General features: G+C 30.0%; 5 protein-coding genes and 1 long non-coding RNA gene across 21 annotated transcripts; 2 read left to right on the forward strand and 4 right to left on the reverse strand.

Annotated features, from left to right (window-relative positions):
* The first annotated feature begins 15,512 nt into the window (after nt 1-15,512).
* LOC114917061 (uncharacterized) lies at nt 15,513-17,210 on the forward strand. Its single transcript, XM_029275003.2, has 2 exons — nt 15,513-15,909; nt 16,122-17,210. Exons 1-2 carry the CDS (start codon nt 15,724-15,726, stop codon nt 16,290-16,292), a joined length of 357 nt encoding a protein of 118 aa, XP_029130836.1. The 5' UTR covers nt 15,513-15,723; the 3' UTR covers nt 16,293-17,210.
* Nucleotides 17,211-18,601: 1,391 nt separating this feature from the next.
* Nucleotides 18,602-22,728, reverse strand: LOC145958221 (uncharacterized). Its single transcript, XM_083074895.1, has 2 exons — nt 20,045-22,728; nt 18,602-19,877 (listed from the first exon to the last, which is right to left on the reverse strand). Exons 1-2 carry the CDS (start codon nt 20,231-20,233, stop codon nt 19,737-19,739), a joined length of 330 nt encoding a protein of 109 aa, XP_082931021.1. The 5' UTR covers nt 20,234-22,728; the 3' UTR covers nt 18,602-19,736.
* A 738-nt stretch (nt 22,729-23,466) lies between these two features.
* LOC109816398 (uncharacterized) lies at nt 23,467-27,851 on the reverse strand. Of its 13 annotated transcripts, XM_083074904.1 has the most exons (6): nt 27,408-27,851; nt 26,650-26,989; nt 25,918-26,029; nt 24,644-24,888; nt 24,382-24,522; nt 23,467-23,863 (listed from the first exon to the last, which is right to left on the reverse strand). In XM_083074904.1, exons 1-2 carry the CDS (start codon nt 27,603-27,605, stop codon nt 26,876-26,878), a joined length of 312 nt encoding a protein of 103 aa, XP_082931030.1. In that variant the 5' UTR covers nt 27,606-27,851; the 3' UTR covers nt 23,467-23,863; nt 24,382-24,522; nt 24,644-24,888; nt 25,918-26,029; nt 26,650-26,875. The 13 variants fall into 13 exon arrangements, with proteins under 13 accessions (XP_082931030.1, XP_082931028.1, XP_082931031.1 ...); XM_083074902.1 differs by having other exon boundaries at nt 24,644-26,386; nt 26,673-26,989; XM_083074905.1 differs by lacking the exon at nt 24,644-24,888.
* Nucleotides 27,852-38,566: 10,715 nt separating this feature from the next.
* LOC114917064 (uncharacterized) lies at nt 38,567-40,318 on the reverse strand. Of its 2 annotated transcripts, XR_014433867.1 has the most exons (3): nt 39,803-40,318; nt 39,209-39,495; nt 38,567-38,965 (listed from the first exon to the last, which is right to left on the reverse strand). XR_014433867.1 is itself a non-coding variant. In XM_029275007.2 (2 exons), the coding sequence occupies exons 1-2, from the start codon at nt 39,980-39,982 to the stop codon at nt 38,789-38,791; spliced, it is 357 nt and encodes a 118-aa protein (XP_029130840.1). In that variant the 5' UTR covers nt 39,983-40,282; the 3' UTR covers nt 38,567-38,788. The 2 variants fall into 2 exon arrangements, 1 of the variants encoding a protein (XP_029130840.1); XM_029275007.2 differs by lacking the exon at nt 39,209-39,495 and having other exon boundaries at nt 39,803-40,282.
* Nucleotides 40,319-45,790: 5,472 nt separating this feature from the next.
* On the reverse strand, nt 45,791-51,845 carry LEW3 (UDP-Glycosyltransferase superfamily protein). Of its 3 annotated transcripts, none has more exons than XM_029275011.2 (8): nt 51,705-51,845; nt 50,791-51,153; nt 49,292-49,578; nt 48,735-48,921; nt 48,365-48,433; nt 48,064-48,257; nt 46,355-46,464; nt 45,791-46,245 (listed from the first exon to the last, which is right to left on the reverse strand). In XM_029275011.2, the coding sequence occupies exons 2-8, from the start codon at nt 51,079-51,081 to the stop codon at nt 46,001-46,003; spliced, it is 1,383 nt and encodes a 460-aa protein (XP_029130844.2). In that variant the 5' UTR covers nt 51,082-51,153; nt 51,705-51,845; the 3' UTR covers nt 45,791-46,000. The 3 variants fall into 3 exon arrangements, with proteins under 3 accessions (XP_029130844.2, XP_020236991.3, XP_020236990.3); XM_020381402.3 differs by having other exon boundaries at nt 50,791-51,004; nt 51,705-51,831; XM_020381401.3 differs by having other exon boundaries at nt 50,791-51,144; nt 51,705-51,831.
* A 17,710-nt stretch (nt 51,846-69,555) lies between these two features.
* LOC145957720 (uncharacterized) lies at nt 69,556-70,399 on the forward strand. The gene is made up of 2 exons (XR_014433728.1): nt 69,556-69,852; nt 69,996-70,399. It is a non-coding gene; the product is annotated as an uncharacterized LOC145957720 (long non-coding RNA).
* Nucleotides 70,400-72,089: the final 1,690 nt, after the last annotated feature.

Here is a 72,089-nt window from a genome sequence, read left to right on the forward strand (position 1 = left end):
TCTTGTGTAAGACTCTTCTGATCACTTTCTTAATTTTGCATGTTTCGAGGAGGTGATCTCCTTATCTACCTTAGACTCAGATAATGCGTCGTAGATGTTCAGAGTTTGATTAATTTTATTATCTTCGGTCATGTTTTTTCTTTTTCATGGTGATTGATTTTTTGAATTTAGGGTGTGACATAAGAGAGAAAAAAATAGAGGCAAGGTTTTTATGGAAATGACGTATGTTATTGATGAATGTAAAAATAAAACAAGCCCTTATTTTGAACTCATGATCGTGGGTGCAGGTCATGAGTTTGAGAAAATATTTTTTTTGAAAAAACGAAGGGAGCCCCTAACAACAGACAATCCAAGATGATTACTCATCTAGTCATTCCTTGATGTGTGTTGTGTTGGCCTCAAACTTGAGCTGCCCGGCGTCAATAAGCTCTTGTACACGAGATTTCAAAGCCTTGCAGTTTTCTTTGGAGTGGCCTGCTGCCTCGGCGTGATAATCGCATGTTTCCTCGGTCCTATACCATAGTGGATAAGGCAGTTGCTGCTTTCTTTGTGGTGGAGTTCTTACCAGTATGGATGCCTTTACCAATTGAGGGAATAACTCTGTGTAGCTTATAGGAATTTTATCAAGTTCCCTTTCTGCTTTTGGTGACGCTTTGGTCGTTCGAGGAGTGGCGGAAGAGGTTAGAACGTTGATCTCATTTCCCCCAAAAGTCTTCTTATACCCTTGGCTTTCGGGAAATTTTCCTATCTTCCCACTTTTTGGACCTTGCTCAACTCTTTCCCCGATAGTGACTATGTCGGCAAAGAGAGTTGAAGTGTTCCCTATCATCTTGTCATAATAGGGTCCACTTAAGGAATTGATGAACATTGTCACCATTTCCTTATCAGTCAATGAAGGCTCTACTTGCGCAGCCATTTCTCTCCATCTCCGTGCATAGGTTTTGAAGGACTCGTCGCCCTTCTTGCTCAAGCTTTATAAATCAGACCTATCAAGGATTAGGTCGATGTTGTACTTATACCGACGAAGAAAGGCGTCGGCTAACTGTTTCCATGTCTGGATCTTCCCTCCATCCAACTGCATGTACCAGTTGAGAGCAACATCTGAAAGGTTTTCCTGAAAACAGTGTATCAGGAGCTTTTCATTGCTCACATAGGCTGCCATCTTCCTACAGTACATTGTTAGATGTCTTTTTGGACAATTAGCTCTGGCGTACTTTTGGAAGTCAGGGATTTTGAACTTGACAGGAATTGGATATCCTGCACCAAGCACATATCCGCAGCCTCTTGAACGTCAAAACTGTGGCCTTCCACAGCTCTTAGTCTTTCCTCCCAGGCGTTCAGATGATCTTTGGAAACGTTGCCGACGTTGCTAGTACCATTGTCGTGCTACAATTTGTTCATGGCCTCAAGCATTCTAGCCATTTGTTCCTTGAGTTGTTCAAGATCCTCATTGAGAACACGATTTCTTTCCTCTAGGCCTTCCATAGCTCTTATGTTTTGAGCTCGTGTGAGTACGGAATGTTGAAAAGCCACCTTTAAGGGAAAAGATAGTTTTCTATCAGGTTTACTTAAATGGTAATGCATGAAGGGAGTTTCTATCAAAGACTTGATGGCTCATCCTTGCCACGAGGTGAGTTATCAGTTTTCCTCTTCATAAAATTTTATGATGTCACAAAGGTCACACTGATTTCTTGTCTTTGATACAAATTCCCTTGTGACCCTAAATATATGATATGCATGTTCCTTTTTTGCCTACTCTTTATCATGTTTTTATTATCTAAAGGGGAATGATGCATGGTAAAGATGAGATTTTTTATTGATTTTTTTACAAAAAAGAAACTACCTATATGATGTTAATGAAATGATGACCTAGGAATGTACAAAATGGGTATAAAAAGTTTATTATTATTCTTTTTATTTTTTTTATTATCTATTTGCTTATTTTAAAAATCCAATCCACTCTTATTAAAAGAAATAATACAAACAAATGCACACACACATGCTCAACCAACATACACCCACGAACGATCGTATTCAAATCCTTGGTCTGTGGTCCCTGTTAAGAAAAGTGCGTTGTATAGGATAGTTCTAATCTCACCGGTCTTAAGGCCCCCAAGGTGCCCCCATTATAGGGACCTAGTATCTCTATCGCCGTCACCTGGCAAACTCTAAGGTCTGTCGCAATATTTCGGGCTAGAGTAATCGGTTATCACCTTGAGTGTGATTTCCAACAAGGCTCGCAGGCTCTAAGGCCAAACTTGGGCCGGTCGTACGTCAACCACTCCCTATGTGTATTACCCTCATGCCCCCGAGTGTAGGGGGAACTGTTGTGTGCAAAGGATTGTGTACAATTTTTATTCCAAACAAGTACTGAATTTAAGCAGGCAAACAGATATGAAAGCCAAACAAATAAAACAAACAAGGTAAAGGGGAAAATATTTAAATTATTATTTTTATTTTGTTAATTTCATCAATTAAATGGGCCTGACCCTCTTTAAACGTCCCCAATGGAGTCGCCATCTATCGCAACCTGAATATTTCTGATCTCGCGACTAATGGTTTAGACATCCTTTTAAAAGTCTCATTAATTAAGGAATGCCCAGACACCAGACTAATCCTTAATTTATGGTTTTGAAAATGAGTTCATGGAGTCCCCACCAATATTTTATTCAAAACATTGGAAAAAGAAAAGGTTTTTAAAGATCCAATAATGGCCTTGATAACCAGAATTGGGTTCGGGGATCGGTTACATGTAGGGAAGGTATTAAGCACCCCTACAACGCCCTCAATCGGTACCCTATAATGAAGTTAACATGATAAATAATAATAAATTAAATATTAGATCCCCTTTATTAATAATTATTTACATGAAAATTAAATTACACGGTAAACCCCTAAAATATTTACATAATTGCCATTATTATAACAATATTTATCAAAAATAAGAAACAAAAAGAGAGGGAAGAAGATTTGATGGAAATACCTCGTATCAGGCTTTGTTAATGGAGATTCTAGGTGCTTTTTGGCAACCCTTCACACTACAATGCCTCACAAAAATCTCAAGAAATACAAAAAGAGAGGGGAAAGAGAGAAATTTCGAGCTATAAGAGGTCTGAAAATTTCGGGGTTCTGAAAAAATGAGCCCCAGCTTTCTATTTATAGACTTCGAGGAGGGGGTCCAGAACGGCCCGTTCCAAAATCGGAACGGCTGTTCTGGATATGGCCGTTGAGCCTTTTTTTGTACCCCAGAATGGCCCGTTCCGAAACCGGAACGGCCCGTTCCGGGGAACCAGAACGGCCCGTTCTGATTTCAGAACGGCCCGTTCTGGGGGCCTAATTAAGCCTATATGACTGGTCTGGAACGGCCCATTCCAGTTAAGTTTTTACCCCTTTTTGGAGGGGTTTGGAACGGTCCATTCCGTTTTTGGAACGGTCCGTTCCAATTCAGGTTTTTTGGCCCTTTTTGGATTCTCGAAACGGCCCGTTCCAATTCCAGAGCGGCCCATTCCGGAGTTGGGAACGGCTCATTCCGATTTTGGAACGGCCCGTGCCGGACCACACAAAAAATTGATTTGGGCCTTTTGGGCCCTCTGATGTCCTGTATACCCCCGGACGAAATTGGGTGTCTACATGTCCTTTTATCAATTGTTCATTAAAATATTAATAGTTTTAATGTAGATAATATTTTCACCAATTGATGTCATTCATATTGTCAAAAATGTCACCTTAACATTTTTTTTACTATTTAGACAAACAATTAATAAAAATCACTAGTGCAAAAAGACGCTTTTACGTCACCTAAATGACGTCGGAAAATGGCACCACCGACGTTATAAAAATGCGGTGGCATGTACCGTAATTTTGGTAGATTATTTATGTCGGTCCTAATTGGGTCCGACATAAATTTTAACATCTACGTCAGCTATGCATTGTGTCCGACATAGATATTAAAATTTACGTCGGACCCAATTAGGGCCGACGTAAATAACCCCCAACTGCTTATCAAAAGAATGTGCATGTGCGCGCAAAGGCTTAAGTGGTAGGGCAAGAGGCTTGATTCCTTCTTCTTCCTCTTCTCCTTTAGAGTTGCTTTTCAGGGATTCATTTCAAGCTTCTCCTTCTTCCTCTTCAACAACTTAGATTTCTTCCCCGTGCTTCTTGTTTAGCTTGGAACCACGAAGTTTACATATTCGAGGTTAGGGGATCTCACTATCTTGTTTTTCTTCCCCGTTCTTCTTTCAAGTTTGTGTTTTCTGGGATGTTTTTTTTTGTAATAATGTTTGTGTTGCATTTCAAGTTTTTGAAGCTGGAGAATGAAGTGACCAAGTCCGGATTTGGAGCTGGGTCTACCAAGCAGAACGGCAGAACGGCCCATTCTCCATGGAGAACGGGCCGTTCTCCAAGCAGAACGGGCCGTTCTCCAAGTAGAACGGGCCGTTCTGCTTGCATTCGTTTTTTTTATTTAAAATTTTTATGACTTTTTTACGTCGGACCTTGTCATGTCCGACGTAAATTTACGTCTATTTTCGCGCTCCGACGTAAATTTACGTCTCCCGCTTCTATGTCAGACGTTTTTCTGACGTAAAAACCCCTAAAATGACTGACGTAAAATGTGTATTGTGTACTAGTGAATTACATATCACTAAAATCTAAAAGTTTGAAAATAAAATCTATGAAAAAAAACTTGATGATAAAATTCACCAAAAGCTGAAAATTTGAAAATTCAAAATTCAATTAAACTTATTTATATAAAATCGTAGAAATTAACTGTATTTTTTTTTAATAAGTGTGAAATGGTGTCATTTACTTATACATGTTAATAGATGTATAGATGTTACATGCTGATTTTGTATCTATAATTCGTTTTCAAGCTTTCACACTTCAGTCTAATATGTGGTTGAAGTTTTCAAGGATGAAGGAAGTGCACGTGCATTTCAGTCATATATGATAAAAAGCAAACGAAATAATCAAAGTCTAAAAGGATACCGTCATTGTGTATCATAAAGGTTTTATTATTTTTATTTTTATTTTTATTTTTATTTGTATGACTGTTTTCGTTAGTTAGGTGAGAAAAATAAGTTAATAAAGACAAAAGGTTTATGTGTGATGAAGCTTTCTTTTGAAAATATAATTATGATGTATAGATATAAGTTTAAAAATGTTTTAGAAAACTTTTTAATAAAAACATTCTTTATTTTTAATAAAAAAAAACTCTTAAAATATTTATAATGTGTATTCATTCATATTCATATTTTTAAAAAATAAAGATTATAAATGAAAAAGTATAAATCTACTCATTTAAAAGTCAATACACGTAATACCCTCCTTAATCATGATGATCTTTATCCGAAGTTTGTCGTCTTCAATGGCAGAGTGTCTATATAGTTGAATCTTATAAATAATAAATAAATAGAGACAAAATTCTTAAACAAAAATGAAAAAACTAATAATTAAAAATAACGGAAAGAGTAATTTAAAACATTATTAAGTAATTAAATATATTATATTTATTGTGGAAACATGTAAAATGTTAAAAATAAATTGGTGTACCGTCATGTAAATTTTAAAATATAGGAGTATCGTCATTATTACACATCTAATATATTTTTTTACTTTAGATAAAAAAAACATAAATTAAAATGAACGTAGGTTTGTAGAAGAAAAGTAGGATCCTTTAAAATATAGGGTTTTGAATGTCATCTCAAAAGTCAAAACTCACGTTTGAATAAAATAATTATTGGAAGAAGAAAAAAACGGCTTTAAGGCTGGATTATGAAGCTGAGAAATTGGCTTTAAATTTTCTCACAGTATTTGATTATTTTATGATGAGTATTTATATTTTTTATAAAATAAAAAAGTGTTGAATAATTAATAAGAGAGTATAGCATTACTTAAAAAATATATATTTATTTATTTATTGTTTGTTGAGAATAATTATAATGATAGTGGCGTCATAGACGCATGGATGGAGACTTGTAGGGTCCCACTTGTCAACTGTTGTGAGATATATGTCTCAGTCTCAGTTGCGTGCCATCCGAACCAGCATATATTTAAAGACAAAAATATATAATAATATTATATAACTTCAAATGATACTATAATTAAAAATTAAATAGAAAAGTAAAATTTAAAGTTTATAATGAAAATATAATTGAATAGGAGTTTGAGTCATAAAAAATGTGCATGGCCTTTGTGGAGCAGTGAAGATGAAGTGGAGCAACAGAGGGAAAGAGAGGAGAAAGAAAACAAAGAAGGAGAGATTAAGCACGTAAGCATGAAACCAAAATAATAAGGAAGAATATATTTTCATTTCTTTTAACTCCAAACTCACCATATTTAATTGCTTTTCAAATATTTTTAAATCAATAGAACCCGTTCAGATGGTAATTTTTTTTTTATCAGCCCTAGTTGGAAGGAAATATATAATAAAAAAAATAAAATAGTTTTAAGTTTTTAACTTTTTTTTTTGTTACATTTAGAAGATATTTGGTGGTAGAGAAATATTTTTATACATCAGAATCATAATTTATAAAAATTATAAATTTCAGAAATCATGATTTTTAAGAATGAGAAGAATCTATTTGTCGCGACAGCAGTGACTAATCTCCTCGCTACGTTGCTTAAGCGTGGATCAACCCCTACCGCTGAACCACACGCTTGGAGTTAGAATCTGTTTGATTATTAATAAGGATTTCAAAAAATATTTATATAGTTTTTTTTTGAAAAATAAATATTCACACATTTGGTTACAATATTATTTTTTTGGATATATAAATATTTTTATAAAAAAATATTATTTATTATAATAATCTCATTAGAATTTTTATAATTTATAAATTTTAAATAATTATATCTTATGAAAATTATATAATTATTTAATTTTATTATTAGGTTAACGATAAAATTGATAAAAAATGATAATTCCGGCCTAATAAACAATCAACTATTTTGTAATAAAAATACAATAAAATAATTTATTAAAAGTTTATAAAAAAATGTTGCACTAATTTTCTTTTTCTTTTTTTTCCCTTTAAAAAATAACATTATTAGTGATAAAAAATAAATGGATAAAAAATAATATGACTAATGAATTTTTTAATTTACTTTATATTTTTATTAGTTAATAAAATTAATGTGTTTTTATTTTGTTGTTCAAGTGATAATAGATAAAAATAGAATTAATTAAATTTTACATATTAAAATTATATTTTATGAAATCATGAAAACACACAATTTAATTGCTCAATCAAATAGGTATTGACATAAAATCTGATGAAAATAAAAGTTTTGAATAAAAATATCCACATCACATAAAGACACAAAAATGTCAAAAGAGAGAGAAAGAGAGAGATAAGGACTTACATGGAACTTGTGAGAGAGTGTACCGTGTTGTTATTTCTTCTCAAAATTTAATAAATAAATAATGGAATGTGTGAAAAAAATGGATGTTTCAGAAGAAGATGAATTTCAATTATATATTTTCTATTTTAAAAAGGAATATTGTAGTCTTTATATATACATAAAAATTTTATCTTAACTCGAGAAACTTAGATTCTTAATCTTCTATGAGAATGATTTTGTGGAAAAGAGATAAAAATGACTTTCAGAAAGATATGTCTATTGAGATTTTTTTTATTCATAAATAGTTACTAAACATGAAAAATAATGAAGATTTTCAATTTAAGATTTTCATAAAAGTAAAAAATTTTGCTTATCAAATGCCTCCTTAAAATGTTTAGCTTGATACTTCTTTTAACATTGTAGAAACAAGGGAGAAATAGATTTAAAAAAAAAAACAAAAAACACGTGAGAAATGTTAAAACGTGTTTGACTAAAAAAACTCAAAAATAGAGAAATAAAAAAGGTTAAAATATTTTTTTAGTCCTATAATTTTACTTATTTTATCTTTTAATCTCTATAATTTAAAAATTGTGAGACCCATATTTTCGTTTTTCGTTCCCTTTTCTCTCCCTCACTTTCACTTCTACTCTTTATGTTTCCATCCTCTCTTTTCCTTATTCTCTCAAATTTCATGCTCTCTAGCTGAAGAGGTGGTTACCTAGAGGTTGAACTTCTCAAACGCTAGCCTTGTGGAGCTAGCCAGAAGATGGATTCCTTCTCCTTATCTTCTCTTTCGTTCTCCTCTTCGTTCAAGCTTTTTAGTCTTCCCGGAGCTCGGATTCTCGCATCGAAGTAAGGGAAGTTAGTTTGGTTGTGATTGATTGTTGGGAGTGAGCTAGAAACTCACATGATGGCTGATTGTTCTAGATTGATGGCTGAGATTGATGAAAATGGATTTTTCCGGGGTTTCGGGGTTTTGATGAAAATTTGGGGATTTTTCTTTGTTTGATGTTGCATGTGTAAAAAGATGGGATTTTTGAGCTGTTGGATGAAAATGTGGAGTTTTGAACCGATTGCATGTGTTTGGATGACTTAATTTGTGCAGGTTTGATGAAATTTTTTAAGTAGGTAAGGGTTCCTGTTTGAATTTGCACCAGGCGCAGTTCTTCGCGCCGGGCGCTGGGAGAACCACGCCGGGCGCAATAGACCTCTGTATGTCTCTGGTTGAAAACTGCGCTGGGCGCGCATTTTAATCTCATATTTTGACTTTATAGTCTTCATTAAAGTTGTAGCCTTGGATTTTAGATTTCCAATGGCGCTGGAATCACCCAAAAAGGAGTTTTAGAACTCCAGATATGGCTGTTTTAGTGAAGAGGGGTCAAGCTGCCAGCATTACTTATAGCTGTTGCGGGTTTTAGAATTTTTAACAAGGTAGATGAAGTAATTAGGACTTAGTGTATTCATGAGAGTTGTAGGAAATCTTCTTATCTTTCATATGAGATAAGGATGAGTATGGTAGGAGTAGTATAACTCCTGATGCGCTATTTTCTGTGAAGGCTGCCATTTCACATTTAGTGATTTGGTTAAGTTGAAAGTTGTTTTAGATGCTTAGGTTGATTGGTATTGTTTGGGTGAGTAATTTGACAAGAAAGATGAGTTGTAAACAAGATGGTTGGGTCGTATTATGTGTTGAACATGTTGTACGTTGTGAAGTTGTTGATCATGTTGTTTTAAGCTGTTAACGATGAATGTTGTTGAGCTAAGTGATGATATTGATGTGCTGCGCTGAGCGCGGCCCTTGTCGCGCTGGGCGTTAGACTCCTTGGGAGTCTTTGCCTCGAGGGCGCTGGGCGTAATTTGGTTTGCACTGGGCGCGAGACCAAGGGAGGTCTCTGCCTTACCTACGCTGAGCGCGGGTTGGGGCACGCCGGGCGTGTAAGACTCCTTGGAGTCTCTGCCTGGCCTGCGCTGGGCGCAATTGGGTATTGCGCCAGGCGCGAGAGAGAGCTTTGGACTCTTTGGCTAAGTCTCGTCGGGCGCAGGCACGCTTGCGCCGGGCGCGCTGGCCCCTGGAGTCCTCTAGTTGTGCCACACCGGGCGCGACCATGAGTGCGCCAGGCGCGTATGAGGATGTGAAGTTATATGCTGAATTTGATGATAATGTTGTTTATGTTGATTAATGCTGCCAATGTCGTGTGATGAAAAGTTGTGTTGTGCTGTATGTTGTTAATGATGTAACGTTGAGTTGTGTTGTTTGATGCTAATGCTGAACTTTATTGTTTGAGTCGAGCTGAGATGTAATTGATAAATATGTTGTGCTGACTAGATGTATATCGTTGTGCTGAGCTGGGCTATTATAGATGATTTTAAATGCTGATTTATAATATGGTTGTGCTCTAGAATGATGAACTGAGTTGTGAGTAGTAAGCTGTGTTGAATATTACTTAGCTGTGCTGTATGCTGATTTTGCTGTGCTGTGCTGTGAGCTATTTTGTTGTGTTGTCTATTGCTGAGCTGTATGCTGTGTTTAGCCACTACTGTGGTGCTGTTATAGCCGCTATGTCGGTGCTGTTATAACCATTATTGTGATGCTGTTATAGCCGCTATGTCGGTGCTGTTAGCCACTATTGTGGTGCTGTTATAGCCGCTGAGCGGTGCTGATATTGCTGAATTGCTGTGGTGTAGTATAAGTTGTGCGGATGTGCTGATAGCTGTAGATATTTTTTCTTATTTTATTTTATTCATTCACATATTTATATATGTATGTTGATTTCTTTATACTAGCTTACCCTTTGTTGTTTCCATGATGTTTGGACTGCGATGATCATACTATGTATAGGAGCAGAGCAGGGATAAGTTGGTGGCTGGTGGTAGGTCTGTAGCTGGCAAACGGAGCTGATTTGTGTAGATGTTTTGTTGTTTTAGCTACTGGGTGTAGTAGCTTTGATGTATTTTGTTGCACACTCTAACTCTAGTCGGATTAGAATTTTGTATATATTTATATTCTAGATCCTATATTTATATACTTGTTCTATCTGTCTGGTATTTTCGGTGTGCAGTGCCGAGTGTAGTGACTAGCTGGGGGTCGTTACAAAAATAGATATTTTTAATCTCTATAGTTATCTTTTAAATATTTTTTAGCCCATATAGTTCTAGAAAAATATTTTTAGTCTTTATATTTATAATTATTTTAATATTTTTTTAGGTTTTGTTGTTAATCTTTTATAACGTTTTATTTTTTGTATTGATGTAAAAAAAATATTAATTTTAAATAATATATCATAAATTATAGAGACTAAAAAATAATAAAAATAAATATATGAACTAAAAATTTTATTTTAAACTATAAAGACTAAAATATAAAATAAGTTAAATTATATAGATTAAACAAATATTTTAACTATTAACAAATAATAAAGTTCCCCATCTTAAATTTCGTTACTTAAAATTAATCGATTAAATTCATATTTAATCAAAACTTTATTTACACAAAATGACTACTTTAAAATATTGAGTTTAATGGTTATATTTTTTTATTATTGATAAAATTTAAAAGTAATTGATTAGAAATTATTTTTTTATTTATATTTATTTATTTCATTATTCTTTATTTTCATATATTTTATTTTTCACTCCTTTCTTTTTTCCTATCAAATATACGTAGTATTGTTTCTCCTTTTTTTTTCTTACATAGTGTTTAGATGAAGGAAAATGAAAGAGAAAAGAAGAATTATTATAAATTTTTATTATTTGGTTCAATTTTTAGGAAAAAAAAGAAAGGAAATTGAGAAGAGCAAAACTCCTCGTCTAAATTTATTTTCCTCCGATATTGAAGAGATTTAAAGTGGATAAAAGAGGTTTTAAAACATTTTTTTTATACAATATCTACAATATTTATATTTATATTCTTAAATTTAAAATTATAAAAATATAAAAAAAATTTAATTTTAAAATCCATTCTTTCGTTTTGTAAACTAAATAAGAAAAGAGTTAATTTTTTCCTTTCAATCAAATATAATTTTTAACACTCCATCCCTCTCCCCTATTAAAATATCTATCATTCCATCCCTTTGTAATTAAATGAGAATATAAAATTATTTTATAGTCTCAATTCCGAAGAAAATAAATAAATAAAAATAAATAATAAAAAAGGGAGATGCCCGTGCCCGCGTCACTACTTTCTCCGAAACCAAAAAACAAACCGCCAATAATTAACCCATTTGTCAAACTATATATGGCAGGCAAATGAACCGAATTTTGCGATGCAATTATTTAATCTGAAAGCAGTAAGACATGGCAGGACACAGAATAAAAGATGGCTGCAGCAGATCATCAACATAACCATATATATGAAAAGGGAATTTAGATTATCTTGCAATATTCTCTTTCCAATCTCTTTCTAGTAATATTAATAACCATTAAACATATTTAATGACTTAAATTTAATTTTATAAAAATCATTTAAAAAATTATATTAATTATAAAATTAAATTTGAGTCATTAGATATATCTAATAATTATTAATATTGTTAAAAAGAAGCTGGAGAGAAAATATTGACGGAGAGAATCCAGATTCATAAAAAAAGACCTTTTGTGGTAGGGCTTAGTTAATTCCTCTTTCTAACCTACATTTCATATATTTTTCTTCCAAGAGAGAATGAATTCCCATAAAAGATTACTAATATTTTAAATAATATGTATATTGATAATGTAAAACAAATTATATTATTATTTAATTATAAATCATATATTTTGTATAATAAATTTGTTGAATTTTATAATAATATGTTAAAAATTATTTTGAAGTTAAATTGTAATTAATTGAGAATTTGAAAAACTTTTATGTTAGCATGAACACCTCAAAACTCTTATCATAATACTAATCAAAATTCTGCAGGTGTAAGCCAATTGAAAAAACGTTGTACGTTCAAACAAAAGTTGCATCACTTTTTTTTTTTTTTTTGTCTGTAGTGTGGGTTAGTTGGAATCGTTTGGGTTGGTAATAATTATGTCAATATTCAAATGCAAGAATTGGCTTTCTTGCAGTGACCGAGACTAGGATATATACTAATAAGTAATAACAATGAATCTTCTCTCATCGCGGCAAAGTTCATAAATGGTGATATAAAGTATAAACGGTGCATAATCTACTTGTACATATTTCAAATCTTAATTTTGATTATAAAATAGATTATGGTGATTTCAAATCTTAATTTTGATTATAAAATAGATTATGGTGAGAGAAGAATATTTATCTTGAATGTGTTTATAGTTTCATGTGAAAATTAGTCATTATTTTTGTCTTTTTATAATAAATACTTTTTTTTATCAATATTATTATTTAAAAAAGTATAAATTGTCCGTCTATTTTTTTTTTCTCGAGTACAAAAATTGCCTTTTTAGAGAGACCTTCAACATAATAAACAAGGAAAAATAACTTAAAATTGTATTTTTTTTTCACTACTATTTTATTGCATATTATTTCTTGAAAAATAATGTATGAAAATAGTTGTGTTTAATGATAATGAAAAATCAACAAAAATTGAATATTGTCCCATTCAAGTTTTCAATCGATCAAGACACCATATACATTTGGACTCTCGAGCTTGGAGGGTTGCATGTTGGTATACAAACAAGGTTTCATATTGATAAAATAAGAAAAGAAATAAAAGTTTATAAAACACACACATACTTCAATGCTTGAGAAATCTTTTAAGTGATAACTAAAAGAAAAGTTGTGAGGACTTAGGTTTAAAATGAATAATATCTCATTATTGTGAAATTGTGTGTGAAATAACTTTATAAAAATAACGAGTTATAACCTTCTCTTCTTAATATAAATATCCCTTCTGGATGAAAAGTTAGGTCCTTTGTTTGATAAGGTCTCACATTGATAAAACAAGAGAAGAAATAAAAGTTTCTAAAGCACACACATAAGGATATAAACAAAGTTTCACATTGATAAAACAAGAGAGAAAATTAAAGTTTATAAAACACACACATACTCTTATAACAGAGGCCCTTGGGATGATAAAAAAAAGTGAGGGCTTAGTCTCACATCCTCTTAGATAAATATCAAAAAAAAAAATCAAAATAATTCTATGATTGCAGACCCTTTGCTTGAAGGGTTGTGTACCATCCAAGTCTATGATCGATCAAGGTTGTTGGACAAAACCCCCATCAACTAAGGCATCCCATTAACAAGTGTCCTTGTAGCAACGTTAAGCTTGGAGAACTTGAATTTCTAGGCCTACGACCAACTGACACCCCTGAGGCTTCCCTCTCTTCTTGATATAAATATTGGAAAAATAATCAAAAGTAATTCTATCATTGCATACCCTCTACTTGAAGGATTGTGTACCATCCAATTCTATGATTGACCAGGATAAAACTCGGTTGGCAGGCAATTACAGAATGTGTACCGACAAATTATAATGTTGTGATTTATGGGATCATTCATTTTAATAATTGTGATTTATGGGATCATTCATTGTAATAATTATAATTTCATGATCGGTGGGATTATGGCAAGAAGTTAAGAATACATATAGAACTTTTGTATATAAGAGAGTTTGTTAGGGCTAAGAAACTTAGGTTATTTAGAGGCAATCTTTCACACTAAAACGAATATTAAACACATTTCCAAACCATTGCATTGGCTTTGTTCCAATAATAAAGTTTCTATATTTTAATTTCATTAGATTTTCTTTAAACAATTACTTTGTTTCCATTAGAATTCATATATAGATTTGTTTTAATTTGATCATTATATAAAGGCAACCTCATATACTAATGGAGACATTTATATGCTTATAAACACATATTCCTCCTCTTGTTCAAATGATGCAGGACTTTATTGATTTTTATCTCCAACCATCATCATCCTTAGTTGTACAACCTTTAGATCCCTCTCATTTTAGTATATTAGGAATGTTACAAGCCTAACAACTTCTACTTTATTCGCCCCTAAACCACACCATACTAAGAGAAATATCTAAGATTTGATACTGTTTGTAACATTCCTCAGATTTAACATTTCAATGATTACATTCCACATACAATAATAGTCATCTATGAGGAGTGAGATTCTTTAAATGAATTTATTGAAAAAGTTAAATCATTTGTAATCTTATTTTCATAATAAAGATCTTTTATTAGACTAGGTTATGTAGGTTTTGTTTATTAACATTGAGAAGGTTTTCGATGTAAAATTTTTGATATTATTCATTTTTATTTTTGTTTTCGCACAATGCCTATTTTACCTTATAAAGGTGGAAACTAGAAGGATTAATTCTCAACACAAGCAAATATTCTTATTAGAATCATTCCCTATATATATATATATATATATATATATATTTTTATCAAGTAATTAATTATATTTTTAATAATTATAAAAAAAAGTATAACACATATTCTAAAATCCAAACTCAATTTTCTAAGTCGGGAAAATTTTCAAATTAATCTAAACTCAGTTAAACATATATATTGTCTGAATCAAAATGGGGATCAGCTGGGCACTTGTGTATACACGTGGCTGTATATGAATCCACCAGGGTGGGTTAGGGACCGCACACCTTCGAATTTGGCAACTCAGATACATTATATGCTTTATTATGAGCGTCGCTTTCTCTGCGTGCACACAAAGCCTACAAATTATTTTTCTATTGCATATATATATAAACACCATTTATTTATTTTTCAATTTATATTAAAAATTATGTTATTGACTTGATACAAATGAAATGAAGAGTACTATTAAAAGTTTGGAGTTTGGTATTAATATTTAAATTAACTTTAAAATAAAGAAATTGGAATGTAATTTGCTTTAAAAAAGATGTATCTAATGTATATAATATTTTTATATAATTTATTTATCTTTTTTCACTTATCCAAGTAAGTGAAGAAAAAAAATATTTTTTTTATTTATATTTATTTAATTAATGTATCTTTTTAATTTATTTCCCTTTTATGAAAACAAAAATATTAAGATATTTCTGAAATGGTATCGTCTTTTACAGTTTGTAACGTACTTGGGACATTTCTAAAGTGTTTATCAGGTTTTTTTTTTGAAAAGAATTGCTCTAAAATTAACATTTCCATTTCACTTATTAATAAATAACTTTCCAATTGTGTGTTCCCAAGACTATTTGGACGAGGATGGTAACCAACTACTCTCGATGTTTGCAAAATGTGTCGAGAAGCTTGTCCTTTCCCCTAAACCGGCCCAACATACACAAACGTCACACTCAATGGAGAAGAAAAACACATGGACATGGGATCTTCCTCTTTCTATAAACTCACCCATTGCACGCCCACAACCCCCAACAATTCTCCTCACGAGTTAGGTAGTCTGAGACCCACAACAGGAGTTCTTCTTCTATGTCTGTGAATGTTCTAGCCATGGACAAGGGCAAAAGGAAGAGAGGCTCACCAGAACCAACCATGAAGCGTGCAAGGTTTCTTCCTGATCTCAACCAACCCTTTCTTCCTGATCTCAATTACCCTCCTCCTCCTGATTATAGTGATGAAGAGGAGCAACCACTTTTTGTTGCTCAAAAAAATGAGGTTTGTCACTTCTTCTTGTGTCGTTTTTAATTTAATATATCTCCTCACTTTTATTAATTTCATTTTAATTCCTTTCCTTTCTTTTAAATCCATCCTTATATATTAATTCTTAGTTGTGTCAATCTCTCTCTATATATAAATAAATATATGATATTCGTTCATTGCAATTACATAGATACATATTTATTATAAATGAATCTTAATTATTTCAGGTTGTGTGGATTCATGATGAAGAAAGTACTACTGGGGCAGCAACAAGGAAAGGTAAGATGATAAGAAAGAGTGAAAGTGGGAGCAGCTCTAACTGGATCAAAGCATACTGGAACAAGGTCCGTGAATATTGGATAACCTCAAAGAACAAGAACGATGCGTGCTCTGAGTAACTCAAGGTCCAGTGGCAAAGTGTTGATAAGAAGAATATGTATGTTTCAATAAGTGTTGGTTTGCTTTAATTTGATCTTTGTTGTGGGATATATAAATTAAGGTTAAATAAATGGGGGCTTCTTTCTTTTGTGTTAAAGAGAGATGGGGTGGGGCAAGTGTTGTATTATGAAATGAGTATAAGTTGGAGAATCAATATAATTAATTTGGTTATGAGTGATATATTGGATGTGGGTTTTATGAGCGGTGGAACGAGTCAAGTGAAAGGGACAAAGTTAAAATATAATTTAATCCACACCTAAAGGCATGTTTTTGTATCAAAAGGAGACCCTCAGAAATCGATGTAACCTCATACGCAGAGAATCATCACTCAACTCATAACCTCTCTCTCTTTATAGCCCTATGAATGGTCTCGGTCTCACCATCCAAATCCGAAACCCTAACCCTCTACCACACTTGCTTTCAAGATTTCATCCATCACTGCATATTAATTAGATCAACGGGAATTACAAGAGCACCTTTCTGCCTTCAACGACCGTCGGAGCCACCGCTATATGTGCCTCTCTCTATCTTTCATGGGGATTAGGGTTTACTCTTTCTTTAGTCCCTCTCTCTCTCTACCTTTATTTTCGTTATTAATTAATTCTAGGCCTATTTGCTTTATTTTCTTACTATTATCTGTTTCAGGCTATTGTCTTTAATTTGGGCCTAATTGCTCTTGCATTCAAAATCCCTAATCTCTGTTTCAGGCTTAGCATGGGTATAAAATAACAGACCTTTGCATCTTTTAATCCGAAATTAAGTGACAATTCGTGTCCTCGTTTGCGTATTATTTTTTAAATAAAAAAGAATTTTAAATAAGCTTAGGACAATATAAAGAAAAAATTATAAATAACAATCCCTCTTACTAAAAGGAAAAATCACAGAATGAAAATAAAGTTTTTTTATTTTGTACTGATCATTTGAATTTATTCCTACCTGTTCATGGTCGTAGTGTCTTTGTGGTTTTATGTTAATCTGTTACTGTTAATTTGTTATTATTAAATAAAAATATTAAACATTTCATGTCATTTCAAATAGAATATTTACTGTGAAAAAAATTCATTTGAAAATGTCAATTTTCTACTGAAACAATGTCTGGATGAAGAAGGTATATTGATTTGCACTCATCAAGAAAAATCATATTCCCAATAACACTATGTTTGTGTTATCTTATTCAATCATCCATTTTTTTTTCTTCTTCTTTTTCTGTTTTTAAAATTATCAGTAAAAAATAATGAAAATAAATTAAGTACAATCTGTGACAAAATAAAAATAAAAATAAAAATTTTAAATACAAAACCGATTAGAAATTATTTAAAATCCTACCATTTCCAAGTGTTTTCAATTATAAACTATATATTTCAAATACAGTAAACTAATTCAATCACACACTTTTATAAACCTAATTAGTAGCCTATCCCTTGGTGCGTTAACCCTTTGTAGCTCTTTAGGATTAAACCACCTTTATTTCTTGATCATAAAGACTACGTACGGACATGTCTTAATTCCCCAATCCCTACCTAGAACAATCAGTGGTCAAGTTATAGAAAGCGTTGAGGTTACCTAGCTTTTATAATGTTTTTTTCTCTTTAAAGTAAAAGTTTCTTTGATTAGTTTCTATAAAAGCTCCATTTTTGGGCTTTAATTCTTTATAGAAGTTACTCTTTTTAGAGAGCTTTCCAGAATTGTGTTCGGCCCAATGTTTCTAATAAGCAAGAGAAAAATCCAAGAAAAGTTGGGCCAAAGTAGAAATGGAACAAACTTTTAAGAACTCTTGTTCATGTTGACTTTTCCACTTTAGATCTACTCCCCTTTTCTCTGGTCATCTAAATAGAAGCCATATATGTTACTTGAGATGCACATTATGTAAGTTGGAGACCACCTGATCTAATAGGAAAAAAAAGTGAGTTGCATGTATTTCAATTAGTTAAGAAGTCTGGATAAATAATTAATAAGTCTTTTACTAAAATTAGTTAAGCACTTTTATCACATGATTAGAGGGTTTTGTTGCTGTTGCTGACATTCATAATTCATTCAATGACAGACGAGCAGTTTGCCATTAATTAGTGTTATAGAATACATAGCTGTCGGTAGCATACCATTCCAACAAGTGAGTTTGATGTGCGCCTTCACTTTTTTTTTTTGTTTTTTTTGGGTAAATATGCCTGTTTTTTTTTAATCAGATCAGTAAGATATAGTTAGGTCATTAAGACACTTCAATTACATTCTGAACAAGATCATTAAGATAGTTAAGTCATTAAGACACTTGTCTCAGCTAGGCCTCATAAAAAATGCTATACAATAATTCAATAGTTTTTCTCTAACCTAGGTTATGCTTTTAAGGTTATTTGCTCCGGCTTGGTCTTGGCCAGGTAATATAGATGCCAAGTGTGTTTGTATATTGAAATTCGATAATCCTTGATTATGTTTGCAAGTTTTGTGGATGAGTTAAATCCGTAAATATGAATAACAATTTCAGTTTCGAGATTTGACATTCTTTATGAAAGAAGTTATATTTGTAAATAGTTTTGATGTTTGTAAAGGTTGGAGGAAAGAACTACCGTACCCAAACCTAACCCCTCTCATTAGACGACCGTGAGATTTTGATGAAATCGAGGGTTCCATCGGTTAGCCTTCAAATCATGAAAAAAAAAATAATTGTATAAAGATCTAATTAATGTAACTGGACTTTGATATTGGAATAGTCAAAGCAATGACAACGTAGAAAAGTTTGGTTTTATTTTAATGAGAAATTGATTGGATTAAAATAGGACTTAGAAGTTGGAAACACAACCAAGACAAGAAGTGTTCTAATTATTTCTTTTTTTGAAAAAGAATAGAGCTAAGAAAATTAAAACTAGTCAACTACACAAAATAAGTTGTCTAATTTCTGAACATTCAAAATCCAGTGCATATCCCTATAGCAACAATTTGATGTCGTCTAACTCTAACTTGATCTTTAATAAATAAAAATCACATTTTTCCTATAACTAAGTAGGCCTCTCACTATGAAGCTTGACATAGTTGACTAATTGATCCTCGCGTAGTCCATGCTTTTCACCGCAAGGCTGAAACCAAATAGTTGGCATAAGGACTTTTTTATTCTCCATTTTTTTTAAACAAAAGGACGAAAACAAATAGAAAGGCACAAAATTTTACTCCAAGAAAGAGCTTGTAGATTCTAATTAACAAGACACCCATAAATACTACATTGATAACATAAATATCATGCACTAAGCAAGTTCGTAAAGCTTATAAAATTGCAAGCAAGAAGTGGACCAGATACCACCAATTGACACATTAAAAAAATAGAACTCAAGAACATACAAGAAGTGCCCAATTTATTAGAGGCAGATATGAGACATTTGAGACGACATCTACGCGGACATGATCCTTAATTCTTCCTAAACAAAGTAATTAAGAATCTTGTTCATGAGGAATTTGATTTTGACCCAGTTGAAACTACTCTCTCCCTCATCACCCTCTTCTCGCATATTGGGGTTTCCAGTAGAAGAAGCAACATCATCAGCAACCGGCAGAATTAACTGAAATAAATTTCATCAAATATAGAGGGGTATATATATAATTATATATGAATATGTTTGAATATAAGTTAGACTTATTTTTGAAAATTTTCCCATTAAATAAAAAGCTCATTATCGGTCTCATTAACTCTTTTAAACTAGTATATACGATAGAATAAATAAGTGACCTCAATGTGATAAGCAGACTCATCATAAGTATCATCAGGATGAGGGGGTTTATTGAGATCAAGAAAAAGCCTTGGACGCTTCTTAGTTGCCTCTGAATCTGATGACACCTTCTTCCTCTTCCCCTTATCAACTGGCTTTGTAATCACAATCACACTCGGAGACTCGGAAGAAGAATGCTTCTTAGCCATGTTATGTGCTGAGTATGCAAAATAAGAGGGATGAATTAATTAATATTGGATATGCAATCTTAAATGAAAATGAGGGTTTTATAGAGAATCCAACAATTAACATGATTCAATTAATTTCAAGCCAGCACGAGGTCGTTGTCACAACTTTCATCATTGAGTGTCAGTTGATGGGTAGATATATGCCGTGGTCAAACCTCCTTGTTGTAAAATGTAAAAAGTCTCATGATGTCGCATTCAGCCTTTTGGGCCTATTGCTTTTCCATCTTCTGTCTTTTCACGCTAATGCAATCTCTCTCGAATCAAGATTCAAGACAAGATAGTTATTCTCAAGGTACTAAATTGAGAATAAAGCAAGTCGGCATTTTAATATTATGAACATGGATCGGATCCTTTGCATTGCCTTTCTATCTCTCTAACTTTCTTTTTTATTATCTTCTTTCATTTCTCCATTCTCTATCTGTCTCCTTTTTAATTTTCTTCTAGAAACCAAATAAAAATTAGGATTTAGTTTAATTCCTTGACGTACTTTAATTAAGATAATTGGTTGAATGTATTAATTGCATCAATTATTTAACCTCAATTTTACTTGCACTGAGTTTGACAACTCCTTATAAAATACTTTATAATTAGGGTTATAAGGTAAATGTTCAAGTATGACTTAATTAATCATATTCCTCAAAAAGAAAAAAGTATGACCTAATTATACACCTCAATAGGGGAGATGATGCTTTGAATGTGCCTTCCATGAGGCACTAGTTTTTCTGTTGTAATTTTTTACCCTTTGTTTCTCTGATGTTACCAAAAAGAAATACACCTAAATTACCTAAAGCTAATTCAAGTCACCGTTGTAAACATAAAAACTCACAATTTTAAAAGCCAATGAAAAAAATCTAGATACCCCATTAGTCAAGATCGACCTTGAATATTTACACGTTCACTGGACATATATCCACAAATCCAAAGCCTTTAATATGCTGTCTTCTACGGCGACTGTGGTCAATGGGAGAAATTAATGTATACTTAAAGCACTATATATTAAGTAATTAAAATAAATTGCTAAATGTTAAAAAAAAAAAAAATTGGTGTGACATGCTACATGAAAATTGTAAAGGTCGAGGTTTCCAACCCTTAATCAGAGCGTTTTTGTTTCCACTAAATTTATCAAATATGGTTTTCTTTTTAATTTTATTTTTGATATGCAAAAATTTTATTAACCAGACAGCACAAGATCTGCTAAATAGGAAAGACAGAGAATACAAAATAATCTTAAGGTCCTTTGACCATGGCATCCCACAACTCACAAGTGTACCCACCTTAAGGTCCTTTGACCTAGGCATACAAAATAGTCTGAATGATTACCCCACCTAGTGATCAATTCCATACAATACTCACTCAAGACAACAAAATGTACATGTGATCAAAAGGAAAACTACACGAGACACAACCTCACCCAATATTTCGCACAAAACAAAACCCTCTACATCTAGTTTGGCAAATGCGAGAAGAGCTCCTTCAAAACTGTGTGTTCAGTGTTACCACCATTTATTATCCATTAAAAAATATTGCCACCCAATATTCACACAAAACAAAACCCTCTAAATCTAGTTTGGCAAATGCGAGAGGAGCTCCTTCAAAAATTTGTGGATTGATTGTTACCACCGATTATTATCCATTAAAAAATATTGCTTTTCTTGTTGTTTTCTATAGTTTGAATATGATATCAATGAATAACAAACACAAAAAGGCTACTAACTTTCTAATGTCTAAAATCGAAAAGACTTTATTCTTCGATGTGTAAATAGTTAACAGTGATAAATGATTTCCAATTTTAGACATATTATGAATAAGTAACCTATCGCATTGATTGATGCCATAGCCATATTCTTAATCCTAAATGTGTTAACGAACAATTTATTAAAAATAAGAAAGAACCACTTCAGTATTAGATGTATCAAAGAATAACTTTAGCAATTTATTAACAATTTAGAACAATGAAGTTAAGGATGCTGTAATGTTTAGGAATAGGTCAGATGCCATCAATTATATAACACACTAAAGAGAAAAATTGAGTTGAAGCCAATGACGGATGCACGTATTGATTTGTGAGGGCAGTTGCCCCTACTAACTTTTCCGGATTTTTTTTAACAATATATATAATATTATATTATATTATCTTTATTTAAAATCTAAAAACAAAACAAATATAAAAAGTTACAAAATTAAAATTGAATTTGAGTCTTGCTGCAGTTATTTTTGTGTGAGGAGGAAGATTTAAAAAAAATATTTTAATATGTTATAAAAGTTAACAACAAATTACATATTTTATTAAAAAAAAAGTTATTACGCATTTAAATTGTAAATCAAGATAAATTTTTTTTATAAATTAATAATGTATGTATTTTAAGTATAAAAAAAATTATAAGTTGTTATTAACCTTTTCTTGAATATTTTATATCTTTTTTCTATTTTCTATTTTCTTTTTTCAATTCTTTTCATATTTTGAGGTACCTCTCTATGTCTAACATATTTTAAAGTGTAGAAGAGTGAAATTGAAAAAAAAAAAAAAAACAAACAAACTTCTTCTTCCATCTCTACTCCTTCTTGTTTGAATAGCTAAACTATACATTTAAAGTGATCTTTGAGGTTAGTGTATTTAAAGTTATTGTTTTTATATTACTTCATTTGAATTTTTATTTATTTTCAATGTAAAATTCAGTATTTTAATTTTTATTTACTTATTTTATTTTTATGTTTAGAAGAAACATTGTATGTTATGAACATTACATATAACCAACTTGAAAATTATTTCATAGAAGTATGTTTTGACAGTGCCTTTTCAAAATTAGAAAGGATTGGTATCTTTCTATGAAACTTTTGGAGACAAAAAAATATGTTGTATATCCATTGATGTATTTGTTTTTAGAGTTATTTTTGATACTACCAGTGGCAATTGCATCCATTGAAAGAGCTTTTTCTGCTCTAAATATCATCAAGAATTAGATACGAAATCGTATGGGAGATGAATGGTTAAATAATTGTTTAGTTACTTATATATATAGAGAGAGGTTTTTGATAGTATTGAAAATGAGCAAATTATTCAATGTTTTCAAACTATGAAAATTCGTAGAGAACAATTATGATATGTATTTGTCTTTATAAAAAATTTATGTATTTAAATATTGTCCCCACTACTTAGAATTCTTGGATCCGTCACTGGTTGAAGCACTTGACAATTAAAGAAAGAAATGAAAGAGTTCTTTATTTCTCCACCAAAATGGTGTCCAGGATGCATTTCCAAAATGTACAGCAAGTTCAGAACAACAAAAATGATTCAAAATATAAACACCTTCTACGTGTATCTACATCAATTAATGTAAAAAAAAAAAATGCCAATTTTTTTTCAACTGTTGATGTTGCTGCAAATTTACTCGATTTCAAGCTTCATTTGGTTATGAGGTGGCAACCTCGGAGTTGGGATGAAGTTCATGAAATGTGGTTGTGTTGTGTGTTCCTTGATCCAGAAGGTGCATGTGGAAATGGAAGACAGTCAATTGGAAAGATCTAGCTTGCAAAGCTTGTGTCATGCCTCTTATTAGTGGTTGAAGTAGAAGGTGCAAATTCCACATAACCCTGCCATAGCATAATATATAAACGCAATTGTTAAAATGCTCTCCAATAGGCTTTTTATAAAGCAACAGAATCTAAAGACATGATGTAAAGCATTTTCCCATCATGATAACAAGTCCAAATGTAAAAAAGTGTCAAGTCGAAATAACGTGGATTGTAGCATACTTCGAGTCCATCATATATATATATATAATGTAATCATACTGCTAGGTTTGTTTCATTTTTGGCATCTTACTATAAATAAGGATTTCTCATAGTGAAAAACTGATACTCATGATGGGTATACACAACAATATATATTTGTACTTGTAGCTACAACAGCATAAGGCATCCAGTCATATACATTTGTGGTTGATTCCTTGAATTGGATTGGCTGAGATGATGGAACAAATTGTGACATGGTCCACGTAGTATAAAAAAACTGACAATCAAAAATTTATCTGCGCTTATTGAATGTGAAAATTCAATTTGTGGTGCCCCAATTTAGGTAGCACATACTGTTGAGACTCACTATACCATACCTTGAATATAAGGTTTTCATGTCACCCATTTTCATCATCAATGTTATCATATTTGTTACTCATCATATTTGCTATCAAGTTGTTCCTCCTCAAGCATTAGAGCCTCACCGAGTGTAACCAAAGGTAATTATAGAAGTCATCCTGCAAATGCACATACCAAGAACAAATTATTTTTATGAAGAAAAAAAAGGAAACTACTAAATTCTGACCAAATACAAAAATTAGAAGAAAAAAATTAATTAGTGAAAAAAAAGGACCACACCATGAGAATAGGAAGCACTTCTGACTGAATAGTTACAATTTGAAAACCATTCTCATACAAATGAAGACCGAATCCAACGCTTCTGACTTTGACTTTAGACAAGAAGCATTGTTCTCCCTCTCAAAGTAGGAAACGATGTCAATGATAGTCTAATGTGGGGAAGAAATTTGGGTGGTTACAGACTTACGTCACAGTAGAAACTACGAGAAATAAACCTGTCCTATAATACACTTTCACATTAGTTCCTGAAATCAAAGAAATTCCAAGAAAAAAGAGGTCTCTCTGTCAAGTTGTTTCATCTAAATCTCTAAACTATTTACATTTTGATCTCTATATATGTTAATGTTATCACTTAAGTCATACACACAATTAAACTTTCCAATAATATGTAATTGACAAATTGCTCTTGTAAGAAGTTATTTAAAATTTCCTTAGTTTTAAGGATTAATTACTCAAGAGTTAATGAAGGATCAATTGCTTAATACATTTTTACCTTGTCATCCATATTTCCCCCTTTCAAATCGGTCCTTACTTAATACATTTAACCTTCGTTTTAGTTACTATTACTTGGTGTCAATTTGGCCCCTATATCAGTTATGTTAATGTGGGTGTCATTTAGCCATTTATGATTTAACATCTAGAAAAACAGGGAGGGGACTATAGGAAACAGGGGAGATTGGATTGCTCTTCTCACATTAACTGCATATATTGATACTCTAATTATATTAGAATAACTCTTAATCATAACATAACATTTTAGTTAACACACTAAATTGCTATGTGGATATAATAACAAGAAGCCTTCAAATATTTTGTTGTCATACAATAATAATGTCTCTTGATACACATTAACTCCCAACATTTCATATTCTAATACTCATACACAGCCCTTTAATGTCTACTTATTATTTCTACATAACCATTTTGTTTTAATTTAATTTCTGGTATAGAATCTGTTTGGATACAAACATAGAAACGTTTTTGAACTTTGAAAACTTCTTTAGTGAAAATACTCTTTACTTCTGATAAAGAAGTTTCAAGCGCTTCTAAATTGTACATAAATAGGCTTGTAGTTGTTTTCTTTTCTTTGATTCCTTCACATGTAAACGTCAATTGAAGATTAAATCACAAACTTGTGAAAGATAGAAGTACTTCAAAGTCAGAACTATTTTGGATGGTGCATATGGGGATATTAGCAGAAGAAATTCAAGAAAATAAAAACATATTGAAAGCACGGAATTATACTGAAAAGTAAATTGGTTAAACCTTTATACCCTTAACCCGCAACAGAGACAAAATATCACTTGGACACTCCCTTCCACATATCAGCGCGTGTTTAGGAATTCATTCTGAACATACTTATTCTTTAATTTTTCACGTCCATTTCTAAGATTGGTGCAGAAGTTAAAGATTCACCAAAATGGTTCCAAACATGCATTCAGAGAAATAAAACAGTATTCAGACTAAAGTGCAGATGACTAAAAGGCATCATATTCTCAACATCGAATCAAAACGAAACAAAGGCACACATAAAACTTATTAATAAAGCAGTCCATGATACGACACTGCTGGCCTCATGTTTTATTCATTCTTCTTCTTCTTAAAAATCTTAGAAGTGGCACTCAACCACTTCTTTATCTTCTTCCTCTTGTTGGCCCAAAGGGAGCTACCTTCCTCAACTTCACCTTTTGGTATCTCACTCACACGTATTTCAGGTTCAGCTTCATCAGGAATGAGCACAGGCTGAAATAATATATTTTTTTTATGTCATTGCAACTTATTAATTGATCAATGAATGAGACATGTTTATATATGTGTGGTCATTGACAAAGACAATAATAAATAACTAAACAGCTGATATAGATGAGGGTAAGGGAAAGGGATAAAGTGATAGGAAACAATTAAATGGAAATTAATAAAAAATCAACACAAGAAGTAATTAATGGCCCCTTTGATTATACTTTTTAAAGAATTTTCCGTTTTCTAAAATTAAGAAATTGAAAGACCTGTTTGATTGTTGATGACATACTTTCCCACAAATGTTATCCTGGACCATCTTTATAGGTAGTGTATACTGCATCACTTTTCACAGCGTTGGATTCATCTCATCTACATGGAATAACCTCTGCATCAAAATTGGTTCTTCTTCTTTCCCTTTTCCTTTCTTTATCTTCCTCTTCCTTTCTTGGACCGGTCACCACTGATCTGGGATCTGACTCGGTGTGAAGTTTTCTAGACCTCACTAATCAATGGTGATTGGACCATGAAAGGAGATGAAGAAAGGACCACATGACTGTCCGATGAGATGAATCCGATAGTGATTAGAAGTAGTGCATCATAGATCACCTATAACAGTTGTAGCAGTCAAAATTAAGAACAGGAACACCAAAGAATCTATCAATCAGAGGCGATAAATCTAAACTCAACCGTAGGTTGTTCTGCAATAGTTTTATCAATCTAAACTCTATGAATCTACCAGTCCCCCCTTGACCAAAATTCAACACCAAAAACTATCGGGACTTTTAGAGGATGAACAAGAAAAGGAAGGTAGGTGAAGGCTTTTCCTGAGGAAATCAAAAATTGAAATTAGAAAACATCTTTGTGTTGTTAAAAACCTGGTGTGTTTGGATTCCCATCAGTGATCCACGTTTTATGCGCACTTGATAGATTTTTGATGAGAAATCAACTAGCAAGAAGCATAAAAAATTGCTTCAAAAATAAGTTTTTAAAAGCAAAAAAAAAAAAAAAACATGTCCTTAGTTACCTCATTGTCATCGTTACTAGAGTCAGGAGGGGGTGGTTTATTGAGATCAAACAGAAGCTTTGGAGGAGCCTTGTTATTGTTACTCTCCTCCGTGACCACCATCTCAAAGTCAATGGCACGAACTGAAGCAGGATTGTTGCTGTAATTGTTCACCGACTCAGCTGAAATAGCCCTCATCAGACTCTTAGCCTCCGCCATGTGTTTACCACTCACTGATAGATCTGTAAACAATTTCAGAATCAGAGGGAACCATAAATACTACTAATGCATCATATCACGAAAGCGATGTTTTATTAAATAATGATTTTGTGTAGCCAAATTCAACCAAGTGTGTTATCTATCTAGATTCTTATCTTTGACCAAGTTGGTTTCCCATTGTGCTGCTTTGAACAAGGAAATACTAGAAAATATTGGAGTGAGTCACGTTGAGACACTGCCAAGACCTTTTCTATAGATCAATTTCGCATTCTTTGGAATTAGATGTTGAGAGTTCCAAAATAACTTCCAAACTTGTTTTTCCAGCTGCAAAAGCAAACATCTTGTGCTGCCACGTTAGTCATGAAGAAATAATGTGGTCCAAACGTTTCTAGAGAGAAATAGTTTATATTTATGTACAACACGACATTCATGTATCTTCGTTAAAACAAGAAAAGACGATTCATGTATTTCACCAAATGAAGGCCATGGCTAGTAGACAATGCTAGTAATATTAAGATTTTTTCTTTTTATTTAATTAGTTTTGGTTAGTCTGTTGATTGTAACCAAAAAAAAAAAATATAATAGTATCAGTAGACCTGTCAATTAATTTTCAATTAAAATGTGACATTTTTTTTCTTTAAGAGGACATAACTACAAATAAGTTAAAAAAGAGGCCTAACGATAAATCCAACAAGGCTTATTCAATATTCATTAACTAACACCCAACATTGGCTTTCTCATCTCTTTATTCCAAGCCGACTAATCATTTCATATTATGTTTTCACTTTTCAGCATGTACCATGTCCATTGGGTGTTCCATTAACCTTTTATTATTAGCTTTAGGGTGGGTTTCGATTCAACTTTATTACATTGAAGAGGAGAATTATATAATTACCTTTCCATTTTGTATTTCTTTTCTTTTGACTTGGCACACTGGTGCTTCTAGTGCAACAATTTTCTTATTAACAAATACCTTTTGCTTATATATATATATACTCTCTTTTTTTCTCCCTTGCTTTTTCCTTGTTAGTGGGATATGGTATTTTGTTGTTGCAAAATTTCTGTAGAAACCTAACTAATTCTCAAAATTAGCTTGGCAGAAAAAGTTTAAGAAAAAAAATCCGAACGAGTCAAAAGCATAGAACTCTGACAAAAAAATTTTATAAAACGTCTACAATTGAAGTATGACAAAACGAGTCATTTATCTGGTGAGTAGAGCCTATAAGCAATGAATTATGACAAAAATATATATATATATATATTATGGATAAAAACGAGTCAAAATCACACAAGTGAAGAACAAAACTATGACACATACATGATACGTGGGTAACGACAATCCTTATTATATGATAAAATCCTTGTCCCAATCTCAAAACAGAGACGATAAAATTTTGAACATGGGAAACGTGGGCACACCCCCAGCCTCAACTTTTCAGAAAAATAAAACAAATTATATATGTACATTTTCAACACATGCAAGTTGCTTCTTTTGTTGTTATAGAGAAAAATTGGTTCTTGTTAAGTTGTTTCATTGAGGATGATCTAATGTTATGGTCCTTATGGACCCATTTGTTCCCTTCCAGTAATAAAATTAAAATTATAGTATATTTTATAAATCATGTAAATAAAGATACCAATCAAATCATGCCTCTTTCATTCATTCCCTTGACAATTGGAATTTGGATTCCTGCTGAGTTCATATGCATGTGTCATATTCATGGCAGTATTAACTTTGTGGGTTCATAAAGAAGAAAAGCACAACCCCTTCAACTACTCTTTGAATATCTGGATACTAATTTTCAACAAATATCTAGATTGGTGCTGAGTGGGAGAGAGAAAAAAGTTGAAGCATGCAGCATATACTAAAGTATCTTACTTGTGGCTGCCAATAATATAATTGTAATAATCTTATCTTTTGAGTTTGGTGGTTAGTACGAAACAGAAAGTAAAGAGAGAGATTTTTGTCGTGTCTGTGTGTCATGTACCGTGTACGTACAGAATCGAATCTATTGGTCAAATCATAGAATTGATGAAATATAGGTAGGAGGCTGTTGACTGTTGAGGCTCGTTAATTGATGGCACTTTGCATCAAAGATTTAAAAAGTCCATTGTATATCAAACTGGATATTGAATCAATACATCACAACTTAAATTAGTAAGTTATAAATTGTGATTTTTATTAATTTTTTTAAAAAAGATATTCATGTTATATATTTTATATCTATAAATTTTAATCAAATTTATATCAAATTTTAAAGATGTTTTGTTTTATTTTTAAATTAAAATTAAAGTCATAAAGTAGGAGTACTGAATCTTCATAGGTTACCATCAAAGGTGGTAATAGCTTTGCTTTAAATATCGTGGACACGTCCCTTTGCATTGGTAGGTCGAACCTTCACAAACATCGATTCTCACTTATCATGTTTTCATATTATTATTTTTTTTTTTGTTGAAATAAATGAACCACTATTTCAAACTTTGTGAATTGTTTAATTGAGTTTGAATCTCATGTTTTGTGCTTCAAATTTAAGGGAAAGAGGACAACTAAGAAGCGTTCAAAGCTTCTACACTACAAAAAAAAAAAAAAAAAAAGTCAATTTAGCGATCAAAATTAGCGACCAATTTTTTTCCGTTGCTAATAGCGACATAATTAGCGACCGAATCTAATTTGGTTACAAATTTTATTTAGCGACCAAATTTTTTAGTGACAAATAATCGGTCGCTAAATCGGTCCCTAAAAAAATAAAAATATTATTATTTATAATAATTTTAGCGACCAAATTAAAATCGGTCGCAAAAAAATAAAAATAATATTATTTATACTAGTTTTAGCGACTAAATTAAAATCGGTCGCTAAAAAGATAAAAAAATATTATTATTTATAATAATTTTAGCGACTAAATTAAAATTGGTCGCTAAAAAAATAAAATATTATTATTTATAATAATTTTAGCGACCAAATTAAAATCGGTCGCTGAAAAAATAAAAAAAAAATATTATTTATAATAATTTTAGCGATCAAATTAAAATCGGCCGCTAAAAATAAAATATTATTATTTATAATAATTTTAGCGACCAAATTAAAGTCGGTCGCTAAAAAAAATATTATTATTTATAATAATTTTAGCGACCAAATTAAAATCGGTCGCTAAAAAATAAAAATAATACTATTTATAATAATTTTAGCGACCAAATTAAAATCGATCGCTAAATGTAAATTTTTTTAAAAATTTAGAAATATATTTCTTTTAAATGAAATCAAATATAAAAATATATAATATTATTTTTATAATGATAAAAAATAAAAATCAGTACCCTCCCAACAAAATTAATTTATTTTTTAAAATAATACAAATTAAATAATTTAAAATAGATAATTAATATATCATGATGTATTAAAAAATGAGAAACATAATGCTATAAAAGAAAATTAAACAATAATCTTTTTAATTGAATCTTTTTTAAAAAAATTAGACTAATTTAAATAATAATTTATCTAGAAAATTTATTTATTTTTCTCTTGAGAAATTTATTTCTCTTTTACCATGCTTAATATTTTATTACATTATTAGATAATATGAAAATACATAATTTATTGTGCTTTCCAATTTTGTTAAGATAAATAAACTTCTTTTCATAAATCTTATTTTATTTTCTTTATTATTTTCAAAAATGACTTAAACATCTAGTTCAATTGATATAAACACGTCAGTTCCATTAAATTAAAAATAATTGGTTTATATAAGGATTAATAAAAATTTATCAAAAAAATCTAAAATTGATAAAAATATAATTAATGTTCCATTAGTTTAATAAATAAAAATTATAAATTAAATTATATATATAAATATATACACCAATAACACATTAGATCAATTACTTAAAATACGTTATACCATCTATCTTTGATTATGCTCGTACTACTTTGGGGTAAATATCGCTTCTTTGAGGAGACATGATTCTATTATTATATATGAATATGATCCCACCATGGGAAACTGATTCAACAACTACCATATTTTGAAATATTTTTATTTTGTTTAATGATAAATTAATTTTTAATATAAAAATATTTATTTAAAATATATCTAATTATACTATATATTTTAAAATTTTATTAATTAAATATGTATATAATAGTTTATCTTAAAAATCAATTCATTTATATTATAAAATATTTTATTTTAAACATCAATTAAATAATACCTTGCTACTTATAATTTATTTAAATATTTAGAAATGAATATTACATTAACTCCATTGATTATTTTAATCCTTGTCTTTAATTTTATTATATATAAAAATTATTTACCTAATATATTTTGAAATTATTTTCATGAATCTTATTTTATTTCAATTGTTATTTTAAAAGTTAGGCTTAATCATTCAATTCAATTGATATAATCGTGCTAGTTTTATTGTTTAAAAAATTAACTTATGCAAAAATTAGTAAGAATTTGTGAAACAATTATAAAATGAAATATTTTTTAGTAATTTAAAAAATTATTATCCTTTGATTTTAATTTACTCATAGATGTTCATAGTATTTAACTTATGACATATACACCTCTTTTTTATTACAATTACACCTGCTTTGTTTAAAAATGCTAAAATTGTTGACAGTAGAGCTCGAATCCACACACATACTTACGTGGATAAAATCTTAAGTCTTCCCCCTTAACTAATTGGGCAAACCACCCACTGGTTCTTTTTGATCAGTTTTTAATACATCACAATGCGTTTCCTTGCTTTTTTCTCTATCAAATAGAATACGTGAATGTTTTAATAGAATTTTTTTTATTCGCACATTTATTTTAAAGTTTCATGTTGAAATAAAATTTCAACACAAATTAACATATTTTATAACTAATATCTGGTTTTAAACTTGATATGAAAATATTATGATATAACTTGATAAGATTTTAAATTAGTATTTTATTAATGGTTGATAATTAGAAAATAAAACAAGGATAAATACATTTTTTGAAATTTATATCTTAGATTTAAGATGAATAAATATATTAAGTTAATTAATAATTTATTTAAAATGTTAAAATTTAATTTATAAAATAATATTTTAAAAGAGAAGTGTTATAATAACACAGGTGTAACTTTTACTAAGTATTACATCGCTCAATAACTTTATATTAAATGTGAATTTTATAAATTCAACCGTTAGATTGAAAGTTTTTTACTCTTAGATCATATATAAAAAATTTTATATAAATTCAAGATGATTTGATACTTCATTCTTGTAAAATAAAATTGAGGTAACATATACATTTCAAAATATATTAAAATATGAGCACTTTGATTACCTTCAAGTTGTTGTTCAATTTTAACAAAACTTGATATAAATATATAAAGTGATATGAACTTTTAATTTAACGGTTGGATTTGCAAAATTCACATTTAATATAAAGTTATTGAACAATGTAATACTTAGTAAAAGTTATACCAGTGTTATTATAACCCTTCTCACTTTAAAATATAAATATTATTGAAAATTTTAAATTTATAATAGAGAATTTAAATTTTATCATAATATTAATTTTAAATAGAAATAAGTAGATTGTTAATTATAAAAGTAAGTATATATAAATAAAGATTAATTAAATATAATATAATTATTGTTATTGGTAATATAATTATTAAATATATTATTATATTTTTATAACGGTTCGGATAGACTGAAATGAGAGGGTTCCAAAGATAGTATAAGTATGAGATTGTATATTTGAGGATGACTTAAATGAACTAATTTGTACTACCTATACTGACAATTTGGAGTAATATAGGGATGGGTGACCTTCTGGGAAGTTTCCCAAAAATTGTGTAATTAAGGACAAAACATGCAAAAAAGTGAAGTATTGTGAAATAGAATCCTTGAGAGACCAAATATGAGTATTTCCTAGCGACTGAATTTGCAACGTCTATAAAATTTAATAAAATAAAAATAAATTTTTAGCGACCGATTTAGCGACCGATTTATTCGGCCACTAATTTGGTCCCCATACACATCAGCGACCAAAATCATTGCAATCATTTTGCGACCGAAAATTTCGGTCGCTAAATAGCGACCGAAATTTTTTTGGTCGCTATATAGATTTGCGACTAGGGTTTTTGCGACTACTTAAATTCGATCGCTAAGGTAAATAACGACTGATTTTAGCAATTTAGCGACCGATTTTAGTGGTAGCTAATTGCAATTTTTTTTGTAGTGCTACTTATACTAGTGACATTAGGAATGAAGTAACTTTTCGTGTTACTATACTTTTTAAAATTACATATACCCTGCTCCCTTTTAATTCCTTTCCTTTAGCACCAGCTATCCATAGCATGCTATTAGTGTTTACATTTTTCTTTCTTTTTGATAAGTAATGAAATACATTATAATAGAAAAAAAACAGATCAATAACACAAGGTGTGGCTAGATTTGAATTAAAAGGGGGTTCTTTTTATTCTCTCGAGCTAAAAAATGTTATTAATGAGAAGGATTGGGCATGATTTGAATAATAACAAGTGTGCCCAAAACACGACCTAAATAGTTTGATACAAATGAATGAGGCCGTGTAGCTGAGCGCCAATTTTGTATATCACATCAATCCTTCTCACTGCTGTCTCAAAGGCATCTGTTTTGTTATTTCTTTCACATTATACATGTCATTATGAGTAACAATCTTTATTTTAAACTTTGGAATTATCCAACTATGATTTGTGCTTGTGGATGGTATCTCTCGACATCAATAAATGAGTAATTCGTATTATTAATTATAATCCAACTTCTACCCTTGAATTCATAGGTAAACCACTTACGGTATTAATTAATGTTGGGGCCATACAAAACATTCATTCTTTTAAAAAAGAAATCGATATTTAAATGCAACATTTCGTGGACTTCTTTTTATTTAAATACTACAAAAAAAAAATGATCAAATGTCATTTATTATGTGTGTTGAGAATTTAGTTCTCTGTTAACCAATTTTTCACCTAAATTTTTTTAATTTTTTTATTTATGCATTGATAAATTGATTAATTAATAATCAATTTCTCAATTTTAGTTATTTTTAATATTATTATTTGTATAATATATGTCTTTTATTTAATTTATTAACTTAAAATTTTATTTAATATATAAATAAATTCATAATTTTTTATTTTGCAACTTTAAGATTTTTTAAGAAAAGATTATAAATAATTTAAATATGTATAAATTTATCATGCAATACAAATAGGACGCTAAAAGATAAATTATATTGAATATATATATATATATATATATATATATATATATATATATTAATTTTTACACATATTCCAAAATCAAATTCATAACACACATTACACATAAATCAAAATAAAAAATACATAAATAATTAACTTTCCCACATACTTCAAACTTAAATTCATAGGCTATAATTATTGTTAAATGTTTCTACCAATACCACATCTTGGAAGATACTTGTCTCTTATTGGATTTTAACGTATTCAGAGTTGTTCTTGAATTTTAATTTAGTAGTTAGAGTTAACATTTTCATCATTTGCAATGACGTCATTTGATTTTTTCAATGTATGAAAACTTGTAACATTATCAATCATGGGTGTTGTAAAGGCTCCACTGACATTTTCATGAATTGAAGCAAATGAAAAAATTTCTTATGCTTTGAATGTAAGTGTACACAAATTATGGTATTTGAAGGTCAAACCCAATTAAAAAGCACATGAAGTTATACCCAACACTACTTTTTGAGTATAGGGTATTTATAAATTATTCATGTGATAGGGTGAATTCAAAGGTTTGGAGATAATGTTCAGTGCGTGTCTTGCCCTTGTAAGTTATTTTCGGTGATTGAGTTTGGTTGAGGTGGTTTTGACGTTGCCTTAAACATTGCCCTATTGGCATTTGTGTACTTTCAACAGATGTGTTACCTGTATTTGTGGAGCGTCCAACACAGAAATTTTTTAGAGTTTGCACAATACAATTTCAAATATTCATGAATATATTGTAGAGGTTTTTGAATAGGTTGACCAATGATCATTTGTTTTCGTCATTCTTTCCAAATAACTACTCATTATATATGTTCCTCCATCCAATTTTTGTCGCTATATATGTTATAAATATTTTTCATTATAATAAATTAAATAAAAAAAATATATTATAAAAATAATAATTAAAAAAACAAAATTATAATAAAAAAAACTACAATTGAAAATTTGGTTACAATAAAAAAATAGAAAAACTTATGTAAAAAATTAGTTAGTGAGAAGACCAAATTTTTAATATGAATAATAAACATAACACTTTGATAAATATATTTTAAGGTATGATATTTTGATAATTTTTTTTAATAAGTCACATTTCGTTTTCTATCTTTTCTTACAGTGACATAGGATAGCTACTTCACTATAAGGATTCATCTTTTCTCTCGTAAAAAAAGCATTTTACAATTTATACATTTCCTTCTATTATCGACAATCAAAAATCTCGTCAACGCCTCAAAGGGGTTGACAATGTACACTGCCCATCTAATGTTATTAGAAAGAGACCTTAGCATAAAAGAGAAAACAAGAAACAGAAAAAAGGTGAAAGTATACATATATTTTCCCACTATTTCTTCAAAAATGGATGAAAAAAAAAATCAATTAACATATTTGTGTACAAGAAAAAAACATCTAAAAAAACGTTAACTTCTTAAATGAATCACCACCCATATTAGTTTCTCACTTTCAACTAAAAAAATGATACTTATCTACGTCAATGCTTTGGCTATGTTTCCACATTAAAGTTCTTATATTTCAATTGGCAACGGCAACCATGTATTTTACAACACTGATGCCAAAATGCTCATCAGTCATTGAATGAATGCCAGCAACAGCAACTCTGAAAGTCCCACCAAATCTCTGCAGGTTAATGCAATCAACGAATACATTAGTAGGACAGCATTTAAAATTAAGGTTCTAAAAGTACATGATAACCTTATCTTGATTGACAAATTCAAAAGTAATTTCATGAGATAAAAGTGATAAAGTAATTTTAATGAAAACATGAAACTGAAAAATCTGATCTGAAACATAATGTTAACCAAGATCCAAATTAATATATAATTTGTACTTCGTAAGAGATTGATTCAAGGCTTACACTTTCAAATGTAACAGCATGATAGTAACAGTTCTTAAGTAACCTGACCTGGATGAAGTAATTGATCTTTGTATATTGAATGTAAGTTGTATTTCCTTAATTTGAGTGTAATCTCTCTAATTTAGTAGTATTTGGCACAACTTTTCTTGGATTCTTAACTTCCTTAACAGATAAGTCGGACCAATCACAAGTCTAGAAACAAGGATAAGGTGAAAGTCAATATCCATCGGAACTTTTTTTAGGGTTTAGGGTTCCCCCCAAAATTTCTAGATTCTTTAGAGAAACATTCGCTTTTGTTCTATTTTTTAGTTTAATCCTCTTTCAATTTAGTTAACTCTTTTGTCTATAGTTGTTTAGAGCGAGCTCCCTTTAATCCCAATTTTGTAGTCTAAATAGTATTAACCATATTAAATTGATAATGGCGTCCAGCCATCGATTTTTTAACACTTTATTTTTGTGATTTGGTACACTTGCGAAAGCCAAAAGGACCAACAATTTTTTATTCCTGAACTAGCAATCAATGTCAAGTACATGCTAATACCTAAACTAATTGATAGTAACAAACCTAATGTACATAAACTTGGGAGCAAAGCAAGTCATTAATTTATGTCTAAAAGTTTTAAACAGTTAGAAGTTTCTTTAGTTAATCAGTGCATAATCTAATGGATCGGCCACAGCCACATATAATAATAAATAAGACCAATCATCAATATCCGGGTTAGCACTCAATGCTACCTGAACTGACAACTATTACATGCCATTAACTAAGGAATAAAAAGTATGCATTCTGCATAGATGTTTCTTATGATCATTAGAAGGAGGACCACAGGTACTAACCTGTATGTTACATTCTTGTAAAATTCCACATGTTCATTTACATTCAGCTCAATTGCTTTCTCTTTTAACATTTGAAGTCAGTCTTCATCTGATGGCAACTGAAAAAGCCTCAAGTTGAAGAGTGTGGACCTATTTTTGAATAAAAAATATCATATTGGTTAATTTCACAAAGGACAAAAAAGAGTTTGTACAACATTTAGTAAATAATAAATAATAAATAATAATATACATACTACATCGGGGTGAAACAAACCATAAGAGCCTTCAACGCCATTACCCTGTCAACTGTCATTCCACCATTATGATTCTGTGTCGCCAAATGCGAACTTTATTAAACTCTTTTCCCATTCTCCAACTGTACGAGGAAACTTTACTCATCTTTTTGCCCACCCCTGTCTAATGATCTTTTTCACAAAATGTTAACAATCATGCATACATATTTTTAGAAGTCATAAAGAAATGAAGACATATAATGTACCTTGGCACCATTTCAATCCACATCTACTTCATTCCATAGATCTTGCTGTTGAAAGCATAGCTCTCATTAATTAATTCAAAATACATAGACATGATTCATAATTTCCAATGTTAAATAAGTTATTTTGGTTTCTCTATTCACTTGACTTGTTAGTGTTAAAAATTTAAAAGCTATTCCATCCGAAACTTGGACATGCATCTATGTCTTGGCGCATTATTAATTGACACGTTTGGCCTTTTCGTCACTTTATTGGGGTTTATTCCTTGCCGACCAACCATTTCATGTACAATATGTAAAGGGTATTCCTATGGCCTTAAATTAGGATGGGTTTAGAGACAACTTTATATTTGACTACTTTATCTCATTGGATGGGTTTCTATCTCTTTTCTTTTGACCCGTGCACATCTTGTGCCTATATTCCACAACAGAGACAAAATAAATATCCACATATCAATGCGTGTTTGGGAATACGTTTTGAACGCTTATTCTTTGCCAATTTCTCAATTTCTAAGAGAAGTTAAAGATACTTGATTCTAGAGATTCATCATCAAAATGGTTCCAAACATGCACTCAGAAATATTAAACAGTATTCAGACTCAACTGAAAATGACTAACTTAGAGGCATCATCATTTCCAAGTTCCAACATCCGAAGCAAAACAAAACATAGGGCAGAGATAAACATTTATTACTAAACGCTTCAAAACCTCAGACATTACAAAACAGTTTTAGTCGGAACGGTCATTCCTCTTCTTAAAAATCTTAGCAGTGGCACCCAACCACTTAAAGAACTTCGTTTTCTTGTTGGCCCAAAAGGAGCTACCCTCCTCAACTCCACCTTTTGGTATCTCACTCTTTCCTATCCCAGATGCTGCAACATCGCCTTTATTATTGACGAAAACATACTGAAATAAATAAATAAATGTCATTTAAGTCATTGCAATTGATCAATGATAAAAGCAATAACAGATAACTAAACAACTAATATAGATCAGGGTAGGAAAGTAACTAAATAGAAATCAATAAAAGTAAGAAGGAGTACATTTGTAAGATCTAATTAAGGGCCTCTTTGATTATAGTTTTTATAGAGTTTTCAGCTTTCTAGTTAAGAAATTGAAAGACATGTTTGATTGTTGTTGATTACATACTTTACCAGCCGTAGACCTTCTTCATAAGTAGTTTATACTGGTGTGAGATTCATCTCATCAACATAGTATATCCTCTGCATCAAATTTGTTTCTTCTTCTTTTTCTCTCTCGTGTTTCTCAACCGGTCACCACTGCACCGGCTGAAAACAAATCTGGGATCCTCACTAATCAGCATGCTCCGGTGCGGTGGTGACCAGACCCAGGAGGGAAAGAGAGAAAGAACCACATGACTGCATGTGTGATGAGATGAATCCACTAGTAATTAAAACTAGTGCATCATGGGTCATCTATAACAGTAAAAAATTAAAATTAGAAACACCAAAGTATTATTCTGAAGGGATAAATCTAAACTTAACCGTAAGATTGTTCCCATCAATCTAAACTCTATGAATCTACCGTTAGAGGATAAACAAGGAGGAAAGGAAGGGCTTTTCCTTAGGAAATCTGAAATTCAAATTAGAAACCACCTCTGAGTTGTTAAAAACAAAGACAGTTATCAACCAAAAACAAGTAATAGTGATAATCCAAACAATTACTTGATAGATTTATGATGACAGTAGCATTAGCAAGAGAATGAAACATGTTCTTAGTTACCTCATTCTCATCGTTACTGGAATCAGGAGGAGGTGATCTGTTGAGATCAATCGGAAACTTGTTACTTGGCTCTGACACTGCCTTCCCAGAGTCAATGACATGAACTGAAGAAGGAATGATGGGGTAATTGTTCACTGACTCACAAGATGAAGCCCTGTTCAAGGTCACAGGCTCAGCCATGGGTGCTAGTTTTCCCTACTCTCTGATATCTAAGCAAATTCAAAAACAGATCCGAGGCCATGGCTAAATACTACAGATTATGAAAGTGATGTGCAAATCCATTTCACCCAGTTGAATTAAATAAGGATTTTGATAGCCAAATTCAACCATTGCATTCATGGCTTTGACCAATTTCCTTTCCCAATAAGATGTTGAGACATCCTAAATAACTTCCAAACTTGTTTTTCCAGACGCAAAACCAAACACCACGTTAGTTATGAACAAATAATGTGGTCCAACGTTTCTAGAGCTATATTTTATATACAACAACAAATTCACGTTTTTCACCAAATGCTGGTAAACAATGGTGCTGATATTAAAAGCTCTTCTTTTATTTTAATCCTATATAAACCCTTAACTTGTTTTAATTTGCTTGGTACAAGTAACCATCAAAAACAGAATCTATTTAGGACGTGAGAGAGGCCAATAAGTTTTTACAACATATTTAATTTGGTCCTTGATTTTTTAAAAATATGTAATGTTATTACTTTTGTTAAATCTAGACTTATCGGTGTTTATTTGTCATTCTTTTATTATATCGTTAATCTAAATTCAATCAAAGGAACAATATTGTGTTGTTTTTAATAATTAAATAACCAAATTAAAATATCAAATCCCAAAAAGAGAGAACAAAAAAGTAATTTAATTTATCAAAATACAAAATCATAAAATCAAGGTAAAATTTTATAAATAACAGATTGAATAAAACAAAATCCTATATATATATATATATATATATATATATATATTAGTTTTCGTGGTAGTTACATTCAAATTTATTGCTATTTGATAAATAAAAATATTTAAATGAAGTTAACTTACTAAATTATAATTATACACATGTCCATAGTAAGTAGTGTTAATAATTTAATGGATAGGAGTATTAATAGACCAGCCAATTAAGTTCAATCAAAGTTTAATATTTTTTTCTTTAAAAAGAGATGATAATAATAAAAACTAAAACTAATTAATAAGGTTTTAGTGAATGTTAAGGACAGGTAAATACAAGTTTCCACCATCTATTCCGTCATCAGAGTTTTCATTTATATATATCATTCAAATATCAGCGGTTGAGACTTGAGACATTCTTTAACCACTCTTATTTAAACCTTCAGGAAATGTGTGTTTAAGGGACTGCTTGAAATTTTGAAGTCTTAAGAAAGGTAGCATATGCTTGGGACCCCACTCTTAATCCTTTTCACACTGTGTAATTAATTACTCAGCCAAGTGTACGTGACTTTTATAAAGCTCTTATGTGTAAGGAATTGTTCAACGTTACCTCGTTTTTGGTGGATAGAATGATTAAAAAAAGTGGACAAGAGACTTATCGTGTCCTCCATTTTTAATATTATCCTTGGTGAGCTATTTTATATGATGGATAATGGAGTTATAAATTACAATTGCTGTAACTTACAAGCAATGCTGCTCCACAGGTCAACATGCTAGCTTCTGTTATGAATGGTTATTTTCGATTCAATATTCATATTATTTTATTAGAATGGAGTTTGTAAACCTATTAAATTTATATAGATTTTATTTTACAAACTTGATTTGCAAAAAAAATCTTTGTATTACTTCCGATTCAAATTGGTTTCAGACTAAATATAAATGTACTTTCGAAAGAAATTATATTCATCACCAAATTTAATTAGTAGACAAATAACTTAAAAGAGGTCTAGCGATAAACTAAACAAGGCTTATTCAATATTCATTAATTAACACCCAACATTATTAGATTTCTCATCACTTTATTGCAAATTTATTCCATGCCGATCAACCATTTCATATTATTTTTTCACTTTTTCATCATGTACAATGTCTAATGGTTTTCCAATAGCATTAGTACAGTATATTTTTAGCTTTGGGGTGGGTTTGGATTCAATTTTATTACACGCAGGGAAGGATTATATTGCAACTTTTCCATTATCTATATTTCTTTTATTCTGACTTTGGCATATCTGGTGCAAAAATTCTGTCGAAACCTAGCTAGCCCTAAAAGTTGGCTTCCCAGAAAAAGGTTAAGAGAAATTAAAAAAACAAAAACTCCAAAAGATTAAAAAATATAGAACTATGACAAAATTTTAGATAAAAGGTCTATGATTAAAGTATGACAAAAATAGTCATTTCATTTGGTGGGTAGAATCTAGAAACAAAGGTCGATGACAAAAATTAAGAAAATAATTAATATTTTAATTTTTTAAATATTTATTATTTATTTTTTTGTTATACTCTTTAAGTTGTTCGAGAAAAAATAAGTATATTAAAAATGAATAAATATATTGTCTAATAAACACATATTAATTATCAAGAATAAAAATAAAAATAAAAATTAATAAATTATTAATTTTAGAAAAATTATAGTAAATAAAAAATAATAATGATAAAACAACTATAAAAAACGGAGGATCTGTGACAAAAATTTAAAACATGGCAATCATGAAAAAAAAACTTCTCTATTTTTTTTCTTACACTAATTTTGGAAAAATAAATAATACTCTCAATTAAATATATAACATCTTCATTTCATTTATTTATCTAAAGTCTTAATAATAAAAAATTGGAGGAAGAAAGAAATGGAGAAATTCTTGATTCAGCAATTATGACGTGGCCCACTCTCAACTTTTAAGAAAAATAAAACAGTTTATATTATATATCTTTCCAACCCATAGAAGTGGCTTCTTTTATTGTTATAAAGAAGAAAAATGATTGAACCTGCGTATGTGTGGAAAATTATTTCGAATGATTAAAATAGTAATTTAAATTATAAAATATTAAATTAAATAATTATTTTATAATAAATTTATTAAAAATACGATTTTGAAACGTATATCATTATTCTATAAAAAAGATTGGTTCTTGTTAAGTTGAGATGTTTATAATTTTCTTAATTATAAAATATAAATTTTAATTAAAAAAAAGCTTTTAAATTTATTGGAGGATGATTTCGAAACGTGAATTCAGAAGATACAGCATATTTCATATTTTATTAATCATATGTCTTTTGATTCCCTTGACAATTGGAATTTGGATTCTTCGTCCAGACTACTTTTTGATTTCGTGTGCCGTATTTATAGCGAGAGCATTAATTTTGTGGGTCCATAAAGAAAAGACACATCATACTGCAATTTGAGTTTAGATTTTTCATATGATAATTTTTAGTAAAATGTAAATAATTAATAATAATAAAAAAGAAAGTATTTCCTCCATTTTTTATTTATAATCATGTTGATATTTTTTTTATTGTCACTTTTTTAAAATTAAGAATTTATTAATTTTTTTCATTTTTGTGAAGAAAAATAAAGTGAAAATGTGCATGAGAAATATGATTCAGGAAGATATCCCCTTCTTTTTGAATCTGAATCCTAATTTCCAACCAATATCATGATGTGGGAAAGAGGAATGGAATGAGCAGATTATAGTAATAAAGAATCTTAGTTGTGTGTGCCAATCATATATTATCTTTTTAGTTTGTTGTGGCACAGAATAGGAAAAGGAAGTAAAAAAAGGTAACTTTGTCGTGTGTGCGTACCATGGAATCTAATGATCAAATCATAGGATAGAATGAAATATAGGTGAGACACGGCATCGAGTTGTTGGGGTTGGTTAGTTGATGACGTTCATTGCTTAATATCCAACTTACATTTCTTTATAATGCTTTCATATATTATTTTATCCTACCCGATATTTTATGTTCTTACAATAATGAAATCGGAATAATATTTTATATAAATTACAATGATTATCTTAAAACTGTATTTTAAGGAATTATTATTCGGTAACAATCTTTTATCTCTTTTAATTTATTATTTTCAAAATTAAATTTTAATATAAATGTTGGAGATCTTGGCATAGCTGGCTCCAAATTCTCAATATTACTCTATTTTAGAGCTAGAATTGTGAGATTTCAGAGATCTTAATAGAGTTATAATAGTTTTTATGACACGTACTCTTCTTCAATCTTATGCTAAATTGTTGCTTTCTTTTGTTCTTGCTTTCACATTATACATGTCATTATTAGTAACAAACAACCTTTATTTTAAACTTTTCAACTCTACCATGGAATTATCCAACTATGATTTGTTTATGGATGGTTTCTCTTACCAACAATAAATGAGCAATTCTTATTATTAATTACAATCCAACATGTACCCCTGCATTCATAGGCAAACCACTTATATATACCACATGAATACGATGGTATTTTCGGGGCCATACTAAACTTTTTTCAATATTTAAATGCTACATTCCGCTTTCTAACTTTTCTTACAGTCGCACAAAATAGTTACTTTACTAATAAGGATTCATCTTTTCTCGCATAAAAATTGCATCTAACAATTTATACATTCACTTCTATTATCTACAATCAGAAATCTGATCAAAGCCTCAAAGGGGTTAACAATGTACACTGCCCATCTAATGTTATTATTGAGACCTTAGCATAAAAAAGAAAACAAGAAACAGAAAAACGTGAAAGAATATGCTATTTCCTTGCACACCATAGGTGTTTGATTTTAAGTTCCATAACTGACCCTCAATCCATCCTTCCCGCTGCCTCTACGTTTTTGTCTTGAAAAGTGAAAAAATAAATAAAAATCAGTTGAACAGCATTCAAACTGTAAAACCAACATGCTCTATTTCTTCAAAGTTGGATGAAAAATGATTCATTTCTCGGATGTGTATACAAAATAAATAAATAAATTTGTATACGGCATCGGTTTGGCTGTGTTTCCACATTAAAGCTCTTATATTTCAATTCCATTAGAATCTTTATACATTTACTTAGTTTTCATGATTTATCATTTTTTTCTTATATATATTATAATCTTATATTTTAAAATTACAATTATTTAATGGAATAGTTTCTTCCATCAGAATCTCTCAGCAGATTAGACTTGTTAAAGTGAATAACTCAACTCGATCCAGATCCAACTCATCACAGTTTAAATGGAATAAATGGATTGACTTACTTAAATTAAAAAATATATATATTAAAAAAGGTTATTGAAATTTATATAAAAAAAATACATATTATAATCTTATATTTTAAAATTATAATTTTATTAATAAATAGGACAAATAAAATGTTAAAAAAAAAAAAAAAAAAAGACACCATCCACAATCAAATTAATCAACTTATAAATCAAAATTTTGCATAAAATATTGACAAATAATATCAAATTGATACTAATTATAATTCACAATTAATATGTACAAAATTTATTCAATGGTATAAATATATAATCACATAAATTAATATTTAAGAACCTAAAAAATTAAATAAAATAATTAAAAAATAAAAAATATATTAGGTGAGTTAACTCGTGAATCAACCTAACTCACCATTGGATTGACTCATGATGAATAAGACTAAATTTTTCTTATACAGCAGATCATCCAACCCATCTTTGAGAGAGTCTGGGTTTGGGTAGCGTTCTTTCCTACAGCCTTTAACTTGTTTGCTTTGATGTTTTTTGTATAGAAACTAGACAAGTCATCAAAACTCTTGTCAAGGCCCGAACTGAAATTGTTTTTCGTATTAATGATTCATCTCATCTCATCCACAGAATTTACAAACATAATTTTGGATTATTGAATTTCAATTTACAAACATGCCTGGCATTTGTTATGCACGGCCAAGACAATCGGAGCAAGCAACCATAAAAAACATGTTTCGATAAAATCATAACTAAGGTTAGGCAATAAAATACTATCTTACAAGTGTTCAACAATTACCATTTGGAAGAAAGAATTGTACGTTAGACAAGGAAAAAAGATGAACAGTTGATTTTTAATATTAAAATCCAACTTCCAATAGTACTCTGTACAAGTAAATCATTTACTATTTGGTATTAAGACATGGAGATGCCATCAACTAAGAAACGATAGAGAAAACAAAAGTATAAGTGTATAACTATTTCTGTAACAAAATTCTTGGTCTATATTCTCAAGTTAAAATCATGCTGATTAGTTGGTAGATAATCACCTAGAAATATGACTCAGAATAGGATGTATAGCAGCTTTGAAATCATCATAAAACCTCTGCTCGGAAAACCTGCTTGCTCGTCTCCTTGCAGCTGCAGCCATCTTAAGCCTTTCCATCTCTGACATCGTTACAATTCTCACCATGGCATCAGCATATTCTTCAACAGTGCAGGAAAGAAATCCTGTTTGCTGTCCATCTTCATCCAACACAATGTCCATTTTTGGGCCAGCAGAATTATGAGCTGACAAGAAAACATAGCAAGAATAATTAATGCATGTAAGAGCAGCCATGACAGCAAAAAAAAAACCCGGCATATGTACCCAAACAGTGAAATTGAACATCAAACCCACCAATTGGGATGGCACCGGCAGCCATGTATTCTACAACACTAATGCCAAAATGCTCATCAGTCATTGAATGAATGCCAGCAACAGCACCCCCTAAAAGTCCCACCAATTCTCTGTAGGTTAATATAACCAGCGAATATATTAGTAGGACAGCATTTAAAATAACCTTATCAATTGATTGACAAGTTCAAAACTGAATTCATGAGATAAAAGTGATTAAGTGGTAAACTAAATTTAGTGAAAGAGTTATTAGTTTTTTTATCAAGACTTCTTAACTAATTCAAAACCTAATTAACAATTCATGCAACTTACTTTGTTTCCCTATTACGACAAGTGATCTCCAAGCTACAAATCGTGTATCTCAAGTAACACACCTCCCCAGTCCAATAAAAGGCTCAATGACACCATGTATAAAGTATTTAGAAGAAAAGTCCTTGCAGCCTTATCAACATGACTATAGATAGAACTTTATGACTGAAAAAATGCACTGTAGAGGAGCCATACCCAACCATAAAAAATTTAATAAAAATACCAATAGATGAATGAACCATATACCAATTGTAAGTCTTCAGTTAATTGTTAATAAAGTTCCCAAATAATGTATGCTGTGTTTGACTTTGACAAATGATATCAGATTAATTGATATGAATAAACCAATATTAATTCCATGTTGGAAATCTTCTACAAATTCTACGATCTGAAACAAAATGTTAACCATGTAAGATCCAAATTCATATATAATTTGTATTTTGCAAGAGATTGATACAAGGCTTACACTTCAAGTGTAACAGCATGCTAGTTACAATTCTTAAGTAACCCAACTTGGATGAAGTAATTGATCTTTGTACATTGAATCCAAGTTCTATTTCCTTAGTTTGAGTGTAATCTCTCTAATTTAGTAGTATTTGGCACAACTTTACTTGGATTTTTATCTTCCTTAAACAGAGAAGTCGGACCAAACACAAGTCTATAAACAAGGATAAGGTGAAGTCAATTATCCATCGGAAGAATCAAAAGGACCCTACTCCCACCCACACCCCCCCCCCCCCCCCCACACCAAAAAAAAAAAAAATTCTAGAGATTCTTCAGTGAAATATTCGCTTTTGTTCTGTTTTCAGTTCAATACTATTTCAATTTAGTTAAATCTTTTGTCTATAGTTGTTTAGAGCTAGCTCCCTTTAATCCCAATTTTGTAGTCTAAATAGTATTAACCATATTAAATTGATAATTGGCATCCAGCAATCTTTTTACAACTTTATTTTCGTGATTTGGTACCCTTGCCAAAGCCAAAAGAACCAACAAGTTTTCATGCATGAACTAGTAATCAATGTCAAGTACATGCTTATACCTAAACTAATAAATAGTAACAAAACCTAATGTACATAAGCTTGGGAGCAAAGCAAGTCATTTAGGACTAAAAATTTGAAACAATTTGAAGTTTCTTTAGTAACCAGTACATAATCTAACTGATTGCCCACATAAAATAATAAATAAGACCAAATCATCAATGTCTGGGTCAGCACTCAATGCTAACTGGACTGACAACTATCACATGCCATTAACTAAGGAATAAAGAGTATGCATTCTGCAGAATATAACTTTTTTAAACATTATATTCTGCAGAATATAACTTTTTAAACATTATATTCAGCAGAGGTGTTTCTTATGATAATTAGAAGGAGGGAAAGACTGGGAAATCCACACGTACTAACCTGTATGTTACATTCTTGTAAAATTCCACATGTTCATTCACATTCAGCTCAATTGCTCTCTCTTTTAACATTTGAAGTCTGTCTTCATCTGATTTATTTCTACAGCTACCCACAATTTGAAACTTAGGTTTTGGCATGCTAGGATCTAATCTCTTAATGGCAGCTGAAAAAGCCTCAAGTTGAAGAGTGTGGGCCTATATTTGAATAAAAAATGTCAAATTGGTTAAATTCTCAAAGGCTCAAATGAGCCACATAAAAAGGTTGTACCTCTTGTTCACAATATTGATAGGAGTATGCCCACCTTCTCTGGTCGAAATTGTGCAACAGATATTAGTACAGGAACTTCTGCTGATCGTTCCAAGGGAAGTACCTGCCCATATTGCTTACCAGTTAGAATCCACTGGTGATTACAAAACTCCAAAAAACAACACACAAACATGTAATATCATGCTCATATTAAGTGCTGACATTTTAAACATTTGGTAAATAATAAATAATAATATATATACTACGTTGGGGTGAAACATAGAAGAAACAGGCCATAAGAGGCTTCAATGCCACAAAGTAGCATGCAATACAGGAAAGTTATCCATCCAACCAAAAGAAATGTGGACAATAGGAACTTGACAATATAACAACAACTGTAGGACTATAAAGAACAAATTGCAAACCTGGAGTCCTGAGGTATCACAAGGAGGATAAACTCGCTTAATACGATCTGGAACTCTCCAAAGATTTTCAATATGGGATTTGGTCCAAGATGAATTGACCATAGCTAGGTGTGCACAAGATCCTACAATCCCATACAAGCAGCTGAAGAATGCATAATAGATTATTTTGCACCTTGAAAGCCAAACACTGCAAGAAAATAACTGTTAGATTACTCAACATATGAAAGAGGTTAAATAAAGTATGAATTTAGCGAATATTATAATAGCATAGAAGTGTGTATGCATTGAAGGGTAAAAGGAAGTATGCAAAAGATGAGCTTTCACATACAAAAACTTCAACTTTACCAATTTCTATACCAAAATATTACTGAAAAAATCAATTCACATCTACTCTCACCCTCAACAATTTGAATAGGCTATAACATTCAAATTTATGAAATATTGAAAATATAAAACCAATAGCATCATTAACAGGTGAGGGAAAACGGAAAATGCAGAAGTACGATTAAACTAGAAGAAGCAAAAAGTATACAAAATCCAATAGGTAGAAATTAAACCTTTTTGCAATTAAGGCATCATTATTATACATCAGGCTGTGTTGACGAACACGAGCTAGCATGTCTGAACTAATAGTAGGATAATGTGTATAGCAAATAACTTTGCATCCAAACAATCGAGCAAGTGGATATGTAAAAGCATATCCACTTGTGTCAAAGTAATATAAAGGGGTAAACTTGCACAAAGCCTCCCATGCAAGATACATAGAACCCAGACTTTGACCAATCATTGTAAAGTGTGGATAAGTGGTTTCTTCAATCCACTTTCTCTTGTACAAATGAACCACCTGAGAATAATGGAAAACATAATACACTGGTTATTAAGCTTTCAAACAAATCAAGTAGATTCTAGCACAATAGGTGCCAAAATAAATGCTATTTACCATAACAATATTTGTAACTTTATAATTTATATAAGCCAATGATCATCACATTCACATTTATCTTATTCCATGGGTATATATGATCCGAGTTCAGTTCTTCTGTACCAGGCCATAGCATTAAACATCCCTCATCTCCTCCATCCTATCACCAACTCAACCTGCTAAGCAAGCAATACCATGTTTTACTGCCTTTCTCATTTATTCAAACTCTTATGTGTAAATTAAGAGTTTGAATAAATGAACCTAAAATTTGTATCATTTTAGATAGTTTTAGCTACACAAGAGTCATTGTTATTTTATTTGATAAATTACTTCGTTCTAGAAATGCCCATTCTCATAATTAGGGGTTGAAGTAATTAAAGGTTCTCCAAAAGTCATGCAATTAAGCCACGCCAGATTCCAGTCAATTCTAGAACCGCTTGGGGTCAATAGACAGCGAGTCTATTTCAAAATAATTCAGTACAATCATAAAATACCTTCTGGTCCACCATTGTACTAAAAGAAAACATCTCTTCTGGTCTTTCTTTTCATATAAGATTTCTGACCACATCGGATTTCTAATCCACCTGGTGGACTCTTCCCACACAAGCCCTATATCCACATACTTGCCAAATCTATTCTCGCAATTTCCTTTCCCATCTAAACCCCAAATTAATTTAGAATCCTTTGCTGCAGTCCTAATACTAGGGAAAGTCATGTTTGATCCATAGAACAAAATGGGATAAATCATCAATGGGCTATTCAAGACCTTGCTTGAGCCTGTCAACTCAACACTTCACCTGAGCTTAAGAAGGACAATTGGATCCTTTGATTGTAATCCACTCATTTAACAGAGAGAAAAACTGACAGCCCATTTTATTCATATGAGATTACAAGTGCACTAAGAACTGAACCAACTGGAGGACTAATTAACGGCTAAAATAACAACCATGGTTGACTAATATTCTAATAACACTAAATTCGCCAACAAATCTAGACAAGTACTCTAGCAGATTCAATTCTCCCTATCATCTATCCTCTCATCATTACTTCAATTGAAAAAATCACTTCCCACTCAGATAGAGCCATAATCAGATAGAAAAGAACCCAGATAAGAGAATGGTGAAAAGAGGGTACCTTTGGAGGAGAGAGGAGCGTGACCCCAAAGCGATCAAGGGCCCGAGCCATCAACGATTGCGGGGTGGCTTCATGATCTCCAGTGTATACATAGCAGTCAAGGTCGTGTCTCTCCTCTTGGATGCCTCTAACAGCGCACCACAACACCCTTTCTCCACCACCGCCATCATTGGTGTACGGATGGAAGAACCCAACAGCTCTCTTCCTTTGCCGTCTGCCATTGATTGGACCAATGAAAAACCCCACGAGTAAGGAAGTGATGAGCACAATGATGATCATTGTCAACATCATGTCACGGTGTTGCAGTCACAGATGCAGATGATCAGAGCTTCATCATCGTTCAATTAATTGGACCTAATAATTCTAAAATAAAGCCTCAAATTAAATTAAAAAAATATATATTATTTCCCCACATTTCGTGTGAGACTTCAAACAAATTTAATACTGCATAAAGGCTATATGTAGTAAAAAGAATTGATAAGTTAATAAAAAATTAAAAAAAAATAGTTATTAAACTCAGTTAATGAATTAAGAATGTTTAGTCAAATTAACTGTACGGATGATTGCTGAATATTATTTTCAATTTTCTGTTTCTTGGCTTATTCACACAGAATTTCAGCAGAGTCTACTGCAGTTAGCATGTATATGATTCAACGTCCGGCCATTTGGGTTAGAAATTAGAATATAGCAATCCAATTATAGTCTAAATCCCAACTAGAAATGAAGCTCCTTCGGTTCACCTAGTATATTACTATCGTCCAAATTCGAAGCATAGCAAACAAAATTATCTAAAGATTGGAATCAAAATTAATTTACATCCAAACTATTTGTCATAAAACAATCAAGCAGAACTTAGAAAAGATAACTCCGCTAGTTACAAGACAATGAATTAAAGGAGGAAATAAATGAGTTACCGGCAATCGGATTTGGATCGAGCTTCTTATTGAAGTGTGTGCCCTTCCACAAGAAGACCGAGCGGTTTTCACAGCAAGGGTTTCATTTTCAGCAATTGAAGAGAAATTGACCTGCATGTTCCCAAACGTGAAAGGGGCTGGGCTTCAAAAATTAAACTCCTTTGGATGTGGGCTTGGGCTTTGCACGCAAATGGGTCCAAGAGGGAACATGGCTCAGGTCCATCTCTTATTTATCTCTTAAAAATAATATCTAAAATATAAAATGTCATCATAATAAAAAATATGAATTAATAAGTTCACTGTTTTGTTTAACTTAGTATGAAAATTTAGAATTAATAAATTATATTTTTTATCGATGTAAATGTACATAACATGGATATTATTCACCTATCATAATTTATTTAATACTTGAATCAAAATTTAAATTCTGAATAATTTGATTAAGAAATATAAATTATTATTATTTATGCTAATCAATATCGATAGATAATAAGTTCAAAACAGTTTTACTACTCATTTTAACCTCCAGAATTAAAAAAAAAAAAAAAATTACCTAAATTTTCATGGCTTTAAATATCTGAAAATAAAAGGTTTGAAATATTACACGGTGCAACTATTGATAAAGAATAGGTTATAAAGAAATTTGGTAAAATAATTGGACAATAAAATAATTTGAGTATTTAGCATGTCGAAGGATAGTATATTTAAGAGTTATATTTTTCTTTTCTTTTTTCATTTTTTATATTTTTTTTCATAGATATAATTTTTTTATGTGCCTGTTGTAATAAGGTACGTCAAATTTAACATTCCAGCTCAATTGAAATAATGGACATAAATTATTATAAACATTTTTAGTTCGATTTATAATTTTAATTAATGCCAATTTAAATTTAAGTTTGGAATTATGAATGTTTACACATTATATTAGCACATATAACCTGTTTTAATAGATTATGTGCTAATATTTATTGAATGTGTACAAACATAATCTATTATTACAACTAAAATTATCCAGTTTTAATAGATTATGTGCTAATATTTATTGAATGTGTACAAACATAATATTCCATTATTACAACTAAAATTATCCAGCTATGTGCTAATATATATTATACGACAATGAGTTCTCGGGTTTCATAATAAAGTCATGTATTTTAAAATAACAGTATTTACAATAAATATTCTATTCAATAACATACCAAAAAAAATATTACTATACATACACATGTAAATATAAATTTATTTGACATATAATTACACATAATTTTAGTATTAATTTTTAATAAAATTTAATAATATATATTGTGTGTCAATATAATTTATATCTATATTTTTAATAATATATTAATGTATATTATATCTATAATATAAATAAAAATAATTTTTATTAATAAATATTATATTAATATAAAATATATATCATGATAATTTTGATAACTATTGTATCATGATAATTTTCATTTTCCTTTTTTAAGTCTACGTACACATATTTTACCGAAATATCAAATCTTCAACACCATTTAGTTCAAATCCATTCACTCGCTAGCCGCTAAAATAACTAAAATATAAACTTTTTTCAATGTTAAACATTATTAGTTTTTGTTGAATTTAAGATTTGAAGGTGTCGAAACCCCACCAGTTATGAAATACTATAAACTACACTTGCATAAAAAGTCTAAATATTAGTATATAATTTATACTTATAACGTACATCAGGGACGGAGCCAGGATTTCAATACTGGGGGTGCCATATAGGGGGTGCCATATAGTAATATACATATGAGTTTATATTAAAAATATGAGTTTATATTAAAAATAGGGGGTGCCATATAGTAATATATATGTATATAAAAAAAAATTAAAATTGTTGGGGGGGCCGTGGCACCCGTAGGTCCCCCCTTGGCTCCGTCCTTGACGTACATAATAACAACATATATGTCAAAAATAGTCATTGTGTTATAAAAGGAAGAAAAATAGAGAGAATAAATAAGACAATATGAGATGGAGAAAAGAATCTAATTGGTGTATTATCTTTGGGAGAGGACTAACCTATTTATAAGTACACGTGGTAACTGAATATTTACATAATAAAAGGAATAATATATAACGGAAATATAAATGGTAATGATTGCTAATGAATATTGGCATCCACTAATTAAGCAACTAATTATTATTCATAACACTCCCCCTTGGATGTCTAATATTTAGAATGTGCCTCGTTAAAACCTTACTAGGAAACACCCTGTGGGATAAAAACTTAGTGAAGGAAAAAGAGTACATCAGTCATAAATATTTATTTCTCCCCCTCATGCATACAATCTTTAAGATGACGGAGTCCAATCTCAAAAACTTTTCTTTGAAGTGACTTTGTAAAGAGATCTGCTAAGTTGTCACTTGAGCGGACTTGTTGAACATTTATATCACCATTCTTTTGAAGATCATGAGTAAAAAAGAATTTTGGTAGAATATGCTTTGTTCTATCTCTCTTTATGTATCCATCTTTCAATTGTGCAATACATGCAGCATTATCTTCATATATAATTGTCGATGTCATTTTTCTAAAAGATAAACCACAAGTTTCCTATATGTGTTGAATCACAGATATTAGCCAAACACATTCACGACTTGCCTCATGTAATGCTAAAATTTCAGCATGATTAAATGAAGTGGCTGATATGGTTTGTTTTACAGATCGCCATGAAATGACTGTACCACCACTTGTGAACCAATATCCTGTTTGTGATTTACCATTATGAGGATCCGACAAATAACATGCGTCTACATAACCATTTAGTTCTGGTTTGGAAACATTTGAATATAATAACCCCATATCCATTGTACCTCTAAGATAACGAAGGATTTGTTTAACTCCATTTCAATGTCTTTGGGTAGGTGAAGAACTATATCTTGCTAACAAATTAACAGCAAATTTTATATCAGGTCGTGTATAATTAGCAAGGTACATTAGTGCTCCTATAGCACTAAGATATGGTACTTCAGGACCAAGTATTTCTTCATCCTTTTCTTGGGGTCTAAATAGATCTTTATTAACATCTAAAGATCTTACAACCATGGGAGTGCACAATGGATGTGATTTGTCCATATAAAACCTTTTAAGAACCTTTGTTATATAAGCTTTTTGATGCACAAGAATTCCATTTTCTAAGTATTCAACTTGCAGTCCTAGACAAAACTTTGTCTTTCCTAGATTCATTTCAAATTCTTTCTTTAAGCAATCTATTGCTTTTGAAAGCTCTTCAGGAGTTCCAATAATGTTTATGTTATCTACATAAACTACAATTATGGAAAATCCATTTTGAGATCTTTTAATAAATATACACGAACAAATTGGATCATTTTTATATCCTTCTTGTAACAAATATTCACTTAGTCGATTATACTACATACAACCTGATTGCTTTAGCTCATATAGGGACTTATTTAATTTAATCGAATAATCTTCTCTAGAAATTGCATCGTCAGGCAAATTAAATCCTTCTGGAGTTTCATATAAATGTCAGCATCAAGAGAGCCATATAAATATGTTGTAACTACATCCATTAGATGTAAATTAAGTTTTTCATGTACAACCAAACTAGTTAAATATCAAAAAGTGTTTGCATCCACTACAGGTGAATATGTCTCTTCAAAATCAATATCGGGTCTTTGTGAAAAACCTTGAGCAACTAGTCTTGCTTTGTATCTCACAATTTCACCATTTTCATTTCGTTTTTGCACAAAAATCCATTTGTATCCAATTAATTTTACACCTTTTGGTGTACGTAGTACCGTTCCAAAAATATTTCGTTTAGCAAATGAGTCTAATTCTGCCTCAATTGCATCTTTCCATTTTGCTCAATCATTTCTTTGTCGACAATCGTTGATGGACTTTGGTTCTTGATCCTCAATATCATTTATTTAATTTAGCACTATATTATGTGCAAATACATCATCAATATTTACATTTTTTCGATTACATCGTATTCCATTGATGACATAATTTATTGAGATCTCTTCATTTTCAATAATTTCAGGTACCTGAGTTTCTTATAGAACTAGAATATTAGTTATGTCATAGAAATATTTTTGAGTTTGTACATCCTCAATTTGATCATTTTGCTCTTTAGCTCCCTTTTTTATTTGAGGATTCTTATCTTTGGAACTAATTGGTCTACCACACTTCAGGCGTATTTGTGACTCGTTTGTAGTATTAAATTGTCCAACAGAGACTTCGACTCTTATTGGAGCATTAGCCGCTGGTACATATGACTTAGTCACCCTTTTTGTATTTGTGAATACATTTGGTAAATGGTTGGCTAGATTTTGCAAATGAATTATATTTTGAACTTCTAGTTCACATTGTTTTGTACGATGATCAAAATGAGATAGTGATAATTCATTCCAACTAATATCTTTTTCTAGCTATTTGTGTTCTCCCCCTGATGTTGGGAAAATCAACTCATTAAAAGAATGAGATGTGAATTCACCAGCATTATCCAAACAAATTTTCTTAATTGGATAGTCAGGAAAATGAGCTCTTAATGTAATTAGTTGAGCTAATAATCTTGCAAACGCTTGGTTGCGAGTTGATAATAAACAAACATGTGATCATCTTGTTGATGCATCAATTAAAATCATAAAATATCTAAATAGTCCACATGGGGGGTGTATTGGTCCACAAATATAGCCTTGTATCCCTTCTAAAAATAAGATAGATTCATCCCCCAATTTTTGCTGGTGATGATCTGATTATTAACTTCCCTTGGGAACAAGTAGTACATGAAAAAATATTTGATTGAAGAATCTCCTGGCTCTTCAATAAATTTCCACATGAATTTTCAATTATTTTTCGCATCATGATAGTCTTAGGGTGACCCAACCGATCATGCCAAACCTCAAATTTATTTTGATTTGTAAACTTCTAGTTTACAATAGTATGTGTTTCAACTGTATTAATATATGAGCAATACAGTCCATAGGAAAACGCAAATATTTTTTCCAATACTTCCTTTTTATTCAAGTGGAGTTTCGTGACATAAAGATATTCTACATTTTCTTCATTGTTTGTTTCTATATGAAACTCATTTAAACGAATATCCTTGAAACTCAATAAGTTTCTATAAGACTTAGAAAAATATAATGCATTTCTAATATGCAACTTTGTGTCTTTCAGTAATAATATATTAGCTCTTCTGGAGCCTTCAATTATATTTGTAGTATCATATAACATTAATTTCTCGCATTATTGAATGTGAGAAGACAAAAATTAATACATTAGAACATTCACTTCAGGGAATGAAATAATATTAGTTAAAATGGTCTCTTGCATAAAAAAAATCTCAATATTTTGTTTTAGTCTTCAAGAGACAATAAATCAGCTAAGGATATTTCTTAATCCTTTTTATATATATATAAAAAAATTACTACTTCTGGAGAAAAATAGATGTATGAAAAATATAATATATTTTTTAAATTGAGAAATCATTATAAAAATGACATTCTATTATGTATCTTTAGACATCAATTTAATATCAAAATCTACACTAATTTTTTTTATATATATCATCTCATGTATATTATCTACAAATAAATGCTTTATACAAAAAGAAATTAAAAACATATCTCACTAACACTTTATTTTATCATTTTAGGAAATGAATGATACAACACAATCATATATTCATTTGGAAAAAAAATCATAACTTGTTTATGTCTTTCGTTATAAAAAAAAATGAATCTTTCTCATTATACTTATTAAAAATATCATTTAATAAAAATATATTTATGTCATTGCTAGGTTGACTTTAAGGAGATAAAAAATAATGCTAAAAATTAGGGAAATTATTCTCCTTATAAATATTGTACCGAAAAATTAAGAAAATAAACATTGATCATAATTTCATTAAATTCTATATTTTTATACAAATCATAATCAAATTATAACATAATGATATCTCCATCAATTAAAATAATAGACGCATAACATTATAAAAACAAATAGTATCAATTATATCAATAAGATTTGAAACCAAACTCTTTAAGATTCAATAACGTAACACATGAATTCAATTACATGACAAGTTGTTTATTTTAATCAATTTAATCATGAACAATATCAAATTACAAATGTAGGAAAACTCATAATCTTTTCAAGACATCACACAAAACCTAAATAGGCTTGAGGACACGCTTCATTAGTCATAATTTTTACATGTGCCTCAAATATCATTCAACATTATAATTATGACATTTACAAAATTATTCCACTTCCGGTGATGACCTCATTTATATCAAAGGATCAAATACAATGTAATGTATTTATATCAAAATTCACTTCTGGTGAAATTTATTTTATTTTTCACTTTTCATATTATTTTCTCACTTCTAGTGAGAAAATTTATTCCTTCAATTTTATTTTTTCATCATTTTCCCACTTATGGTGAGAAAAAAAAAAATAAAAGAGGTTAAACATTCTTCTTTTATATTGTCTTCTAGACAGAATTCAAAATTGTATAAATAATTTCTTTATTTAATAGTGTCTTCAAGATTACTATAATGTCTTCAAGAGTACTTTGATTCATATAACAATGTAAATAATACAAATATTTGATAAAATTCTTATTGTAAAAAAATGAATAGCTAACCTTGAAATATTTGTCTTGAAAAATATGACTTTCTTCAAGAAAATTCTTCACAACTTTCTCTTGTAGTTGCAACACCAATAGATAAAAGACTATCGTGCTGATAACGTGTTATAAAAGGAAGAAAAATAGAGAGAATAAATAAGACAATGTGAGATGGAAAAAAGAATCTGATTGGTGTATTATCTTTGGGAGAGGATTAACCTATTTATAAGTACATGTGGTAGCTGAACATTTACACAATAAAGAGAATAATACATAACAGAAATATAAATGATAATAATTGATAATAAATATTAGCATCCACTAATTAAGTCACTAATTATTATTCATAACAAATTCCGAGTTATCATTTCTTTTTCTTCATTTTTTCTGTAAATGCATTAAGAATTGTCACAACTTTTGACCCATAGATATGTACAAATCAAAGGCCACAGTTCATCACTCATTGATCTATCATACATCATACTCAATTAAATAATAAAATATCAATCTAAAGTTTTTTTTTTTTTTTCCTTCAAAGTCTATATCTACAAACACATTACACATCTATTTTAAATATTCAAAGATAATGAACAAGAGTTCATAATTATTTATTTAGCCATTAAAAGAAAGGTGAAAGTTGTTAAATGTTCGATTAAATAGCTAACGAAGCATAAAATAAATAATGTAATCAGCAATTGAATTTAGCAACCGATTTGATGTTGGTCATTTTATTTTCTCAGTAACTGAAATAGTAACTCAATTAATTTGTAATAAGCATTTTATAGTTAAATTTTTTTATTATTTATTTAGAATTAAAGTTTGCGATTGATATAACAATGGATCTATAACTAAGTTAAAAATATTCTAATGAACCAAATCATATTGGTTACTAAACATAAATTTTTAGATATTAATAGCAACTGATGATGATGATTCAATTGCTAAAATTAAGAAATTTATGTCCAATAATGACCGAATATAATTCAGCAATTAAAATATTCGATACTAGTCACCGATATTGATTCTATCGCAATAAGTTTTGAAATGTAGTGATCAAACAATTTTCAGTCACTAAATTTATTTTTAAAGAAAAAAAAAACTTTAAGTTTTGATTTAAAAATTCTATATAAGTAAGAACAAGCCATTTAAATCATTTAGTGCATGTTTGGATTAGATTTTCAAACGTGATTCTACATTCTCTCTCCATGTTGAATATAAATTTTACGTGGAAGCAAAATTTTTTTGCTTCAAATAAACGTGAAAATTCACGTTAGAATTAGAACCCAGACATGCATAGTTTGAATATGACAAAAGTGATCATCTTGGTAGTGATAAATTTCAAAATCTATTAAACAAATACAAGGTACTATATATATATAGTTAAATTGCACTTTTAGTCCTTTTATAATCTTCTATCCACATTAGTCCTCCAAGTTTTAAAATTATACAATTTTAATTTCTTTTTTTCTCAATTAAATTGTGACATGTCGCTAATGTTTAAAAATCATTGAAGAAATTGACGTGATTAGAACTAGAACCACCGACATAAAATTAAGGCAACATTTATATCACATGATACTTAGTTTTATAATTATAAGTTGAATAGTATATTAACATCTAACATTATTGTTCGAATTAATTTTTATTTTTATATTTCTTATATAATGTTAATCTGGTTTAAATTAATAAATAAAACATTTATTTAATAAAAATAATACTTTTAAAATAAATTAATTATATAGTTTATTATTTAATATATTCTTTTATATAGAATGCAATATAAAATAAATAATATAACATTAGTATATATTAATTATTTAATATAATAATTATTTTATATTGTATATTTGCAATATTATGTAAAAATATATTAAAATAATATATATATATATATATATATATTAGTATTTTATTATTTAATATGTTTATGCTATATGCTTATATTTATTGTAAATATATTAAATAATAAGCTTTATTGATTAATATACTAAAAGATATTATTTTTTATTAAGTAAATTTAATATTTATTAATTTTAAACTAGATTAATATAATAGATAAGGATTTTTGAAAGAAAAAATAAAACTAACTCAAGTTCTAGTGAACTTTTTAAAAATATATTTGATAAGGAATTTTAAACTAAATCAATATTACAGTATAAAAAATAAAAATAATAATAAAAAAAGAAGTAAAGGAACGTATATAAGGTATAAGTTTACACACTTAGCAATTTACAAAAGACAACGAATTATTTTTCCTTCCACCAATGAGTTTCAGGAACTACGCAAACAGACTTAAAACCACAAAGAAAAAGAAATCTTAATTATATGGACAAAACCATAAAGGATTGTCTTTAAACAGAAAAATGTGAAGCAAAAGTTGTTGTCTTTTCCCGGTGAAACCACATTTCTCTCTCAAAAGGACAAACTCACCTTTAATGCAATTATAACATTACTTAATTATAATAAGTGACATAAAACAAATGTACTTAAATCATAAATGGGTTCCATTTCATTTTGGTGTACAATAGTTAGATTTTATTTTAATATGCGAAATATTTGACCAACTTATTTTCTTAGTTTTCATTTAGTATTATTTTCCATTTATAATTATTTCAAAATCATTTAGTAAGTGATAAAGGATTTTGATATTCTCTTAATTTCTTTCGATTATATATTATCATTTAAGAGTAAGGATTTGCATTGATTAACTTAGTGAAACCCCTAAAATAACTATATATAAAAAATAAAAATACAAAAAAAGACAAAAGCCTATAAATAAGTAGTGTGTAGTAAAATAGTAAAGATATATTTTTAAATATTAAATTAAATTTAAAATTATTATAAATGAATAGATGAATATAACTTTAATTTTTCAACTATGTGATTTAGTGTTTGGATATCAAACTTCTCATGGATTATAATTTGGTTTGAGAAAGCTCATAGTGGTGTATATATCGTTGCCTCCATTCTTTTGATGGTTTTTATTTGGTTCAAATAGTTTTTGTGTAATGTAATGATTGTCTCTCTTTATTTTTATTTTTTTAATTTGGTTCAATTAATTTTTGTGCAATGTAAGTATTGTCTTATGGGATGCATATGTTGTAAAGGTTGGATCAAATGAAAGTTTTGTATCATCAAGTCGATGTGATTGAAATAGGAAAAAAAATATTGATGTCGTTGATGATCCAGTGATGCCCATATGGATATAGTTAACTTTGGAGTTCAAATAGGACAACTCTTTTTTCTTTACGCACTTTTATATATGGGATAGATATAAAAAAAAAAAAAAAAATCTTGCATATCCACACAAAATGATTGAAAAAAAGTATCTTATATATAGTGTTATCCAAATGTTGGCCACTTACATTAGTTTTAATTTCAATTTTTTTATTTATAAAAATGCATGTCTAGGTGAAAAAAATCAAAACATTAGTTAATATTGTTTGATCATTGTATAGCCTACTCAGTACAAATATTTTCAATTTTAATTATAAATAATTTAGTTTTAGTTACTATGTTAATATTAGTCTATTATTTTCTATAATTTTATTTTGTATTTTTCTTCTTCTTTAAAAGGTGTAACATGAATTATCTACTGAATTTAAATCAAAGTATGTATTGTTTTGTAATTTTAAGTATTATATTTTTTTTACTATTAACAACCTTAGCTATATATTTAGGTATTATATTTTTACTATCATTTAAAGTTTATTGTGTTATTAATTGTAAACAAAAAATATTTTTATTTTGTAGGAGAAATATAATTATATAACCAACATTTAAATAAGGTCAAATAACAAGTCACACAAGAAGGCACAGAGAGCTCTAGTTCTACCTCTATCAGTGATAATGAAGTTTATTTGCAAGTTGTTAAGAAGGATGTGAATGGAACTTGTATGAGTTTGTTAGATTGGGCCATGACTTCATTTGCTTCACATGTCCCCAGTCTACTATGTTTCAAGCACCACCAATCACTACAAAGGTGATAGAGGAACTATAATATAGGATAAATAAACTAAATAATGTTGATCTTGCTACAAAGACTGCTAAGGAAAAAATGTTGGAAGAACATATATGATAATATGATGAGTACGGTTGTAGATAATCCAGAGCATAGTGTTGATGATGCTCACGATGATTATGTTGATAAGATAGCAGAAGACCTTTTATTAAGCTCCTTGATTTTACTTTTTTATTTAAGATTTCTAGTTGTATTTCAATTTTACTATATCATACTTTTGAATTTCTAAGTTATTGAGTTTTTAGTACATCTTATTGATCTAGTTACATTTTATGTAGTTTTCATTATCAACTCGTATGTTTGTATTAATGAGAGATACAATAGAAGTCATTTATTATGTTTTTGTTTAGTATAAATTGGGTAATCAATATTTTATTCATTATAAAACTATAGCAGGTCTAAAATTATAAATTAAAAGGTAATATTAAAAAATACTAAAAAATTAGCGATCGAAACATTTAGTAGCAATATATTAAAATGTATTTTTGCGATTGAATTAGCGATCATTTATATGACCAAGAAAAATTTAAGAATTAAATTAATTTTTTGTTTGCAATAGAATTAACGTACGGCTGAATTAATCAGTAGGTATCTACGACTTAATCAACGACTGATATTAAATACCAAAACTTTGAAAAATAAAATATATACCAAATATTTTGGTTGCAGAATTAGTTATATCATATTAGGTGACCAATATTTTAGTGATTAATAATTATAACTTTGTAACAAACATATTTGGTCACTACGTAACAACAAATACAAATTTGGTCGCTAATTGCATTAACAATTAGGTTTTTAGAGACCAAATGCTTTCAGTCGCTAAATCTATCATTGGACTAATAACAACCAAAATGGACAAATATTTTAAATATTTTAAATATATTAAATTTTTAGTTGGTCGCTAAATAATATCTTTTTTTTAGTTATAAGTTTTTAAATTTTTAAACATAACTTTCTCATTAATTTAGAAAAAATATTTTAAATGAAATAAAAATATTTGTAAGACTATAACCAAATATATTTCTCTACTTGAATAAAAATATTTTCTCTACTTTAATATTCTCACATTTTGAAAATTTCAGAAGAACTTTATGTTTGTTTCAATATATAAATTTAATTGTGTATATGGGATGTGGAGAAAAAAAAGTATGGGTCACTCAATAGTTATCTTAAGAAGTCATTTTGCATAAAGAAAAACTCGCCTCTCATACCAAAGACAAATTAAATTATTATTATTATTTTATTATTATTATTATTAGTGGGGTTGAGATATATACTTTGTGTCTCTATATTTTATTTAATAAAAATATTTAAAAATTATCAATATATTTAATAGATTAATTGGTATTGTATTTGGTATTCAAATTTCAATATCTTGAGTTCAAGTCTTATCTTTGTAAAAATGATTAATTTTAAATACTATTTTTTATTATTTAAATATTTAAAGATAAAATTATCTAAAAAATATGAACACCAAATGGAGCAATATGTTTTATTATATTTTATCTTATTATTATATATTACTTATGAATACATAAGTTTGCAATTATTTAACACAAATAGTTATATTTTGCTATATATATTATTTATATTTATTCTTTAAAATTTGCTTTAATTTAAAAATATTATTCTTACAATAAAAAAATTGTTAGTTGTAATAATCCAACTAGTCATCATACTTACTATAGTTTAACAACTATATAACATAAAAGGATTAAAAGCAACAAATATATATATATATATATATATATATATATATATATATATATATATAACTACGTCAAATGCATAATAGGGTGCAAAAAAAGTTCTTACTTGCCAATTAAGCTTCTATACAAGACCAAATTGCATATTGTAACATTCTAAATTTTCTACTAGTATAATGGTTAATTATTATTTATTTTGATATTTATGAAGATTATTTTCTTATAGTTATTTTAATGGGTTTTATAGGATGTTTTAAAGGTTTTTAATAATTATTAGTATTTTAATAAAATATTTATGAAAATTATTTTTAAATAATATTTTTATTTTTAGTAGTCCAGAACGGACCGTTCTCAAACTAGAACGGGCCGTTCCAAACTACTAAAATGGCCTATAAAGACTAGACTGGAACAGGCCGTTCCAACACATGATTTTATGAGTAAAATGCGAAGCTAAAACGGGTCGTTTTGATTTGGGAATAGGTCGTTCCAGATATGGCCGTTGTAGGTAAAATGTGATTTCAGAACGGGCTGTTCTAGTTTTGGAACAGGTCGTTCTGAATGTGAAATTTACACATGACAAACGAGTCTAGAACGGGCCGTTTTGGAGACTCTTGATGCCTATAAATAGAGCTTTCTGCACTCCAAAAAAGCACACATTTCAGTTTTGACTTCTTTCAATTCTGACTTCTTTTCCTTCCACACTCTCTAGAGACTAAGGAGAATCAAGAGAAGGAGATCAGTCAGATTCTGCTCTAGCTTCATCTTCTGCTCTAGCTTCATCTTCTGCTCTAGCTTCATCTTCTGCTTATCCAGGTAAGGGAGAGTGAGAAACCTCGCTCTGGGGTGTGAGAGTAATTGTTGGGTAATAGGATTGGCCCCCAATCCTTTGCCTGATGCATGCTTCTAGGAATAGGCAAAATATGAATGTTTTTTGTTTTGTCTTCTGATTATTCTGTTGTGTTCCATGTTGGATGTAATGTGTGAATATGTAATTAATTTTGAGAATAAATATGTTTTGATATAAATTATAGTGCTCTATGGATTCTTGAGAGAACCCTATGAGAAATAGACAAAATATGAATATTTTTTGTTTTGCTTTCTGAATGCTCTGTTGCATTCCTTGTGTGATGTAGAGTGTAAATATGTATTTGATTTCAAAACTAGATATGTTTTGATATGAATTAGAGTGCTATGTGGGTTCCTGTACGGAAACCTATGAGGAAATTATGAATATGACTATGTAAAATATGAACAAATGACATGAGACATGATGTGAATGAGAATGTGAAACGTGATGAAATGAGATAAGCTATGATTATGAGAATGTGAAATGTGATAAAATGAGATAAGCTATGACCATGAGAATGTGAAATGTGATGATATGAGATATGAAATTCCATAACAAGTGAAATGTTGAGTTAATGAAATAGTGAATGTGTGACATGCATCATGTGCATATATGATTTATTCCCGGTGTGCCGCTTAGGTCGCTCGCCAGTGATGTAACCAGCTAACAAGGTGTACCTTAGGGTCACTAGTGATATAACAAGCTAACAAGGTGTACCTTAGGGTCACCAGTGATGTAACAAGCTATGTGATGAAATGATGAGAAATGTGAAACTTTTATATGGCACCACATGCATGCATTTATGAGTCGAGTCCATGACATCATTGCATGATAAATGAGAGTGCATGTGATATTGATTGTGTATGTGTATTGTTTACATGTGACTTATGTTTGTTGTGTGTGTGCTATCTAACCTTTATTTCTGCACCTGGAACTGAGTGAGATATTTCTCACTCCCTTGTTGTTCTTTGTATGTGTTTAAATTGTATTGCAGATGATCATCAACATGAGGATGTTGGTGATGAGGCTTAAGCTTCAGTTGGACATGCTCTGATAGGATATGTGACATCGGGGCTTAGCTAGGTTTAGCATTGGAGTTTCATTACTATTATTGTGTTTTGGAAAGATTGATGTTTTATTTTGTCATCATTTCTGCATTGGACTACGATTTGCGAAATATCAATGTGAACTATCTGTCTATGTATTTTGAAACCTTATTTTTAAGAAAGTTTTATTTACTCAAGAATGTACTTTATATTTATTGTGTTATGTGGAGTAGAGGGTGTCACACATATCAAAGCAAACGCAAAAAAAATTATCACCAGCATGACTCATCACCAAGCCAACTAAGCATCTCAACTAATCCTGCCCTGCTTCCATACCAAATATGATCATCGCAATTTCAACACAAGAAAAATACAAGGTAAGCTTGTGAAAAGAATCTTCATACTACATAATTGAACAACCCACAACAATTTAGCATATTTAGCTTCATATAAACAATGCAACTTCTCTACCAACAACACATTATACAACTTAAACAGCTTAATCAATTTCAACCCATTCAACACAACAACACATAACTAATTATTTCTAATGAGTTGTCACACATACCAACTATGGAGATCTCATACAATAGAGGTCAACAATTTAAGTGGCTAGAACTATCGAACAACAACATCTGACCTATCTCAACTAGGTCATCTAACAACTTAATTTGATTCCAGGTTTTCCACTTAAACTAGGAAGTCTAGTATTATTGTCAAAATAAATGGGTATGAATCTACCACAACATTAGCTTGCATCATTAAGCCACCTATGAGATTAGTCCATCGACTATCCTCCAAGTACTATGCCCCTCAAACACTCGGTTAGGGATTAAGTCCTCAATTTGATACTTTACTCAGTTGGTTGCTTTATACACATAGTCTCGACCTTGTTCACAAATAAATACCACATAAAATCTAGAGGAGACAACACAACAACTTACCATTTAGAAGTCAACTTACTTACTTAAGGTTTTCAACACTTTGGCTCTCATAGCACCATAACGTGTATCCTCACAATTGGATATTAAGTTTTGAAAGCAACAATTACTTTTCTTTAGTCTTTATGTATCTTAGCAAAGACATGCATCTCTATCACATGTTTAATAACTTAACAACTTGAGCAAAGCAAACAACATACAACTTTACATTACACTACAACATCTCACAACTTATACAACTTATTCATTAATCAACTTACAACTTAAAACATGAATATCACCACATAATGTATCAATTCACAATATATAGATTCATCATTATACATCATCATCATCATCTATACAACTTGTTTATCATCATTCAACTATTAAAATATCTTGAAACAACAACTTTCACCATGCAACTTGTGCCCAAGGAATGCCATATTGAAGCTAAGGGCTCCCTGTCTCACCCACACTCGACACCAAACTACTTGCACCTAGCCTAGTTGAGACAAAAAGTCTCCCACTTTCCTATGCATGGTGTAGCAATAGCCCACACTCAACCTTAATGTGCATGGGTTCCTACATAATTCACCTAATGCTACTTGATTGGCACCCAACGTGATTGCAATCTGATACAAGTCTCTCTCCTCACTCCAACACCATTCAAATTATGCCTGTCATGTTTCCAATTTGAGATGCTTCTCTCTTCTCACACATGATGCCACCACTTTTACACCTAGTGTGAGTAAGATATATAGTGTGTCCTTGATTGAACCACGCCCAACACCATGAAAGCATGTCCAACATGATATCATTTCTACAGTTATGTAGAACTCAATTTCAAGCCCCATTGCACTTGAAATCTAGCAAAATTCTAACATGCATTTCACAATACAACATTTAGGCACCACAAACAACTAAAAAACAACTTCATTTACAACATGCAACTACTGAAACTCATATATCATCATAACCCCTTCAAATACAACCAAGAACTCAAAAACCTATTCACATTCTGTTCCTCCCTTTGAATCGTAACAGTAAAAAACAATGAAAGCAAACAACACATTATCAACATGCAATCCATGAAATCAATACAAGCTTCACTTACCTCTTAGAGAACCAAATCAAAAAGAGGAGAAAAGGAAGAAAATGAGCTTCATATGACTTCGAAGCAACAACATTAACTTCCCAAACTCTAAATCTTTTATTCAACAATTTTAATCAGCTACAAAAGGAAAAGAAAGGTTTCTCAACAAGAAAAATAGAAGATGATTCACTCAAAGTTAAGAAAACTTCTTACTAGATTCTCTCTTTAGATTTATGAAAATTTGAGTTATAAGGCTCAAAACCTAAGAAAACCCCTTTAATACCTTTCTTGACCTGACCCAACTTATCTCTAGTTCAGCTATATTGAAACCAAATTACTTTTAGGATCCCTTGACCCAAAATTCTAAAATGTGGTTGATATCTAAACAATAAAGAATATAATTAATAAAACAATCATAAAATCAATAGTTTGACATTAGTAATGATAAAATTTTCGTCAACAAAATTCTCATAATTGACACCTTATACCTTAATTGCATTGGTCGAATGGGTTAATAATATAGATTAGGCATTCACATAATGATGTGCAAAGATTTTAAATTAAATATATTAATAATGTAAATATTTTGTAAACGATTATCTAATTATAAACTATATATATATATAGAGACCACATACTCGAAGAGTAAGTTATCCCTATCTTACTGCAAAAATGTGTTAGCTGTTTTTACTTTTCATCATGCGGAATGAGGCCTTCATAAAACAAAATGTCACGATCGCAAAGCGGGGAAGCACCACTTATTCTTGTCCAGCAGTTTTCCATGCATGCACATGCAATCTTAAAAAATCATTTTGAGGCATCAACGATATTAAAGTTTGGTTATCTTTTCATATGGTTTAATTACCATACGTTCCACATATCAATCTAGGTTCCTTATTAAGGCCACGTTTTAATTTAGATTTTGCTAAATTTGATTTTAAAAAGTAGGCGTTGAAAAAACTGATTTTAGAAAAGTTGAAAACTAATGATAAAAAATTATCACTGTAATGAATGAAGAGTATAAGTTCGGACCACCTATTTCATCGTTAGAATTTCCACATAAACCTTCAGTTATATCATTCAACTTGAGATATTGTTATTAAAACATCAGAATTAACCATTCTTACTTAATTTGGATAAAGGGTATAGTAGTTATAATTTGACAGAAAAAGGAAGAATATGTTAGATGTGAAGTGGTCCAGAATCGCATGTTTCATGCCTTGGAATGTTTCGCATATAGCATGGAATCATTATTTTATTTTTGATCTGATAAGGGTTGAAAAGGTTGGGATATATATCATTGTCTGGGATACTTGTGATGATGAGATTGGACGGCCAGATGCGAAGAAACACCGATTGAGCACAAAAGTCCACGTACAAAAATGACAAAACATTATATATTTGTATATTTTATCTTCATTTTTTGACTTCACCATAATCCGTCAAGGCGGAGTTCACCAGATTCTAATTAACGACAGCCCCACCTTGCATTGGCCATTATCATAAAAAAGAAAGAAAAAAATAATTTCAATTTTAATCATCACTCCTTCTCAATCACGTCACCCCCCACTTAACATGCGAGATCTTCCACGAACCACTTCTCATGGCCTATTGTAAAAGAAGTAATGGCCGTCCCTATCCAAGTATAGTTAATTAATTGAGCAAAATGTACATTTCATGAACCATATTGTTATCTTGGCGCATGCTCCTCTATAAAAGCCAATTATATATATTATATACATATTCCCTTGAGCGATGCCAAATTCACCTTTCTTAGTAAGGAAAAGATGCATAGAAGGCCTTTTATTCCTGATCTCAACCAACCCGCTCTACCTGATCTCAATTTCCCACCTCCTCCTAGTCATTATGATTATGAGAATCAGGTCATCATACATAACTTCCTTCTTCTGTTATGTACATTCTTCCTCACTTTTCATTAATTCATATATTTCCTTTACTCTCTCTCTCTATATAGACTATAGAGACATGATCAGTTGTGTTACATACTTGATGTAATTTATTTCAGCTAATTCCAACGGTTGCTGATGATGCTGCTTCTTCTTCTGGGAAAGGCAAGATACGAGAAGAAGGTGATGAAAGTGAGAGTGGCTCCAACAACTGGCTCAAAATCATCAAATCCCTGTTGAGCAAGATTCTTAATTACTTTGTTTAGGAAGAATCAAGAATGTCCTCATGTGCATCATTGTAGCATATGTCAGCCTCTGATAAATTAGCCACTTTTTTATTTCTTCTTGTTGAGTTTCTTTTCTACGCATCAATTGGTGGTTTTGTGGTGGAATATTTGTGTGTCATATTTATTGTATCATATGTCTGTATAAATATATGTGTTTATATTTGTCTGTATTTATATGTGTTTATTAGTACTTGCTAATTTTGTTAATTAGAACCTACTCGGTTCTTTTAGTGGTTCAGTATCTTTTCATTTTTTTTAATTGAAAGAAAAAAATTCCTCTTACCAACTCTTTGATTAATTTAAGCTTTACAGTATAAATATATATGAACCACACGAGGATCAATAGTGCAACTCAAACTTACCCTCAGTCAAAATACTCTAGTTTGTATTAGAACACCAACCTCATAATAATAATAATAATAATAAAAAAAAAAAAACTAGCTCCTTGCTTCGGTTGGTAATCACTCCCAACTCCTACCTAACTTTATAAAGTTTAATCCAATCAATTATCCCCAATAAATTTACACACTTTGTTTTGTATTCTGTTTCTAAAATTTTATGTAGTTATTATAATAATAAAAATAATGTACTTACTCATTTCACAAGTTTATGCACAAAATATAAATAATTAATGTGAGATATATATTAAATATGAATAATTATCTATAAAAAATATTTTTAGAGATCATTCTTCAATAAAAATGTTTGTAAGAAATTTTCAAATTCTTATCTAATCTAATTTTTTAACGCAAAAATTATCTCGTCCAAGAATATCTTTACAGGTTAATTTTCAATTAAAGTACTTTTTTAGAATTTTTTTTTAATTTTTTTTTATCTAATTCAATTTTTTTTATCAAAGAGGAGAATAATTCTTAAAAATACTCTCATAAAAAATAGTGGTCAGAGTTTAAACAAATAATAATTTTTTTATAGTAAAAGATAATTATATTAAGTGGATATTGGCGGTACCATAAACCCATATACAAAATTTCAAACAAACCTAACATATATACTACATCATCCCTCTTAACCCAGGTTAAGAGGTAATTTACATTTTAAAAAGTATAAATTACCGGTCAACCAAGGATTACAAAAAAATATGGAATAATAAAAGACTATTCCCACACTAACTTCCTACTATTGCCTAGTAATTAAGTGTACTACCCAGGACAGCATAACAGTTTTGGAGTTAGACAAAACATTGTTGATTTATAATTCCACATTTTGACCACCAGTAGAATCAGCCACCTCTCACTGCTAGGCTCGAGACATCATCATCTGCTAAGAGTTTTTCAATCAGTACCTTGCAGCCAAAGTTCCTCATAAAATTGAGATGAAATCCCAACCTTCTCCATACTTTTCCTCATACTACCAAATCATGGGACTATTGACCATGTTGTGTTTTAGGTCTCCCCTGACAAAAAAAACTGACAACAAAATTGTTCAATAATGGTAGAGAATAATCAACGGTCCATTAAAAAACCATCCTAACTGAGTTGGCGCCTGCCACGCTGTTAGTTTACTCGACACTAGTCCCATATATCTCAACAATAAAGGCCATCGTTAGATGTAAGGATTGTGCGTAATTTAGTCCTTAGGAGATCTGTCGAGATTTTGTGAAATATGATTTTTTTTTTTATATCTTTATATATCTAAAGTCACTTCGAATTATTATCATATATAATTGTATATGTTTAATAAATTTTAATTTATTTATAAAAAAATTTATGATCACTTTAATCATAATAATTTTAGAGTAATAGAAAATTTTAAGTAATAAAATTTAAAATTTAATATAAATAAATGATATTAAATGATAATTTAATATAATTGTTTGAGTACAAGAAAATAAAAATATTATTACAAATTAAACATTATGAATTATAAATTAATCTCGAATCTTAGGAAATAAATTATAAAAATATG

This window comes from Cajanus cajan, chromosome 5 (assembly GCF_000230855.2).
Source record: "Cajanus cajan strain Asha chromosome 5, NIPB_CcT2T_4, whole genome shotgun sequence".
NCBI classification, from domain to species: domain Eukaryota; kingdom Viridiplantae; phylum Streptophyta; class Magnoliopsida; order Fabales; family Fabaceae; genus Cajanus; species Cajanus cajan.

Bases quoted from the DNA above. Each gene is read 5' to 3' on its own strand.
- LOC145958221 (XM_083074895.1), bottom strand. From the start codon at position 20,233: ATGGCTAAGAAGCATTCTTCTTCCGAGTCTCCGAGTGTGATTGTGATT. The intron at 19,878-20,044 runs GTCACTTATTTA...AATTTATTTCAG, and splicing joins AGTCTGCTTATCACATTGAG to TTAATTCTGCCGGTTGCTGA.
- LOC114917064 (XM_029275007.2), bottom strand. From the start codon at position 39,982: ATGGCTGAGCCTGTGACCTTGAACAGGGCTTCATCTTGTGAGTCAGTG. The intron at 38,966-39,802 runs GTAACTAAGAAC...TATTTATTTCAG, and splicing joins CCAGTAACGATGAGAATGAG to TATGTTTTCGTCAATAATAA.
- LEW3 (XM_029275011.2), bottom strand. From the start codon at position 51,081: ATGATGTTGACAATGATCATCATTGTGCTCATCACTTCCTTACTCGTG. The intron at 46,465-48,063 runs GTTAGTACGTGT...ATTAACCTACAG, and splicing joins TACAAGAATGTAACATACAG to AGAATTGGTGGGACTTTTAG. The intron at 46,246-46,354 runs GTGGGTTTGATG...TTTTCTTGTCAG, and splicing joins TGCCGGTGCCATCCCAATTG to CTCATAATTCTGCTGGCCCA.
- LOC114917061 (XM_029275003.2), top strand. From the start codon at position 15,724: ATGTCTGTGAATGTTCTAGCCATGGACAAGGGCAAAAGGAAGAGAGGC. The intron at 15,910-16,121 runs GTTTGTCACTTC...TAATTATTTCAG, and splicing joins TTGTTGCTCAAAAAAATGAG to GTTGTGTGGATTCATGATGA.
- LOC109816398 (XM_083074900.1), bottom strand. From the start codon at position 27,605: ATGGCGGAGGCTAAGAGTCTGATGAGGGCTATTTCAGCTGAGTCGGTG. The intron at 26,387-27,407 runs GTAACTAAGGAC...ATATTATTTCAG, and splicing joins CTAGTAACGATGACAATGAG to CCTGTGCTCATTCCTGATGA.